This window comes from Crinia signifera, chromosome 19, assembly GCF_055691185.1.
Source record: "Crinia signifera chromosome 19, ASM5569118v1, whole genome shotgun sequence".
Classification (NCBI taxonomy): Eukaryota; Metazoa; Chordata; class Amphibia; order Anura; family Myobatrachidae; genus Crinia; species Crinia signifera.
In genome coordinates this window covers 106802603-106874691 of record NC_139226.1, presented here as the reverse complement: position 1 = coordinate 106874691, position 72089 = coordinate 106802603, and the positions used below count along the sequence as shown (strand labels likewise).

The 72089-nt window shown below is 45.5% G+C and overlaps 2 long non-coding RNA genes across 3 annotated transcripts in view; both read right to left on the bottom strand.

Annotated features, from left to right (window-relative positions):
• Positions 1-19591, bottom strand: part of LOC146042006 (uncharacterized) — a 21304-nt gene extending 1713 nt beyond the window's left edge. Inside the window, exons 1-3 of one of the 2 annotated variants that reach the window (XR_014463709.1) lie at positions 19472-19591; positions 17218-17345; positions 15343-15470 (exon numbers count right to left, since the gene is read on the bottom strand). This is a non-coding gene — a long non-coding RNA (uncharacterized LOC146042006). Of the gene's footprint in view, positions 1-15189; positions 15471-17217; positions 17346-19471 lie in introns of those variants that run through there. The other variant, XR_014463708.1, reaches the window with a different exon arrangement.
• Positions 19592-41749: 22158 nt separating this feature from the next.
• Positions 41750-70995, bottom strand: LOC146042846 (uncharacterized). The gene is made up of 5 exons (XR_014464037.1): positions 69280-70995; positions 62111-62238; positions 57543-57670; positions 50735-50862; positions 41750-42553 (listed from the first exon to the last, which is right to left on the bottom strand). It is a non-coding gene; the product is annotated as an uncharacterized LOC146042846 (long non-coding RNA).
• Between the last annotated feature and the right edge of the window lie 1094 nt (positions 70996-72089).

Below are 72089 nucleotides of genomic sequence, written 5' to 3'. Positions count from 1 at the left end.
TCCAATGTATTTGTTTTTCTTTTAATGTTTTTTTAACAATCGAGGCATTCAAGTCAGACACTCATATAACTGGGTTCAACTCTTCATTTAAGGACAAATTAAATAATAACAAGGAAGTAAATATTTCATTTAAGGTCATGTTAGTGTTAGTTAATGAACACATTACTTGGTAACAGATAGCATAAACTTCAATATTTGTTTTAGGATATTCTATACCTGTTTTGTATGTACTGGATAAAGCTTCCATTCCCCCCCCCCCCCCCCCCCCCCCCCTTCGCTTCTGCCCCATATATCCTATACTGTATATGCCTAGATATACTGCTCTGTAAAAACGTTCTGCACTGTAATATACTCTGCCGAGGTATAATGTCTTAAAATAATGTTCTGTCCTGTAATATGATTTGCCTCCTTACACTGCCCTATAACAATGTTCTATACGGGTGCCGGACGGGATTCCGACAGTCATTACTCCGATGTCGGAATCCCGACTGCTCCCTCGTGGGGGTCCACGACCCCCATAGAGGGAGAATAAAATAGATGGCGAGCACAGCTCGCCACCGTGCCCGCAAGGGGCTTCATTGCGCTCCCCACGCTGTGCAGTCGGGATTCTGACGTCTGACTAATGACTGTCGGAATCCCGACCCTCGGGTATTTATACCACACCCTTCTATACTGCATTATGCTGTACCTACAGTACTATATGTGAACTGCCCTGTAATAATGTTTGGTACTTGTGTAGTTTCACGGCGCCAGCAGCTACTTCCGAGTTGTACGCTCGCCACAAACTATCTAAAATAAAGTAACTTAACTCCATGCCAACACTATCTATGTTGGCATGGAGTTGTTCTTAGATAGCGTAGCGAGCCACCGAGCCCACAGTGTGGGTGAGCAAAGCGAGCCCCGCAACGGGACTCAGACGAACGGCGCCATGCTGGTGCCGTGAAACTACACAAGCACCTAATGTTTTGGTTTGTAATATGTTGTGCCAATATATACTGCCCTGTAATAACATTCTGCCTGTATACACTGCCCTGTAATAACATTCTGCCTGTATATACTGTCCTGTAGTAATGTTCTGTGCTGTATTATGTTGTGCCTGTATATCAGGGTTGCCGGATTTTGTAATCTCTCCAGGAGAAGCCCAGAGAGGAGACTCTCAGTACAAGTTCGAGGGTGGGGCTTAAGAGTGCCATCATAAAGCCCCGCCTCCATGAGGGAAATTGACCCGATTTGCTGGTTTCCTCAGTACTGCTATGTAATAACATTCTGTGCTATAATATGCTGTGCCTATTTATACACGGAAGCGGTACATCTGTCAGAACAGACTTAGGTCTACAGTCATTAGGTCGACCCCGGAAGGTCGACTGTCCCCAAGGTCGACAGGGTTAAAGGTCGACATGACTTAAGGTCGACATGGGCCAATGTCGACATGGTTTTAGGTCGAGTCATTAGGTCGGCATGAGTTTTTCACTGTTTTTTTTTTACCCGAATGTCGACACGGTCGACATGGACACAGTTGGAGTCGAACCGCAGCCCCTCGCATCGCTCACCATGCTTCGGGCACGGTGCCTCGCTGCGCTCGGCACACTATTTTATTCTCCCACCACGCCCTAGTGGATGGTAGGGCATGAAATACCGCCTGTCGGCACATGTCGGCTCAAAAAACAGTGAAAAAGCCATGTCATGCCATGTCGACCTTTAACCCTGTCGACCTTCCGGGGTCGACCTAATGACTGTCGACCTAAGTCTGGTCTGACAGATGACTCTTTCCATATACACAGTACTGCTATGTAATAACATTCTGTGCTGTAATATGCTGTGCCTGTATATACAGTACTATGTAATAGCATTATGTGCTGTAATATGCTGTGCCTGTATATACACAGTACTGCTATGTAATAACATTCTGTGCTGTAATATGCTGTGCCTGTATTTACAGTACTGCTATGTAATAACATTCTGTGCTGTAATATGCTGTGCCTGTATATACTGTACTATGTAATAGCATTATGTGCTGTAATATGCTGTGCCTGTATACACACAGTACTGCTACGTAATAACATTCTGTGCTGTAATATGCTGTGCCTGTATTTACAGTACTGCTATGTAATAACATTCTGTGCTGTAATATGCTGTGCTACATATACAGTACTATGTAATAGCATTATGTGCTGTAATATGCTGTGCCTGTATATACAGTACTGCTATGTAATAACATTCTGTGCTGTAATATGCTGTGCCTGTATTTACAGTACTGCTATGTAATAACATTCTGTGCTGTAATATGCTGTGCTACATATACAGTACTATGTAATAACATTCTGTGCAGTAATATGCTGTGCCTGTATATACAGTACTGCTATGTAATAACATTCTGTGCTGTAATATGCTGTGCCTGTATATACAGTACTGCTATGTAATAACATTCTGTGCTGTAATATGCTGTGCCTGTATATACAGTACTGCTATGTAATAACACTCTGTGCTGTAATATGCTGTGCTACATATACAGTACTATGTAATAACATTCTGTGCTGTAATATGCTGTGCCTGTATATCTAGTACTGCTATGTAATAACATTCTGTGCTGTAATATGTTGTGCCTGCATATACAGTACTATGTAATAACATTCTGTGCTGTAATATGCTGTGCCTGTATATACAGTACTGCTATGTAATAACATTCTGTGCTGTAATATGCTGTGCCTGTATATACAGCACTGTAATAATGTTCTGCGCTATACTATGCTGTGCCTGTATATACTGCACTATAATATGCTGCCATGTCAATAAACAAGTAAGAGAAATTGCTACAGGCTCCACATAGGGAATAATAAGGCTGCAGATACAGTAAGTAAGATGGAATAAATGGGCAATAAAAGGGAAATAATATGTTATATACAGTACAACTCCCCATACATTTCCGCATTCATTTCCGAACATTCCCCTTCACACCCCCTCCAAGGACACTTCTCCATAACCTCCTGTTATTCTCGCCCACTTGTTCCTTGCTGCACCCTGTGCGAAAATTCTCCCGATGCTTGCAAAACATTAATAAACACACAGCCATGTATGACGCCATGTATAAACACACAGCCATGTATAACGCCATGTACTGTATAAACACACAGCCATGTATAACGCCATGTATAAACACACAGCCATGTATAACGCCATGAATAGACACACAGCCATGTATAACGCCATGTATAAACACACAGCCATGTATAACGCCATGTATAAACATACAGCCATGTATAACGCCATGTATAAACACACAGCCATGTATAACGCCATGTATAAACACACAGCCATGTATAACGCCATGTACTGTATAAACACACAGCCATGTATAACGCCATGTATAAACACACAGCCATGTATAACGCCATGTATAAACACACAGCCATGTATAACGCCATGTATAAACACACAGCCATGTATAACGCCATGTATAAACACACAGCCATGTATAACGCCATGTATAAACACACAGCCATATTAGCCTGTTTACAAATATATTGTTTTTATTTTAGAAACAAAAGTTGTTATTATTATCTTTAACTATATTATACTACTGTATTTTGTATTCTACAGTACTGTACACTGTGGATATCATAATGTCATAACACAAAAATGTTGGCAGTCCCATCCAAGGGGTATCAATGCTTGGAGTGTTATAAAGTGGAGACGTTGCTTATAGCAACCAACCAACATCTAGATATCATTAATCTTGCATGTCTACGAAATGACAGAAGTAGATATATTTCTAAGCTTTTATAATTCACTTCCAAATGAGCTTACCGTTAGACAAATAACAGATGTAGCGGTTGGTAGGGGTACTCAGTCTCACATAAGGCTGAATGGGCAATTACTGGGTGGCGTGGGGGTATTCCCATATGCACAGAGTTATATGTTATTACTAGTAGAAAGCCATCCACTTCAGTCATATCTCCTGCAACAAGACTGGACAATAGTTATGATGGCCCACAGGTGTAATTGGGAAATCCCCAGTGGGCACCCACTACCAGAGGGCACCACCTCCTCCTCTCGGGTCATGGTTGTACTTGGGGCCTAGCACAGACCTGATCGCATGGATTTGCATAGCCCAACGACCAGTTTAGCCTTCGACCGGTTTAGCCTTCGCCCGCTCCATTGAAATTCCCCTTGCAAATGAATGTATACTCAACAAGCTCACATTGATGGAACACTGGCCACAACTCATCTCAGCCTCCGCGTAGCACGGGACTTACTCGGCGGCTGCAATGAATACAGATATACAGTATCCGGCCGGCCAATGGCACCCTCCCCTAACAGTCTTCGGCACGGCTATGATTCTCTGACACTCCCAACATTTTTCTTGCCACTCCCAGGTGACCTTGCCAGTGAACAGAAATACTTGCATGAGTTCATCTCAGCACGGCCTCGCGCATGCGTACTGTGAACCGTACACATGGGCAGTGTATCGATAATCAGCCGCTGTGCGAATTTGCAGCTGTTCAATCACATCAAATTCGGGTCCTTGGTTTGTTTCTATGGAAACCATCCTACCCTACTGCTCAGGAAAGTGGGTGATTCTGACACACCCTTGCCCCCTCCTTGAAAAGCCCATGGTTTTTGCATGTTCTCTCTAGTGCTTGACCTTCTTTGGATAGCCAACCACACACCCTCTGGTGGCAGGCTGTGCCCCCTAAGTTTGGGGGCCTACCACTGGTTTACCTGGCAGGGCCTTTCATGCCTAACACTAGATGGCTCTCACAAGCTCTGACTAATGATCCAGTCCACAGAATAACTGTGAGTGGATGACGGGTCAGCTGGGGTGATGTAACACAAGCTGGTTTTATCTGACTGGAAGACATCCAGGGGAATTGTTTCTTCAGTTTCTCAATGAGTAGCAGAAAAATGCAGCGTACTTGTGTTAGCGGTCACAGATGCAGAAGAACACACACAACTATAATTGGTGCAGTGTGCCCAGTGCACATGGGCCCAGAGGGGCCTAAACCTTGCACACTGCACCCATTTTGGTAATAGTTTTCCTCCAAAATACTGTGGCAGAAGTGCTGCTGAAATCACTGGAAAAATGGAGTGGCGGACATTTTCCCAGAAACCTGCACATTCGCAGTGGACTCTGAGGCCTCCAGTGCTCAGACACCACAGCACAGCGATGGTTTGTGCATGCACAGTAGGGTCTGAGCACTAGAATGCTCAGACCCTACTGCTCCAGGCAGAGAGGAGGGGGCCTGGCCGAGGAGGCTTCACATGGGCCTCCTCCTCTCTTAAGATGCCCCTGACCCCCAATATACACTTGTTTGCTTCAGCTGTTTTCCTGCTGGCACTAAATGCTGTATGCAGATCTTGAAAGGCTGCTAAAGCAACACATTTGGATGGTGTAATGTTGAGCATTACTGCCTCACAGCGCTGAGGTCATGGGTTCGATTCCAACCATGGCTCTAACAGTGCAGAGTTTGTATATTCTCCCCGTACTTGCGTGGGTTTCCTCCGAGCACTCCGGTTTCCTCCAACAATTCAAAAATATACTCGTAGGTTAATTGGCTCCCAACAAATTAACCCTAGAATGTCTGTGTGCATGTGTACATGTGGTAGATTGTAAGCTCCACTGGGGCAGGGACTGATGTGAATGTTCAAATATACTCTGTAAAGTGCTGTGGAATATGTGTGCGCTATATAAGAAACTGTTAATAAATAAATAGTACATGGGGAGCCATGGTCACAAGCAAGGGTGCCAGACCACTAACTGAGGGTCCAGCTATAAGTTGACCCCCAAAAAATCAACATAATTTTCGTGTGTTGACATTTTTCACATGATGACCTGGGTATGGATTGTATGGTCGACCTGAAGGTGGTCCACAGTCATTAGGTCGACACCACTAGGTCTATATGGGATGCAGTTAAAATCCCGGCAGTCGGGATCCCGGCGTTCAGAATCCCGACCACCGAAATCCCGACACTTTCTCCCTCCGTGGGTGTCCACGACACCCCTGGAGGGAGAATAAATTAGCGTGCCGAGCGTAGCGAGGCACCGGGCCCGCAAGGGGGGGCGATCCACGTCCCCCCCTTGTCGGGATTTCGGCGGTCGGGATTCCGGCGTCGGGATTTTGAACAACGGGATCCCGACCGCCGGGATTTCATACTGAATCCGTCTATATACTGCAAGGTCGATAGGGGTCTAGGCCGACATGGCACAAGGTCAACAGGTCGTTAGGTTGACACAAGCATTAGGTCGACATGGTCTAGGTCGACAGTCAAAAGATCGACATGGGGTTTTTCAATGGTTTTTGACCCGAATGTCGACACAGTTGACATGGACACAGTTATAAGTGCACCACGTCCCCTCGCATGACTCGCTGCGCTTGGCACACTATTTTATTCTCCCACAATGCCCTAGTGGATGGTAGGGCATGAAATGTCACCTATCGGCTCACAGAACAGTGAAAAACCCCATGTCGACCTGTTGACCTAGACCATGTCGACCTAATGCTTGTGTCGACCTTGTGCCATGTCGACCTTGAACCCTGTCTACCTTGCAGTATGTCGACCTAATGAATGTCGACCATCTTTAGGTCGACCAACCGACCGTATTCCGTTGACCTTGTGCATGTTGGCCTTTTGGGCTATGTAACCCTCCAGGAGATACTTTGGGCCACGGTTGCAGTACAGAAGGCCAGGACAGAGAACTCCTTTGTGCAGAAAGAGAACAGAAGGCTGCAAATGTCAGATCTATGGGATTTTCATTTCTTAGTACATCTGTGTAAAATATGTTTAATCTTTTAATAGAAGGGTTCTTATCAGCCTTTACTTTCATTCCTGTCGTCACTGCTTAAATAAAATATTTGTTTGCAGTCTCCTTCAAAATTTATAGCTGATTTCTGACATGCAGACTGTAATTTATTGACTATGAAAGACATTTACATGGAGAGCAGCCAAAAGGAAGAAGAACAGGATATACCGGTTCTATTTTATCGCTCTTGTGAAACGGTATAACTCAGACAATACATTCAAGGAGCGAGCTAGTAACATAATGACAATACAATTCTTTAAAGGATAACTAAATCTCAAACAAATATTGACATTAAGGGGGCGATGGGGTCTCCTTAGCGTTTCATGGGTTTGCTCTCAAAAACGGTGGGCGCTTCCAATAGAAATGCTGAACGGGCCCGTCACAACACAGGCGTCGCATGGCGTCTGAATCGGACCCTAAAACTAGAGAAACCTACTTTCCCGTAGTCATGTGATCCCAACAATCTCTTGATTGAGAAAAGCCATTGGAGCATCATGAGATCGCCACGCAGGTCATCAAATTTGTTTGATCCCAATTCCATCCATCCAACTAAACTTTCAGTTTATATTAGGTAGAATAAACCTTTAAAGTCATAAACAGTATGCCATAATGTAAAAAAACATACTCATGAAAGCTGGGTACACAGGCGGATGAAGGAAGAATGCTGCACCATCGTATCATTTGTGGTGTCATCAACAATTTCCCCTAAATTGCCTGGAACTCTGTGCCAATTGATATAGCGCATACACACTAAGCGATGTTACAAACAATATCATTCAGCAGGCTACATCCAGGAGCATGATGTTGATATAGGGGGTTATTCAAACCTGCACAGACAAAGCACATTTGTTAGAAAATGTACAAAACCATGTTGCACTGCAGGGGTATATGTCTAACGGGGGGTGGTTTGTAGTTGACGGGAGCCAAAGATTGCCACTGCTCTGCCGGTGATTGCTGAAGAGAGGCCATGCGCACAGCATCTCTTCCATACAAGGAAGGAGGGAGTTGGGGGAGCCAGGGGCTTCCCAGTAGCTAGGGGAGCGCTGGGCACACCCCTGGAAAATTATAAAACAGGTGTCGCGGTGCTAAGTCACGTCTCCTCTACCCAAGGTTGCACCCATCTGCCCCTTAGCCCCACCCCTTTTTCGGGATGGTAGGTATGGGCAATAGAGCACAGAACATGGGGCTGGGGAAGCACAATTATATGTGCTGGACACAGGATGATAGGGCTGAGACACTGGGAATTGTGAGAAACACACAGGATGGGAGTGAAACTAGGAGATACAAGGAATACTAAGATACACCAGGGGTTGAGGCTTTAGCTGGCCATACACTGTCCGATATGCCAAATTGGATGTATTTGACATCTGATCTGATGCTCGGTCCCATACACATCATATCGGAGTCAATATTGAAACCTGCTGCACGTCCAACTTGGCATCCTCCTGGTGGTGGGGATTGGGTATGCAAAAGTAACGCATATGATATACTGTATGTGATCTAGCCACCCAGGAAGGTCCCGAGCGGTTGAATGTGCTTCGGAAGCGACTTTTCCCCAGGAGAAGTTGTGTAGTGTATGGGGACCTTAGGAGACAGAGTTATGGTGTTGTACATACCAGGAAGGGATGGAGGTTCCAAAAACCAAGATTTCTGTTGCTGGCTATGATTACCATCAAGGTTTAAAGGATATCCACGCTTGAGCACAAGTGACTTAATTAGACCCCCAATTGAATTTAACCATCTGGACTCAAGCATGGATAGTCTTAAAATCTGGACTGTAACGAGGGTATTTGGGAAATTTTGTCCTATACATTTAAAATCTCTTGAGCATCTCTCTTGCCTCGAGCTTTACACGTCTTAGGACAGGGATCGGAGAGATAAAGACTACTGTGTACAATCACTACAGGAATTATTGACTGATTCAGTCAAATGGGGAAAAGTATGGTAAAACATCTCTAATACGCATTTCTGTCATTCTTCCACATACTTTTTCCCTCAGATCCTGCAGTATTGGCAAGAAACTGATTAGATGATTGCTCTTTGGTTAGTAGAGAATGACAAAATCATGACTGTTATTCTCAATATTTCCAAAATGTATCTGTTGCTGTTGAAGAATGTAACCTTTTGCAACCCCCCCCATTTGTCATCATGAGCATAAGGGTGTTTCTCATTAGTCGTGTGATCAATACGTGTTTTCACAATGAATAAACAATCGTTGAAAAGTGAAAACAGATTGGATGTGCATTAGACGCAGCCCGTCCTTCGATGTGCCAGACAGAACTAATTCATCCTCAGGATTATTTTCTCTGTACAGCCCAGTCACATGTTCTGCTTTTTATATGAGGGACTTTAGTTGCTCTAAAGGATTTAGATAAATATTTTAATAGCGAGTTGACCATTGAGCCTGTAAATCACTGTAGAAGAATTTTAAATAGGCCATAAATATCTCAAGAGCGCTGTTCACAAAGTCTGGATAACAATAGCAGCAGCTGTTTTATAACTTCCTCAGCAGATTAGCAACGCTGCTTATAGCAGGACAGAAATCTTAAAGACAACAAGTACCTAAAATGTATGCTCGCACATAAAAGAGCACTTTGCAACATTCACGTCTACTCTCATAAATGTAATGGAATTATAAAGCGTTCCACCTCAACTTTAAAGCCGTATTACCACCTGAAATAGGAAACCGGGCCGCAGAGTGGGCACATGAGTGAAATGAGGAGCCATGTTTGCAGCTTTTTATTGGGCCTCCTGCTGACATACCCTTCTGAAATGAGCTAGATTTCATTGACGTGGGTCGGATTAAGGGAGGGAAGATAGGGGCAGCGGTCCCAAGAACCCTACAAATTAAGGGCCCCTACATCCTCTGAGCATTTCTGAGGGACTTCTGCTGCTGCAGATCGGTAAGAAATCCCTGCTCCTGGCTCCCCTCTGCACTGACGGACAGCTGAGCCGTATGGCAGAACTGGGCAGCCGTGTGATGGCTCAGCTGTCCAATAATATGTAAAGCAGCAGCCTGCTGCTGAGTCACTGGTAGCCGCACAAGCTGCAAGGAAGGAATAGGTGGCACTCCAGCGGCGTGGAGCAAGAGGAAACTGGGCGTTGAGAATACCAGAAGAACAGAGAAGCCAACAACCCCAAGCCTCTGTACAGACCAGGGAGACAGCAGCGTACAAATGTTTTCATCTTTGTGTATGACTGTCCTATTCCCAGTTGGATGCAACTTGGTCAGCTATGTCTTTCTATGAAGCAGGGTGTTGGAACAGGTGCTTGGCGTGACAATGTATTTGCAAATAACCACCCTAACCTATGGCAGTTTCAGGGGAGTGTGTGTGTGTGTAGGCATGTATACACAGCTCGGTTGAGTCTAAGGGAGGTATTCAATCTTCGGGTCACGGCAGACGAGCTTGCTCGCCTGCCGTGACCCAGTCCCGTTCTCGGTCAGCTCGACCGAGAACATGCAGGCGGGATTCAATGTCCCTCCTGCAGCGGGACGAGAAGGGGGCGTGGCCGCGAGTTGCGGCCGGGAAGTGACGAGATGCAACCGGCAGCTCGTCACTTCCCGGCTGTTCTCGGCAGAACGAGCCCGACAGCTAGAGATGTCGGGCTCGTTCTGCCAGGAAACCCTGTTCAATGCTGTCGGGGAAGACAGCATTGAATAGGGCCCGTCGAGCATCTCCCCCACGGGAGATGCTCGACGGCGATTGAATATCCCCCTTAGTCATGCTGTTGGCCAAAGGAAGCCTGTTTATGACGGATCTTGCGCCTAGCACAAGGCTAATGGTGACTGTTGTGGCAGCTTTGATAAAGTGACACGTACACACCCACGCGTTCATTGAATGGATCCTCGCCTTAGCATAAATCAGGCTAACGTGACTGCGCGCACCTAAAGCCACCTTTGTCTGTGACTCAGAATCAGCACCTAAGTGAGATTCACAAACGATAGATGCCAGGTAAAATAAAATGAAATGAAAACAGACAAGAAGGAAATAATTTGTCAGACTGAGGTAATGGTAATAATGAAGACTTTAGCTGCAGCACTAAGGGAAAACAACTGTTTGTCTACCAACTATTATTATTATCATTATAATATTATTGATATTATTATTATTACTACCAGTTATTTATCCCTCACACACAGCGTTTACATTTGGTCAATCACATCAGTCCCTGCCCAGTGGAGCTTACAGTCTATATTCCCTACCACATGTACACACTCATAGACATGGGCTAATTTTTCTTTTTGGGGCCAGTAAACCTTCCTACATTGTATATTTTTGGAATATCCAGAGGAAACCCACACAAACATGAGGAGACTATACAAACTCAATACAGTTTAGCCTTCCTTAACAACAGGTAAGCTGCCTGACAGATTATAAACAATTGTATCGGCCCCCTAACATGCATTCTCTCCCTGGTGCATACTTGAATACTACCCCAGAACAGCCGGGAGGCTCCTGAAAATAGGGTTGTGATCCTGGTTGCCCGGATGACTGGGCAAGTCTCCTGTAGCTAGCTGCCACCAACCCACAGCCAGCCAAATACAGAGACCCATCCCAGAATTGTGCATTGTGTAGTGAAGCGAAGCACCTCACAGTGGCCGGAACATCTCATGCACCAGTTCTGGCTTTCACCCCTTCCAAGCCCTCGTCGAGGCCGAAACATCTCATGTGCCGGTTCTGGCTTTCACCCCCAACCAGCACGCTGCAGTCGGAACTTTTCTTGCACCTATTCCGTGCTTCACTCCCAAAAGCAAGGAAAAGTTGTCAACACATCTGTTAAGTTTTCAGATGAATGCAATATGTAAAACAATAAATTTGTAACACATGTATCAGTAAAAGTCCTGTCAACATGAGGATATTTTTATAGAAAATGGGGGATGGGCATCTAAAAGCGGACCCGCTGTCACGATAGTGATATGAAGTTTGTACGCATAAAGGTTTCTTTAGATCTGCGCAGGATTCACCACAGGTGCAGATTCAAAGATTTGGCATAGGATGCGTACCATACTCACAGGTTAATAAACTGATACAGATGCATCTGGGTATCTTTTAGGGAGGTCCACTGTGACTGAAAGACTCCTCTCACCATATATATATGTGGGATGGAAAGACAAAACTCCCTCTTTCAATGTTGATACAAGGATTTTATTTAAAAACCGAAAGACTGGGAACACAAGATGGAATAATACGGTACTTGGTGACTGGGAATTTGACCTTATATCCCAATCTGTAACCGCACATGGATAGTGATTCCCAGTAAAGAGTACAGAAAACTCCTCTCCAGCGCGTTTCGACAGGATAACCTGTCTTTTTCAAGGCTTGGAGAGGAGAGGTATTAAGACGATATTTATACCCCTGCACATTGCTTCAATTAAGTGTACTTCCGCCGGATATCAGTAAAGCCGGAAGTGAAAAGAAAAACGTATAACATACTTAAGGGTAAATTTGATAATTCATTCGTGGGGAAATACCTGAATGGCCAGGACATGGTCCTTTTATGGTACAATCTAGAGAATAATGAGCTCCCGTATGTCCCGTGGAACATGCGGGCATCGGTAGTTGAGACGCATGATGCCTTCCGGCATATGCGTAACTTCCAGCGGGAATGTTTATGTTCATACCTCCATATGTCTCGTGGAACGTACGGACTTCGGGTGTTGGAACGCATATTGACTCCCGGCATATGTGTAACTTCCGGTGATAGTTGTATGTGCCGTGTATGATACACGGACATCTAAGTGGAACGCATACGTCTTTTAACGCATGCGCAATGTATACAATGAAACATATGGACAATTAAAGAGAACATATGTTACACAATCGCCAAACTCTTAAAATTAAAAATTAATGTGCAGAGGAATAAAATAACCGTCTTTTACAATATATTATTAAAACACTGTAAAATACCAGATAAAACTTAAGTTATATAGGAATATAAGAAATATATATAAAAACAAGGGAAATACATATTTTAAAGGAACCACTTGAGCTCGAAATCTGAATTTAATCCATGAGGGGTTAAAGAAATAAGGTCAAAAATCCACCTCATTTCTTTCTTTGCTAAATTAATTTCCGGTACTTGTGTAGTTTAACGGCGCCACTAGATCGTATACGATTTAGTATGCGATTTGACATCAGATATCGCATACGATATAGTATTCAAAGCAAGTCACCAATATCGCATGCCATTTGCATGCAATTCCATAAAATACATTCCGTGTACGCTCGTCACGCTTCGGGCTCGGTGGCTCGCTGCGCTTGCCACGCTATATAAAATCAACTCCACGCCCTAGTGGATAGTGGGGTAATGAAATGGATAGTAAATCGTATACTATATCGTATGCGATATCTGATGTCAAATTGCATACTAAATCGTATACGATCTAGTGGCGCCGTGAAACTACACAAGTACCTAATTTCCTTATTTTTATGTCGCCAATTATCTTTGACTAAACCTTTTGAAGCACTCGTCGTGGCCGAAACATCTCATGCGCCGGTTTCGGCTTTCATTCCGAAACCACCACGCCACGGCCAGTACATTTCTTGCACCGGTTCCGGCTTTCACCCCCAAAAGCACCTCGTCGCGGCCAGAACATCTCATGCGTCAGTTCTGCCTTTAACCTCCAAGCACCTTGCCAGGGCAGGAACATTTCATCCACAGGTTCCAGCTTTTATCCTCCAGGCACATAGCCACCTACGGAACAAGTTATTCGCTGGTTCCGGTTTTCACTCCCCAATCAAGTGTGAAAGGGTACATCGGTGTTAAAGTGGTATATGGGGCCTATATATTATCACTTCATTTCTAACAAAGTAGGTGAAAAACGAAAATGTTCACATATTTTGAAGAAAAAAAGTACCTCACAGCGGCCAGAACATCTCATTCTCCGGTTTAGTCTTCCACCGCTCTCCAAGCACCTCACCATTGCCAGAACAGCTAATGCGCCGGATCCAGCTTTCACCCTTTCGAAGCCCTGGTTGCGGCCGAAACATGTCATGCGTCGGTTTCAGCTTTCATTCCCCAACCACCACGCCGCGTCCAGAACATTTCTTGAGCCGGTTCCGGCTTTTACCCCCCAAAAGCACCTTGTCGCGGCCAGAACATCTCATGCGTCGGTTCTGGCTTTAAGCTCCAAGCCCCTTGCCAAGTGGGAACTTTTCATCCACAGGTTCCAGCTTTTATACTCCAGGCACATAGCCACCTACGGAACAAGTTATTCGCTGGTTCCGGTTTTCACTCCCCAATCAAGTGTGAAAGGGTACAGCGGTGTGAAAGTGGTATATAGGGCCTATACATTATCATTTAATTTCTACCAAAATAGGTGAAAAATTAAAATTTTCACCTACTTTTGTAGAAAATAAGTACCTCACAGGGGCCAGAACATCTCATGGGAACATTTCATTCACTGGTTCCAGCTTTGACCATCCAATCACATAGCTAGATACGGAACAAGTTATTCGCCGGTTCCGATTTTCACAACCCAATCAAGTGTGAAAGGGTACAGCGGTGTGAAAATGGTATATGAGGCCTATATATTATCACTTCATATCTACCAAAGTAGGTAAAAATTTAAATGTTCACCTATTTTGTAGAAAATAAGTACCTCACAGCATCCGGAACATCTCATACGCCGGTTCCGGCTTTCTTTCCCAAACCACTACGTCGCAGCAGGGGCATTTCTTGCGCTGTTCCGACTTTATCCTCCAAAAGCACCTTGTCGCGGCCAGAACATCTCATGCGTCGGTTCTGGCTTTAACAACCCCAAGCAACTTGCCAGGGCGGGAACATTTCATTCACTGATGCCAGCTTTGACCCTCCAATCACATAGCCAGATATGGAACAACTTATTCATTGGTTCTGGTTTTCACACCCCAATCAAGTGTGAAAGGGTACAGTGGTATGAAAGTGGTATATGGGGCTATATATTATCAATTAATTTCTACCAAAGTAGTTGAAAATTAAAATTTTCATCTATTTTGTAGAAAATAAGTACCTCACAGCAGCCGGAAAATCTCATGCGCTGGTTTAGGCTTTCACCCCCTCCAATCCCCTCGCCGCTGCCAGAACATCTCATGCGTCGGTTCTGGCTTTAACCTCCCCAAGCACCATGCCAAGGCGGAAGTATTTCATTCACAGGTTCCAGCTTTTACCGTCCAGGTACATAGCCGTGTACGGAACAAGTTATTCTCCGGTTCTGGTTTTCACACCCCAATCAATTGTGAAAGGGTACAGCGGTGTGAAAGTGGTATATGGGGCCTAAATCTTGTCACTTAATTTGTACCAAAGTAGGTGAAAATGATTACTTTCATCTACTTTTGTAGAAAATAAGTATTATTGACATTCAATAAAAAGGCAATGCAGACGATATCACTGATATCTCCTGAACAGATATTAGTCCTGTTTTGGCTAGCTGTTTGCATAAAATAATATAAGGACCTAAATTCATCAAACTTTAAACATAATGTACGGAAAGGGTCTATAACAAACATACATATTTGATAAATATGCATGTATGCCAGGAAGATATTATCGCGCCTCCTTACCTGTTGTGGGTAGCTGCTCCTGCCATTCGACCTTTAGAATATGCTGTACTAAAAATGACGTCACAGTAGTCCAGAAACGTAGCTGGGTAAGTAGATGACATCACATTTCATTTGTGGAGAAGGCCTACCTGAAAAATAGAAGAAGGAGGCGCGATAATATGTTCATGACATACATGCATATTTATTATTACTTTGTCTTACATCGTAACACACATAAATGCCGAACTGTACAGACAACACAAGTCATCCTTTTCAGGCCCTGCCGCAGTGATTGCAAATACACGCTACAGCACATATTTTACGCTGAACTGTGGACCCGGGACACAGTTTTACAAACTGCACTGGTCTCGGATTTTATCCCCTCCCAAGCACCTCGCCTCAACCGGAATATATATTGCGTCGGTTCTGACTTGCACCCTGAAAGCACATTGCTGCAGCCTGAACATCTCATGTGTCGTTTCCGTCTTTAACCCCCCCAAGCACCTCACCAAGGCGGGAACATTGCATTCACAGGTTCCAGCTTTTACCCTCCAGACACATCGCCATGTACGGAACAAGTTATTCGCCGGGTCCGGTTTTCACACCCTAATCAAGTATGAAAGGGTACATCGGTGTTAAAATGGTATATGGGGCCTATATATTATCACTTCATTTCTAACAAAGAAGGTGAAAAACGAAAATTTTCACATATTTTGTAGAAAAAAAAGTACCTCACAATAGCCGGATCATCTCATTCTCCGGTTTAGGCATTCACCCCTCTCCAAGCACCTCACCGCTGCCAGAACAGCTCATGCGCCAGATCCATCTTTCACCCCTTTCAAGCCCTCGTCGCGGCCGAAACATCTCATGCATCGGTTTCAGCTTTCACTCCCCAACCACCACGCCTCGGCCAGAACATTTCTTTCGCCGGTTCCGGCTTTCACCCCCCAAAAGCACCTCGTCGCGGCCAGAACATCTCATGCGTCGGTTCTGGCTTTAACCTCCAAGCACCTTGCCAAGTGGGAACATTTCATCCACAGGTTCCAGCTTTTATCCTCCCGGCACATAGCCACCTACGGAACAAGTTATTCGTTGGTTCAGGTTTTCACTCCCCAATCAAGTGTGAAAGGGTACAGCGGTGTGAAAGTGGTATATAGAGCTTATATATTATCATTTAATTTCTACCAAAATAGGTGAAAAATTAAAATTTTCACCTATTTTGTAGAAAATAAGTACCTCACAGCAGCCGGAAAATGTCATGCGCTGGTTTAGGCTTTTACCCCCTCCAAACCCTTCACCGCTGCCAAAACATCTCATGTGCCGGTTCCGGCTTTCACCCTCAACCACCACGCCGCGGTCTGAACTTGATTTGGGCCGGTTCCAGCTTTCACCCCCGAAAGCACCTCGTCGCGGCCAGAACATCTCATGCGTCGGTTCTGGCTTTAACCTCTTCAAGCACCATGCCAAGGCGGAAGTATTTCATTCACTGGTTCCAACTTTTACCATCCAGGTACATAGCCGTGTACTGAACAAGTTATTCTCCGATTCTGGTTTTCACACCCCAATCAATTGTGAAAAGGTACAGCGGTGTGAAAGTGGTATATGGGGCCTAAATATTGTCACTTAATTTGTACCAAAGTAGGTAAAAATGATTACTTTCATCTACTTTTGTAGAAAATAAGTATTATTGACATTCAATAAAAAGGCAATGCAGACGATATCACTGATATCTCCTGCACAGATATTAGTCCTGTTTTGGCTAGCTGTTTGCATAATATAATATAAGGTCCTAAATTCATCAAACTTTAAACTTAATGTACGGAAAGGGTGTATAACAAACATACATATTTGATAAATATGCATGTATGCCAGGAAGATATTATCGCGCCTCCTTACCTGTTGTGGGTAGCTGCTCCTGCCATTCGACCTTTAGAATATGCTGTACTAAAAATGACGTCACAGTAGTCCAGAGACGTAGCTGGGTAAGTAGATGACATCACATTTCATTTGTGGAGAAGGCCTACCTGAAAAATAGAAGAAGGAGACGCGATAATATGTTCATGACATACATGCATATTTATTATTACTGTGTCTTACATCGTAACACACATAAATGCCGAACTGTACAGACAACATAAGTCATCCTTTTCAGGCCCTGCCAATGTGATTGCAAATACACGCTACAGCACATATTTTACGCTGAACTGTGGACCCGGGACACAGTTTTACAAACTGCACTGGTCTCTGATTTTATCCCCTCCCAAGCACCTCGCCGCAACCGGAATATATATTGCGTCGGTTCTGACATTCACCCTGAAAGCACATTGCCGCAGCCAGAACATCTCATGTCTCGATTCCGTCTTTAACCCCCCAAGCACCTCACCAAGGTGGGAACATTGCATTCACAGGTTCCAGCTTTTACCCTCCGGACACATAGCCATGTACAAAACAAGTAATTCGCCGGTTCCGGTTTTCACACACCAATCAAGTATGAAAGGGTACATCGGTGTTAAAGTGGTATATGGGGCCTATATATTATCACTTCATTTCTAACAAAGTAGGTGAAAAACAAAAATTTTCACATATTTGGAAGAAAAAAAGTACCTCACAGCGGCCAGAACATCTCATTCTCCGGTTTAGGCTTTCACCCCTCTCCAAGCACCTCACCGCTGCCAGAACAGCTCATGCGCCAGATTCATCTTTCACCCCTTCGAAGCCCTCGTCGCGGCCGAAACATCTCATGCGTCGGTTTCGGATTTCATTCCCCAACAACCACGTCGCGGCCAAAACATTTCTTTCGCCGGTTCCGGCTTTCACCCCCCAAAAGCAATTCGTCGCGGCCAGAACATCTCATGCGTCGGTTCTTGCTTTAACCTCCAAGCACCTTGCCAAGTGGGAACATTTCATCCACAGGTTCCAGCTTTTATCCTCCAGGCACATAGCCTCCTACGGAACAAGTTATTCGCTGGTTCCGGTTTTCACTCCCCAATCAAGTGTGAAAGGGTACATCGGTGTGAAAATGGTATATGAGGCCTATATATTATCACTTCATTTCTACCAAAGTAGGTAAAAATTTAAATTTTCACCTATTTTGTAGAAAATAAGAGCCTCACAGCGTCCGGAACATCTCATACGCCGGTTCCGGCTTTCTTTCCCAAATCACCACGTCGCAGCCGGGACATTTCTTGCCCCGGTTCCGGCTTTAACCTCCAAAAGCACCTCGTCGCGGCCAGAACATATCATGCGTTGGTTCTGGCTTTAACCCCCCAAGCACCTTGCCAAGGTGGGAACATTTCATTCACTGGTTCCAGCTTTGACCCTCCAATCACATAGCCACATATGGAACAAGTTATTCACAGGTTCTGGTTTTCACACCCCAATCAAGTGTGAAAGGGTACAGTGGTATGAAAGTGGTATATGGGGCTATATATTATCAATTAATTTCTACCAAACTAGTTGAAAATTTAAATTTTCACCTTTTTTGTAGAAAATAAGTACCTCACAGCAGTCGGAAAATCTCATGCGCTGGTTTAGGCTTTCACCCCCTCCAATCCCCTCGCCGCTGCCAGAAAATCTCATGTGCCGGTTCCGGCTTTCACCCCCAAAAAGTCTGAACTTGTTTTGGGCCGGTTCCAGCTTTCACCCCCGAAAGCACCTCGTCGCGGCCAGAACATCTCATGCGTCGGTTCTGTCTTTAACCTCTCCAAGCACCATGCCAAGGCGGAAGTATTTCATTCACAGGTTCCAGCTTTTACCATCCAGGTACATAGACGTGTACGGAACAAGTTATTCTCCGATTCTGGTTTTCACACCCCAATCAATTGTGAAAGGGTACATCGGTGTGAAAGTAGTATATGGGGCCTAAATATTGTCACTTAATTTGTACCAAAGTAGGTGAAAATGATTACTTTCATCTACTTTTGTAGAAAATAAGTATTATTGACATTCAATAAAAAGGCAATGCAGACGATATCACTGATATCTCCTGCACAGATATTAGTCCTGTTTTGGCTAGCTGTTTGCATAAAATAATATATAGAAACCTAAATTCATCAAACTTTAAACATAATGTACGGAAAGGGTCTATAACAAACATACATATTTGATAAATATGCATGTATGCCAGGAAAATATTATCGCGCCTCCTTACCTGTTGTGGGTAGCTGCTCCTGCCATTCGACCTTTAGAATATGCTGTACTAAAAATGACGTCACAGTAGTCCAGACACGTAGCTGGGTAAGTAGATGACATCACATTTCATTTGTGGAGAAGGCCTGCCTGAAAAATAGAAGAAGGAGGCGCGATAATATGTTCATGACATACATGCATATTTATTATTACTGTGTCTTACATCGTAACACACATAAATGCCAAACTGTACAGACAACACAAGTCATCCTTTTCAGGCCCTGCCGCAGTGATTGCAAATACACGCTACAGCACATATTTTACGCTGAACTGTGGACCCGGGACACAGTTTTACAAACTGCACTGGTCTCTGATTTTATCCCCTCCCAAGCACCTCGCGGCAACCGGAATATATATTGCGTCGGTTCTGACTTTCACCCTGGAAGCACATTGCCCCAGCCTGAACATCTCATGTCTCGATTCCGTTTTTAACCGGCCAAGCACCTCACCAAGGCCGGAACATTGCATTCACAGGTTCCAGCTTTTACCCTCCGGACAAATAGCCATGTACGGAACAAGTAATTCGCCGGTTCCGTGTTTCACACCCCAATCAAGTATGAAAGGGTACATTGGTGTGAAAATGGTGTATGAGGACTATATATTATCACTTCATTTCTACCAAAGTAGGTAAAAATTAAAATTTTCACCTATTTTGTAGAAAATAAGTACCTCACAGCGTCCGGAACATCTCATTCTCCGGTTTAGTCTTTCATCCCTCTCCAAGCACCTCACCGCTGCCAGAACAGCTCATGCGCCGGATCCAGCTTTCACCCTTTCGAAGCCCTCGTCGCGGCCGAAACATGTCATGCGTCAGTTTCGGCTTTCATTCCCCAACCACCACGCCGCGGCCAGAACATTTCTTGCGCCGGTTCCAGCTTTCACCCATCAAAAGCACCTCGTCGCGGCCAGAACATCTCATGCGTCGGTTCTGGCTTTAACCTCCAAGCACCTTGCCAGGGCAGGAACATTTCATCCACAGATTCCAGCTTTTACCCTCCAGGCACATAGCCACCTACAGAACAAGTTATTCGCTGGTTCCGGTTTTCACTCCCCAATCAAGTGTGAAAGGGTACAGCGGTGTAAAAGTGGTATATAGGGCCTATACATTATCATTTAATTTCTACCAATATAGGTGAAAAATTAAAATTTTCACCTACTTTTGTAGAAAATAAGTACCTCACAGGGGCCAGAACATCTCATGCGTCGGTTCCGGCTTTAACCCCCCCAAGCAGCTTGCCAAGGTGGGAACATTTCATTCACTGGTTCCAGCTTTGACCCTCCAATCACATAGCTAGATACGGAACAAGTTATTCGCCGGTTCCGATTTTCACAACCCAATTAAGTGTGAAAGGGTACAGCGGTGTGAAAATGGTATATGAGGCCTATATATTATCACTTCATTTCTACCAAAGTAGGTAAAAATTTAAATTTTCACCTATTTTGTAGAAAATAAGTACCTCACAGCGTCCGGAACATCTCATTCTCCGGTTTAGTCTTTCATCCCTCTCCAAGCACCTCACCGCTGCCAGAACAGCTCATGCACCGGATCCAGCTTTCACCCTTTCAAAGCCCTCGTCGCGGCCGAAACATGTCATGTGTCGGTTTCGGCTTTCATTCCCCAACCACCACGCCGCGGCCAGAACATTTCTTGCGCCGGTTCCAGCTTTCACCCATCAAAAGCACCTCGTCGCGGCCAGAACATCTCATGCGTCGGTTCTGGCTTTAACCTCCAAGCACCTTGCCAGGGCAGGAACATTTCATCCACAGGTTCCAGCTTTTATCCTCCAGGCACATAGCCACCTACGGAACAAGTTATTCGCTGGTTCCCGTTTTCACTCCCCAATCAAGTGTGAAAGGGTACAGCGGTGTGAAAGTGGTATATAGGGCCTATACATTATCATATAATTTCTAACAAAATAGGTGAAAAATTACAATTTTCACCTACTTTTGTAGAAAATAAGTACCTCACAGGGGCCAGAACATCTCATGCGTCGGTTCCGGCTTTAACCCCCCAAGCACCTTGCCAAGGTGGGAACATTTCATTCATTGGTTCCAGCTTTGACCCTCCAATCACATTGCTGGTTACAAGTTATTCGCAAGTTATTCGCCGGTTCCGATTTTCACAACCCAATCAAGTGTGAAAGGGTACAGCGGTGTGAAAATGGTATATGAGGCCTATATATTATCACTTCATTTCTACCAAAGTAGGTAAAAATTTAAATTTTCACCTATTTTGTAGAAAATAAGTACCTCACAGCGTCCGGAACATCTCATTCTCCGGTTTAGTCTTTCATCCCTCTCCAAGCACCTCACCGCTGCCAGAATAGCTCATGCGCCGGATCCAGCTTTCACCCTTTCGAAGCCCTCGTCGCGGCCGAAACATGTCATGCGTCGGTTTCGGCTTTCATTCCCCAACCACCACGCCGCGGCCAGAACATATCATGCGTCGGTTCTGGCTTTAACCCTCCCAAGCAACTTGCCAAGGTGGGAACATTTCATTCACTGATTCCAGCTTTGACCATCCAATCACATAGCCAGATATGGAACAAGTTATTCACCGGTTCTGGTTTTCACACCCCAATCAAGTGTGAAAGGGTACAGTGGTATGAAAGTGGTATATGGGGCTATATATTATCAATTCATTTCTACCAAAGTAGTCGAAAATTAAAATTTTCACCTATTTTGTAGAAAATAAGTACCTCACAGCAGCCGGAAAATCTCATGCACTGGTTTAGGCTTTCAACCCCTCCAATCCCCTCGCCGCTGCCAGAACATCTCATGCGCCGGTTCCGGCTTTCACCCCCAACCACCACGCCACGGTCTGAACTTGTTTTGGGCCGGTTCCAGCTTTCACCCCCCAAAGCACCTCGTCGCGGGCAGAACATCTCATGCGTCGGTTCTGGCTTTAACCTCTCCAAGCACCATGCCAAGGCGAAAGTATTTCATTCACAGGTTCCAGCTTTTACCATCCAGGTACATAGCCGTGTTCGGAACAAGTTATTCTCCGATTCTGGTTTTCACACCCCAATCAATTGTGAAAGGGTAAAGAGGTGTGAAAGTGGTATATAGGGCCCAAATATTGTCACTTAAATGTACCAAAGTAGGTGAAAATGATTACTTTCATCTACTTTTGTAGAAAATAAGTATTATTGACATTCAATAAAAAGGCAATGCAGACGATATCACTGATATCTCCTGCACAGATATTAGTCCTGTTTTGGCAAGCTGTTTGCATAAAATAATATAAGGACCTAAATTCATCAAACTTTAAACATAATGTACGGAAAGGGTCTATAACAAACATACATATTTGATAAATATGCATGTATGCCAGGAAGATATTATCGCGCCTCCTTACCTGTTGTGGGTAGCTACTCCTGCCATTCGACCTTTAGAATATGCTGTACTAAAAATGACGTCACAGTAGTCCAGACACGTAGCTGGGTAAGTAGATGACATCACATTTCATTTGTGGAGAAGGCCTACCTGAAAAATAGAAGAAGTAGGCGCGATAATATGTTCATGACATACATGCAGATTTATTATTACTGTGTCTTACATCGTAACACACATAAATGCCGAACTGTACAGACAACACAAGTCATCCTTTTCAGGCCCTGCCGCAGTGATTGCAAATACATGCTACAGCACATATTTTACGCTGAACTGTGGACCCGGGACACAGTTTTACAAACTGCTCTGGTCTCTGATTTTATCCCCTCCCAAGCACCTCGCCGCAACCGGAATATAAATGGCGTCGGTTCTGACTTGCACCCTGAAAGCACATTGCCGCAGCCTGAACATCTCATGTCTTGATTCCGTCTTTAACCCCCCAAGCACCTCACCAAGGCGGGAACATTGCATTCACAGGTTCCAGCTTTTACCCTCCGGACACATAGCCATGTACGGAACAAGTAATTCGCCGGTTCCGGTTTTCACACACCAATCAAGTATGAAAGGGTACATCTGTGTTAAAGTGGTATATGGGGCCTATATATTATCACTTCATTTCTAACAAAGTAGGTGAAAAACGAAAATTTTCACATATTTTGAAGAAAAAAAGTACCTCACAGCTGCCGGAACACCTCATTCTCCGATTTAGGCTTTCACCCCTCTCCAAGCAACTCACCGCTGCCAGAACAGCTCATGCGCCAGATCCATCTTTCACCCCTTCGAAGCCCTCGTCGCGGCCGAAACATCTCATGCGTCGGTTTCGGATTTCATTCCCCAACCACCACGCCGCGGCCAGAACATTTCTTGCGCCGGTTCCGGCTTTCACCCCCCAAAAGCACCTCGTCGCGGCCAGCACATCTCATGCGTCGGTTCTGGCTTTAACCTCCAAGCACCTTGCCAGAGTAGGAACATTTCATCCACAGGTTCCAGCTTTTATCCACCAGGCACATAGCCACCTACGGAACAAGTTATTCGCTGGTTCCGGTTTTCACTCCCCAATCAAGTGTGAAAGGGTACAGCGGTGTGAAAGTGGTATATAGGGCCTATACATTATCATTTAATTTCTACCAAAATAGGTGAAAAATTTAAATTTTCACCTACTTTTGTAGAAAATAAGTACCTCACAGGGGCCAAAACATCTCATGCGTCGGTTCCGGCTTTAACCCCCCCCCAAGCACCTTGCCAAGGTGGGAACATTTCATTCACTGGTTTAAGCTTTGACCCTTCAATCACATAGCTAGATACGGAACAAGTTATTTGCCGATTCTGATTTTCACAACCCAATCAAGTGTGAAAGGGTACAGCGGTGTGAAAATGGTATATGAGACCTATATATTATCACTTCATTTCTACCAAAGTAGGTAAAAATTTAAATTTTCACCTATTTTGTAGAAAATAAGTACCTCACAGCGTCCGGAACATCTCATTCTCCGGTTTAGTCTTTCATCCCTCTCCAAGCACCTCACCGCTGCCAGAATAGCTCATGCGCCGGATCCAGCTTTCACCCTTTCGAAGCCCTCGTCGCGGCCGAAACATGTCATGCGTCGGTTTCGGCTTTCATTCCCCAACCACCACGCCGCGGCCAGAACATTTCTTGTGCCGGTTCCGGCTTTCACCCCCCAAAAGCACCTCGTCGCGGCCAGAACATCTCATGCGCTGGTTCTGGCTTTAACCTCCAAGCACCTTGCCAGGGCAGGAACATTTCATCCACAGGTTCCAGCTTTTATCCTCCAGGCACATAGCCACCTACGGAACAAGTTATTCGCTGGTTCCGGTTTTCACTCCCCAATCAAGTGTGAAAGTGGAATATAGGGCTTATACATTATCATTTAATTTCTACCAAAATAGGTGAAAAATTACAATTTTCACCTACTTTTGTAGAAAATAATTACTGTACCTCACAGGGGCCAGAACATCTCATGCGTCGGTTCCGGCTTTAACCCCCCAAGCACCTTGCCAAGGTTCCGGCTTTCTTTCCCAAACCACCACGTCGCTGCCGGGACATTTCTTGCGCCGGTTCCGGCTTTAACCTCCAAAAGCACCTTGTCGCGGCCAGAACATATCATGCGTCGGTTCTGGCTTTAACCCTCCCAAGAAACTTGCCAAGGTGGGAATATTTCATTAACTGATTCCAGCTTTGACCCTCCAATCACATAGCCAGATATGGAATAAGTTATTCACCGGTTCTGGTTTTTACAAGGGTACAGTGGTATGAAAGTGGTATATGGGGCTATATATTATCAATTCATTTCTACCAAAGTAGTTGAAAATTAAAATTTTCACCTATTTTGTAGAAAATAAGTACCTCACAGCAGCCGGAAAATCTCATGCGCTGGTTTAGGCTTTTACCCCCTCCAATCCCCTCGCCGCTGCTAGAACATCTCATGCGCCGGTTCCGGCTTTCACCCCCAACCACCACGCCACGGTCTGAACTTGTTTTGGGCTGGTTCCAGCTTTTACCCCCCAAAGCACCTCGTCACGGCCAGAACATCTCATGCGTCGGTTCTGGCTTTAACCTCTCCAAGCACCATGCCAAGGCGGAAGTATTTCATTCACAGGTTCCAGCTTTTACCATCCAGGTACATAGCCGTGTACGGAACAAGTTATTCTCCGATTCTGGTTTTCACACCCCAATCAATTGTGAAAGGGTACAGTGGTGTGAAAGTGGTATATAGGGCTTAAATATTGTCACTTAATTTGTACCAAAGTACGTGAAAATGATTACTTTCATCTACTTTTGTAGAAAATAAGTATTATTGACATTCAATAAAAAGGCAATGCAGAAGATATCACTAATATCTCCTGCACAGATATTAGTCCTGTTTTGGCTAGCTGTTTGCATAAAATAATATAAGGACCTAAATTCATCAAACTTCAAACATAATGTACGGAAAGGTTCTATAACAAACATACATATTTTTAAATTCAATATTTTTTATTGATTTTGCAAGAAAAACCAAAAATAAAACAAGAAAACAAAACAATATCACAGACAGTGGCATCTTGGTACAGCAGTATTTGTATAGTGGAGATACATAGGAGGTTATTCTGATCGGTGCGGCCAAACGTGCGTACGTTCCATATTAGCGTACGCTCTCCGTACGCGGCCGTTGAGGTTAAGTCCACCAACAAATCAGCCGCATACGTACGGCCAGAAACAACGTCGAAGGGGAGTGGCGTACAATTGAGCGTACGCCAACGTACACCGACGGATCAGCCCTTAGACTCCGACAACTGGCGTACAACAGAGCGTACGCCACCGTTTACGGACGTCTCTCGTCCGTCTTCCCGCCGACTTCTTGCGGAAATCTGAGCGTACGCCAGCTTGCACGGACGGGTCGCTATTGTTTTCAATGGAAAACTCAGCTTATGTCACCGCTTGTGAGAGTGAGCGTACGTCCGTGTACGCTGGCATACCCTTCACATGTATGGACCTGCAAATCTTGCCTTTCAACTATAATTCAGACAATTAATGAATTATTCTAATTGTTATTCAATTATTGTTTTCTATTAACTCAATTGTCTACCTTAATAAAGACCCTAATAAAACAACATTTTAACCCTCATTACATGTATATTTGTTATGTTCTAATGTGGCATTTTAATCACTATCTATGTGTCCCCACATTGCTTTTACTTGTAAATAAATTTATGTTGGTGTTTGTGTGTATGTACTAAATTATGTCCCTAATTAGTTTGATCTGATTTTTTTTACCATGTATACCTACCCTGATGTTATGTGTGATGTTTTAATCGAACAACATTAAACATTCATGCATTTTCACTATGTGTTATTTAACTCAAAAACACACACATTCACACATCAATCGTTACCCCTCACCTCAAATTACAAATATAACTGACATTACACATCTGTATGTACCTGCCCTTACAAACCCTCAAACATATTTATGAGTAACAACACAGGCAACTTCTAACTGTACATGAACTTTTATTTTTTTTTAACAAAAATTTTAAAATTGAAAAAAACATTAAATGAGGGCCTCCAGTTGGCCAAAAAGAATATATAAATATAGGAGGGTCAGGAAGATTTCCCGCATTATCCGTGCCACCTCCTCCTGGTGCTGTTCAGTGTCTGTAGTGAAGGGGAAAAACACATTATAGTTAATATATCATATACATAAATGTTTATTGCATTGTAACATAATATAAATTTGTGAGTTAAGTGTGAAGGCCACATACATTTTTCCACTAAATTGAAGATGGGTATGCTGTAAACATGGTCCAAAATACTATTCTGTTGACACACACATACTGTACATATTACATAAAAATTACTCCTTATTGGATGGATGTATGCTGTATCCCAATTGGTAGTTTGGTTTTGGGGGACTCACCTCTAACCTCACAATTAGGCTGTGCTATTTAAGGGTTATGACATTGTTGCGGCTTAAGCACTCCTTACTATTTTAAATTTAGGACATTGCTGTACAAATTATAGGCCTAAAGCTATGTTTGTAAAACATGCATCCGCATGGCCTCACACACTATGAACAAAACAATCTATAAATTAATGTTGCACATCATGCTGGGAAGTGGAGTTACCCAACACCTGGACCCACATAACTACAACACCACTAATGTCGGATATCTCATTGGATGTACTGTTATGTCAATTATTCAAGGGGTGAGCCATGGCCACACTCCAAAAAACCACCAAGGGGACCCTTGTTCCTGGAGAAGGACAGGCCACACCTCATGGTCGCCCTGCAGTGATATGTTGCAACTAATGTTGATGTTGGATACACATATGTGGTTGTTGTGATTGTTTATGTGTAGAAATGTGTAGGTAAACATTAGACACATTATTTACGGCTAGTTGAGCCATCCTGCTCGCCGCTGGTTGGGTGTCCGGTGGTTGGGGGGGTCAGGAGCAAGGGGGATGGGATAGGACTTGGGATACAGGTAGTGGGTTGGAGTGGGGATTGGAGAGGTTTGGGGGTGGGTGGTGGAGAGGTGTAGGGGGGTTGGAAATGGGGTGGGGAGGGGGTGGGGGTAGGGGAGGGGGTGGGGGTAGGGGTGTGGGTGGGGGTGTGGGTGGGGGTAGGGGTGGGGGTGTGGGTAGGGGAGGGGGTGGGGGTAGGGGAGTGGCTGGTGGAAGGGGATGTAGAAATTTGGTGGTCACCAGCAGGACCCATAGTCTCCTCCTCTTCCTCCTCCTCTTCCTCCTCCTGGGCTGCCTGCTCCCGGGCTGCCTGCTCCCGGGCTGCCTCCTCCCGGGCTTCCATACGTGCCCTTGCCCGTGCTGAAATGTTCATGTTGATGGCATAGAAATCGAAGGTTGGGTTTCATAAAAATGGGGGAAAGAAAAATTCACATTAGTCATGCTCATAACCTTACAAATTATCATTGCTGTTATATTTCAGACATTTATCATGCTAACTAATTGATATGCTACACCCAAAAACAGAGCGACTACTTATACCCCCCCTATACACCCCATATACACCCCCTATACACCCATATACACCCCCTATACACCCCCTATACACCCCCTATACACCCCATATACACCCCCTATACACCCCATATACACCCCCTATACACCCATATACACCCCCTATACACCCATATACACCCCATATACACCCCCTATACACCCCCTATACACCCCCTATACACCCCATATACACCCCCTATACACCCATATACACCCACATACTCATAAACATATTTATAAAAAGTACAGAAATCATTAAAAAAAAAAGGCAGACATACTAGTTAATAAAAACTTACATCGGGCAATATGGCGGCGAATGGAACTCAGCGTCACTGGCTGGCGCCGGCGCAGGTCAGACCAGCACCGCTCGACTTGTGCCAGGCTTCTCTGTACGCCGGTCCGGGCGTATATTAGCCGGCGGGCAGCATTATATGCCCGCCGCTTGTCCATGTTGGACACATATGGGCCCCTGGGCCCCAGGCGCCGGTCCATGACCTCAACCAAGGCCACCAGCTCCTGGGTAGAAAACGCGCTAGCCCTGGTTGAAGTCATATTGGCAATGGCGCAGTTATTAATTGCAGGTACATATATCACTTTTGGTGCTTGCTGATTGGTCTAAAAAATTGTTTGTTTAGTATTAACTTTATTAATCCTTCTTACATTAACAAACTGGATGCGAATAAAAACTTACGCGGACCGTTCTGATATACACACACCATAAATGTTGCGGGAAGAAAAAGATAACTCTTTTTTTGGGGGCACTGCTTGTATTACTTATGAAAAAAGATAATTTTAATATACATGTGTTGATATGACAAGTGGGGGAATACTGAAAGAACTTAACAGCAATTGTGTTTTTGGAACCCTTGACAGTAAATCTACTGGGGGGGACAATGAGTAGGGTATGGATGAGAGAGGGAACTAAATGTACATAGTGTCTACTGCTGAGGAGATGTGGTCACCTGGCTGCAGGTAGTGTTTTTTTCTCCGAGTATTGGCCTACTGTTGCCCAATGGCCCCCGGTATATATGCCTCGTGAGCGTGTAGCCGTGTATTACCACTATATGCACAAAAATAATGAAAATGATGAAAATTAAATAAAAGTGGAAAAAAGAGAAAATTGAAAATAAAAATGAAAATGAAGATGAAAATGAAAATTTGTATCAGCTGTTGATGGATCAATTTTTCCATGTGCTGTGTTTCATGGAACCACAGGGGCAATTGACCATTTATGCTGAGTTTTTTTGGTTTTTTAATATGCTTCGTGATTCATGTGCTATTTGCACCAAAAATAATATATATACATATATTTGTGAATATACTTAAAATAGATATAACAATGGCGATGATGTTAGTATTAGGTGGTTTGGGCCACTGAGAGAGAACCCCACTGGTATTTAATTATTTCCTTATAATTGCATATGCTGCATACATTGATGCAGAGCTATATAATTTTGAAAGAATAGTGAGGAAAGTGCGCTCCCTTAGAGTCCCACCTGTTCCTTGCTTGTCCGTGTGCCCACTGGCAGTGAACGGATTAAGCGGTGTACAGGTTAAGGGGCCACTAATTAATGGGGCGACTGAAGGAAGATACCGGGATCTGCTTTTGGGGTCTGGCCCTTGGATCAGCCCTGTTGGAAAACCAGTGCAGGGGGTCACTCACTGGCAGACCGCAATGAGAGTCCCTTAAATAGGTTAAAGTGACAGATTAAAGAAATTATTAGCACGATACTATCCACTCAATTCAATATACATACATAGCGTGTTGCCAAACATGCAACTATTATATGTAGGCTAAGTTACTGCAGTTATCCATTATGTTACCACAACTGGTGATTGAATTTGTCATACATGCAAAAAAGAGCCTGTAGATGAATACACAAAAAATTGTATGCGTGCCTATCACTCGTCCTATCAGAAGGTGTGCCCTTTCACAGGTTCACACCTGTTGGGTTGTATTCTGCCTAGTCAGATGTTTGGAAAGCAGTCTCCTGTTATAATACCATTTCCTAACTTAGTAAATACACTGTAAATTGCAATTATTTTGAATTGACTTGTCACAAGCACATTTGTATCCCTAGAGTCTTAAAGGAATAACAGTATCATATATAGCCTGAATATATTATGCATACAGTTCCATACTTATCACGATACATGCATAATGCTATATCTACCTGTGGTTGGATACAAGTTGGGGGGTGGTGGGTAGTGCTCCTTTTAAATGGACTGATACAGCTGCTATTACAATTTTAACAAGACATGCAGCCCCAACCTCCCAAGTACTTATCCATCCTGTGTGCGGTCATTCAGTGCTGTGTGACAGAGGTGTCTCTCCAGTGGCCGTCAGTCCACCTTGCTGGACGCGCGTTTCGCCTATGTGTGGGCTTGTTCACCAGTGTGCATATTAACTGGCAGATGCTATTTAAATAGCCGGCTTTTTTGCCGGTAATTCCCTACAGCTGATGTGTCATACGGTATTACGGCTTTCTAATTGGTGCAGCTCAATATTCTCCCACCCCCGTGCGTCTGTATAGCGTCATATTGGAATTCGACCAATCATGGTGCAGGAGCGTCTGGGTCACGTCACGTTCGTGACTCCGTGTATACGGGTATGCCTTTAACTGATAAGAAAGTTCATCTAATCCTCTTGTTGGCCTGACCGAGTCACGTGTCATGATTTTGACCACATGTGTGCTTTCATTGCTTCTAATAGGTGCGTTCTTTTATTGCTGCTATGGAGTCATTTGTATCTATTGGTTGCCCGGGTTACCTAAGGCTTTGGCATGACAGGCGTCATTGCGCTTGTCTGAACTGCATTACCCATGCTGCTCCTCTTGTGTTATTGTGAGCGCCTAATAGTGACCTATCCTGGACTACATTGCCCATAATGCTGCATAACCAACAGCATGCTTTCAATGTATAGAGAGACGTACTGTATATACAGTGTGCTGAAAATAATACACGCAACCGTCTACTAATAAATACGCTGCTAAAAAAGGCACAATGCAACATGTTGGTGTATGACAATTTCATACTCATTACATATGTAAGGAAAGCATTATAACGTGATGTTTTGAAATGTGACTCAGAAAGCATACACGAACTCCAACAGATACCAGCTGACAACACTCATCATTGGAATGACAGGTGCACACATTTCACCATGTAGCACACAATGCTCCACAACCTGTGTATGTGCATATACAGGTGAATGATCAGGTGCGTTGAGACCTGCGTAATTTAAGCGGGAATTATCGCCGGGAAATATCGGCGTAAATTAGCTACTACATTGCGGGGAAAAATATACGCCCCCTTGTTCATGGCGGGAGATTACCATATAAATATTCAGTCAGATGCAGGCCAGAATTGCTGCAAACATGTCTAGCTCAGATGATTCCGCAGCTGAGGACGCTCTACAGAGAGCTACAGCAGAATCCCTGCTTGAAGCTTTGCAGAAGAGGTAACAGGAGCGGAGAAGGAGGGCCCAAGAGAGAAGTAGCCTGCAAGACCAAGCGGGCCCCTCACTAACAGGCCCTGTTCAAACTCCACCAGCTCCACAAGGGCCAAGCAACCAGCCAGAACAAGAGGTTGCATCTCTCCAAACAGGTGTGATCCAGCAGGTGCATGGTGAGAGAACTGGGGCCACCAGAAAACGAGCTGCAACATCTAGGGTGAGGACTGAGCAGGATACCACCACCAAAAAGAGAAACCCTGCATTTGTAGAATTTTAGTGCCCAGGGCACGCGAATGGATCGAATTGGCAACCAGGAAGCCGGGTGCCAGTGCAAGGAGAAACCTTTGGGACAAGATTACAGAGAAAGTGAACCAGGTGTCACCAGTGGTCAGAGATTGGCTAGCAGTGAAGAAAAGGCAAGTGTGTTTGTCCCCCTGATAATGTCATATGTGTGTACATATGTTACATGTATGTTTTGAGAATAATAGAAAGGTGTGTTTGTAGATAGTGCTACACTTCAATGTCACATGTGAACACAACCATGTCTAATAACCCACATTTATATATGAAACATGCACCATTGGTGTGATGTGAGGTTATGGGCACAGTTCTGCTCATGTGAAGTATGTGAAGTATGTGATGGGACAAGAGAAAGTGTGTTTTTGAAAGAGTTGTTGTAACATGTTCCATATGATGCTACTGAAACAAGAATGACCAAACTGTGCACATGTAGCTGGTGAGAAACTACACATCCCAGTATGCCATCCCATAGTTAAATTACTCCATAATAACCACACTGTCAAGCTATGGTGGAATGTGTAGTTTCACAACAGGTGGAGGTGCATAATTTGGCCATGGATGATGTCATTTCTGCATAGTGATCTATGTATGTGCATTTAGTGGCCTAATGAATGAGATGTGACACTGAAATGCCTCCTAATGGAGACATTAATGTGTGTGTGGGACACATATGGCTAAAAAACATAAGATCACCCACACTAGGAAATGTAACGTAGTCATGATGTTCACTAGCACAGTGGTGCACATATCTCATGGTGATATTTGTATTTTTAAACTTGTAGGTGGACAGACTTCAAAACGACACTGAAGAGGAAGATGACTGACCGGTACAACCACAGCATGTCCACCGTGAGGGGGCCTATGCCAGACACCTTGGAATATACCCCCCTGGAGCAGGAGGCCTTGGATGTAATTGATGTGGCCGAGGTCAGGGGGATATCCAATATGGATAGTGAGCTCCCGGTGGAGGTCTTTGATGCTGCTTTTGCTGGTAAGTCACAGTAATGCATTGTATTTTAAAAGATATTTTTTAGTGCGTATGTGATGGTGACATTGTTTTCAATTATTATCCTAGAAGAAGCAGAAACCCAGGATGAACCGGCAGCATCTTCCTCTGCAGAGCCACAGGTGGAGCAAGTGGTCCAGCCTCCACCAAGACGACACCCCCAGCCACAGGACACATGGGATGCCAGCTTTATGGTGATGCTGGAGAGGATCGAGAAGCAAGGGGTGGATGCTGCGGTCCGTCAGCAGCAGGTTGGGGAATTTCTGGCGGATTGGAAGGCCACAAACAGGCAGCAGTGTGAGGCCTTCAACCGCATGAATGACACTCTGGCGGACCACCGCCAGGTCCCTAAGGGACAATCCCCCATCTGCTGGCCCACCCCAAGCTGCTCCCCAACCTTCCACCTCTGCTGACCCTCCTGTGTCCACTAGGGGAAGACGCCGCAAGCCATATGAGCCAAAGGCCCCTGTCCCCAAGGCCCCACCTAAAAAGGGGAAAAAATGGCCCAAATAATGAGACCTGGTTCACTTCCTCTGTGGTTGGACCCCAAATGTTTAAATTGCACTGGACATCCACTTCCTGAGTTGGCCATCGATACATTTTCGTGCCATGGGCATTAAAGTTCTTATTTTGACCTCTACAAATGCAGGATAAATTTTTGGTGGTGTGTATCTTGCTTAGTATTCACCCTGGTTGTTGCAGTACGTATTCTGGTGTCCCCATTTCTTTCACCATTGCATTTGCAGGGTAACACATGTTTGGAGATATGCAACCTCTTGTTCTGGCTGTTTTTTTATTTTTGTGTATATTTTATTTGTTTATTTGATTTATGACATTAAAGTGTCAAATAAGCTGTGATGCTGAACAGCAAATAAATTTATTTTACCAATTAAAACACAATTGTTGTATGTGTAATTTCTTGTGTGAAAAAAATACTACATTTATGTGTACTTACTGACCAGGGTATTTTTGAGCATTTCTTGTAGTGTGGTAGAAGTTTCCCATGTGTAACCCTCTCCATGGCCATTCACATGTTCCTATCCAACTTTTCCCTGCTAATTAGTTTGTGTCAGCACATGTGCAGAGCAACTTAATAGGTGAGAAAGCAGTTTGTGTGCAGGTGAGGTAGCTCCTACATTAGTAGGTAAAAGCAGGTCCAGAACAATGCTTTCCTCATGGAGTGGGTGAGGTAGACAAACAAGGGTCAAAAGGGACATTTGTGTAGGAATGCATATGTGTCCTCCCTAAAAAAAGATGTGTGAATCGGCCAAACATGATAAAATTGCTTGTGGACAAACATGTTTAACTTTGTACATATATATGATTTTACAGTGTCATAAGCAGATGTAGGAATCCTTTGTTAGAGAGATGTGAGTGCAATAATGTGATTGGTGGCATCTTACATCCAGAGTGTAGTAAAATCCAATTCATAGCAGATCAGATAGTGGTACAGGTCTGTATTTTGGGTACTATACAAAGATTGTGTGCAAAATAGTGGGCATGGGCTTAAAACATTGCTGAAACATCCTTTGTAGGTGTTAGATGTGGTTTATGTTATTGTATCATAAATACAAAACCTATGTTTGTATTAGAGTGAACACGTTGACACATGTCGACTTGTGTAGATTGAGTGTGCTACTGTGTAAAGTCTATGAAAGCACGTAGTGAATGTGTATAACTGTTTAACAAATACCTACCTTAGCATATATAAGCAGGTCTTAAAAAGATTCTTACCTTAAATTAAACAAACCTTTAAATGTCGAGAAGTATAGAAAGATAAGCTTCCAATGTGTTTGAGTGCTGTGTGTAGGCTTGCAGGTAGTGAAATCATGGTTTGGACTTAATAGACTGCAGCATTGCTTATTACATTCAGGTGTATGTGTTTGAGTAGTAATCAGCGTAAATTAGCAAACCCAGGTGCACGCTGGCATGCGGTATCTGTAGGGGTGGTCTGAGGTGGCGGTTGGCGGCCGCCTGTTTTGTGTCCGAAATGAATGGTGCTTTAGCCGATCGTGCGGTAGTAGCACCGTTCATTTTTGGTGCACACCCCCGTGTACGCCCATATTTACGCCCATTTTCCCTCATTATTTCGGCCGCTCCCCTCATCACGCCCCTATGCCGCCCCCAATGCCCGTATTCTCGCGTACAGGTTTTTTCGCACGGAGAGACCCGTCATTAAGCGATGTGGAGTGTTCGCGCCTGCGCATTGGAGATGGTACGCATGCGCAGGTCATTAAAAACCCCGGAACGTACGTGTACGGGCCGGCCGCACCAACCAGAATGTGGCCCATAGTCTCTAGTGTGTTACATAAGTACCTAAACATGTGTCACGTGTACTCACAAATAATAGTATCAGGATGTATATACCCATCACCGTTCCAAGATATCAACATATAAATGGTTCTCCACAAACCCGGAGGCGCCATCCGGGCTGTCGGGAGCAGATGAGTATGGAGAGGCACAATCGCAGAGACATATTGTATATGGTGTATAATACACTACCAACTTGTAGGATAGAATGACTGAATAGGAAAACACCACTGTCTAAAAGAAAATAAATATGAACCCGAAACAACCCATATTAATGCTAACAAAGAAAAATCCCAAAAGGACCCAAATCAACCCCCCAAATAACCCCCCACCCTGTATGTCCCTCCCCCAACCTGGGAATACCTGGAGCCCTGAATCTAACATCCCCCCACTACCTAAAACCCACTAACCTATCATAACAATCCCCCCACCCCCCATCCCAGCATATACAATATTCAAGAAGGATATTCAAAACAGGATGTGCTGGGGGCTCTTCGTATAGGACCTTAAAGAATGTAGAGACATACCATCTCTTTCCTCTAAATACTGTATAACACTGCAGCACACACAAACCAGTAATCAGGATATGACAAATAGAACAATAAAGGACGACCCTTATATATAGGTAAAATATACAACATAGCCGATTATAGGAAAATCATGTCAGGAGATCTTAATCAGGCCATTTCTCGGTTCCTTGCGAATATATTAAAGTCAGGGGAAGGACCAGAGCATAAGAACGTGACATTGCAAGTAGGGATTTGTAGCAACCAGAATCTTAGCATGTCTGGCAGCCGCAATACTGGTAAACAATTAAAACCAATGCTGCTAAAAGTAGATGTAGAGATGGCATGATAGGTGACCGCCGTTGAACACAGGGTCTCAGGGGTAAACATGCTCACACTTAAGTCCGGAGTATATTCGGAGAGGGCCAGCAAGGGGCCTGACGTAGGAGAGTCATCAAGAACCATTGTACTATTATGCTCAGGAGTAATCAAAGAAGTTGGGGTACCTCCCAGCACCCCATCCAACAGGGACAAGAGTCTGGCAGAGGAGTCAGATATTGCGTCCAATATATGCTGGAAAGGAGAATCCATGGTGACGAATGTAGTATGCACTGAGTTATATGTAGCAGCACTGAACATAATAAATTTGGTGGAGGCTAGCACTCCGCCGGGATTGGGGTAATTTCTAGAAAGTTCAGTCTCACCAAAGAGCTCACCACAGTTGGAGTGGATCAATGGCTGCCCAGATGAGATGATAACCAAGGGTAAAACAGCCAGACCAAATACGTCGGGTCTTTGCAACCTGTTGTTTCGTCAGATGTACTAACCGGCAATGTGAGGGCGCTGTCCAATATTAATTCCCACCGTAGGTAAGTTGTATCCCAAATTAGAGGATTTGTTGGAGGTCCGAGGCATCAGGGCTAGGAGGATGTGTGCAGGCAGCCACAGTCCAGGGAGCAAGCGGGCAGGACGGCACAGACACCCCCTGCGCGGACCGCGGCAGCGCGCCCTTAACGGGAACACTTCCCGCTCTCACCGCTCACTGTAACAGGGAGCAGCCAGCGCCCGTAACCAGCCCGCTGCAGCGTCCAGAAATAACGCGGAGATTGAGCAGAGAGAAACACAGGATGCCAAATAGAAAATCCAAGATGGCGCCTAGCCTCGGCCGCAGCAGGTATAGCAGGCCAGGGGTCTCTGCTCGTCCAAGTTATGGCGGTCAGGTGGGCATTCAGCGGTCCATCGGGATCGGGAGGTCTCCAGAGATCGAGGCAAGCAGGGCAGGGAAGCCAGAAACTCTGCAGGCAGGATAGAAGTACAGGATTTGTACGGAGCTCAGCTTCCCCGCGTGCACCCGCTAGCTCAGTCAGGCCACTCCCCCAACAAACATACATATTTGATAAATATGCATGTATGCCAGGAAGATATTATCGCGCCTCCTTACCTGTTGTGGGTAGCTGCTCCTGCCATTCGACCTTTAGAATATGCTGTACTAAAAATGACGTCACAGTAGTCCAGAAACGTAGCTGGGTAAGTAGATGACATCACATTTCATTTGTGGAAAAGGCCTACCTGAAAAATAGAAGGAGGCGCGATAATATGTTCATGACATACATGCATATTTATTATTACTGTGTCTTACATCGTAACACACATAAATGCCAAACTGTACAGACAACACAAGTCATCCTTTTCAGGCCCTGCCGCAGTGATTGCAAATACGCGCTACAGCACATATTTTACGCTGAACTGTGGACCCGGGACACAGTTTTACAAACTGCACTGGTTTCTGATTTTATCCCCTCCCAAGCACCTCGCCGCAACCGGAATATATATTGCGTCAGTTCTGACTTGCACCCTGAAAGCACATTGCCGCAGCCTGAACATCTCATGTCTCGATTCCGTCTTTAACCCCCCAAGCACCTCACCAAGGCGGGAACATTGCATTCACAGGTTCCAGCTTTTACCGATGTACCCTATGAAAGGGTACATCGGTGTTAAAGTGGTATATGGGGCCTATATATTATCACTTCATTTCTACCAAAGTAGGTAAAAATTTAAATTTTCACCTATTTTGTAGAAAATAAGTACCTCACAGCGTCCGGAACATCTCATTCTCCGGTTTAGTCTTTCATCCCTCTCCAAGCACCTCACCGCTGCCAGAACAGTTCATGCGCCGGATCCAGCTTTCACCCTTTCGAAGCCCTCGTCGCGGCCGAAACATGTCATGCGTCGGTTTCGGCTTTCATTCCCCAACCACCACGCCGCGGCCAGAACATTTCTTGCGCCGGTTCCGGCTTTCACCCCCCAAAAGCACCTCGTCGCGGCCAGAACATCTCATGCGTCGGTTTTGGCTTTAACCTCCAAGCACCTTGCCAGAGCAGGAACATTTCATCCACAGGTTCCAGCTTTTATCCGCCAGGCACATAGCCACCTACGGAACAAGTTATTCGCTGGTTCTGGTTTTCACTCCCTAATCAAGTGTGAAAGGGTACAGCGGTGTGAAAGTGGTATGTAGGGCCTATACATTATCATTTAATTTCTACCAAAATAGGTGAAAAATTACAATTTTCACCTACTTTTGTAGAAAATAAGTACCTCACAGGGGCCAGAACATCTCATGCGTCGGTTCCGGCTTTAACCCCCCCCAAGCACCTTGCCAAGGTGGGAACATTTCATTCACTGGTTCCAGCTTTGACCCTTCAATCACATACAGTAGCTAGATACGGAACAAGTTATTTGCCGATTCCGATTTTCACAACCCAATTAAGTGTGAAAGGGTACAGCGGTGTGAAAATGGTATATGAGGCCTATATATTATCGCTTCATTTCTACCAAAGTAGGTAAAAATTTAAATTTTCACCTATTTTGTAGAAAATAAGTACCTCACAGCGTCCGGAACATCTCATTCTCCGGTTTAGTCTTTCATCCCTCTCCAAGCACCTCACCGCTGCCAGAACAGCTCATGCGCCGGATCCAGCTTTCACCCTTTCGAAGCCCTCGTCGCGGCCGAAACATGTCATGCGTCAGTTTCGGCTTTCATTCCCCAACCACCACGCCGCGGCCAGAACATATCTTGCGCCGGTTCCGGCTTTCACCCCCCAAAAGCACCTTGTCGCGGCCAGAACATCTCATGCGTCGTTTCTGGCTTTAACCTCCAAGCACCTTGCCAGAGCAGGAACATTTCATCCACAGGTTCCAGCTTTTATCCACCAGGCACATAGCCACCTACGGAACAAATTATTTGCTAGTTCCGGGTTTCACTCCCCAATCAAGTGTGAAAGGGTACAGCGGTGTGAAAGTGGTATATAGGGCCTATACATTATCATTTAATTTCTACCAAAATAGGTAAAAAAATTACAATTTTCACCTACTTTTGTAGAAAATAAGTACCTCACAGGGGCCAGAACATCTCATGCGTCGGTTCCGGCTTTAACCTCCCCCCCAAGCACCTTGCCAAGGTGGAAACATTTCATTCACTGGTTCCAGCTTTGACCCTTCAATCACATAGCTAGATACGGAACAAGTTATTCGCCGATTCCGATTTTCACAACCCAATCAAGTGTGAAAGGGTACAGTGGTGTTGAAAATGGTATATGAGGCCTATATATTATCACTTCATTTCTACCAAAGTAGGTAAAAATTTAAATTTTCACCTATTTTGTAGAAAATAAGTACCTCACAGCGTCCGGAACATCTCATTCTCCGGTTTAGTCTTTCATCCCTCTCCAAGCACCTCACTGCTGCCAGAACAGCTCTTGCGCCGGATCCATCTTTCACCCTTTCGAAGCCCTCGTCGCGGCCGAAACATGTCATGTGTCGGTTTCGGCTTTCATTCCCCAACCACCACGCCGCGGCCAGAACATTTCTTGCGCCAGTTCCGGCTTTCACCCCCCAAAAGCACCTCGTCGCGGCCAGCACATCTGATGCGTCGGTTCTGGCTTTAACCTCCAAGCACCTTGCCAGAGCAGGAACATTTCATCCACAGGTTCCAGCTTTTATCCACCAGGCACATAGCCACCTACGGAACAAGTTATTCGCTGGTTCCGGTTTTCACTCCCCAATCAAGTGTGAAAGGGTACAGCGGTGTGAAAGTGGTATATAGGGCCTATACATTATCATTTAATTTCTACCAAAATAGGTGAAAAATTAAAATTTTCACCTACTTTTGTAGAAAATAAGTACCTCACAGGGGCCAGAACATCTCATGCGTCGGTTCCGGCTTTAACCCCCTCCCCCCCCCCCAAGCACCTTGCCAAGGTGGGAACATTTCATTCACTGGTTCCAGCTTTGACCCTTCAATCACATAGCTAGATACGGAACAAGTTATTTGCCGATTCCGATTTTCACAACCCAATCAAGTGTGAAAGGGTACAGCGGTGTGAAAATGGTATATGAGGCCTATATATTATCACTTCATTTCTACCAAAGTAGGTAAAAATTTAAATTTTCACCTATTTTGTAGAAAATAAGTACCTCAAAGCGTCCGGAACATCTCATTCTCCGGTTTAGTCTTTCATCCCTCTCCAAGCACCTCACCGCTGCCAGAATAGCTCATGCGCCGGATCCAGCTTTCACCCTTTCGAAGCCCTCGTCGCGGCCGAAACATGTCATGCGTCGGTTTCGGCTTTCATTCCCCAACCACCACGCCGCGGCCAGGACATTTCTTGCGCCGGTTCCGGCTTTCACCCCCCAAAAGCACCTCGTCGCGGCCAGAACATCTCATGCGTCGGTTCTGGCTTTAACCTCCAAACACCTTGCCAAGTGGGAACATTTCATCCACAGGTTCCAGCTTTTATCCTTCAGGCACATAGCCACCTACGGAACAAGTTATTCGCTGGTTCCGGTTTTCACTCCCCAATCAAGTGTGAAAGGGTGCAGCGGTGTTAAAGTGGTATAAAGGGCCTATACATTATCATTTAATTTCTACCAAAATAGGTGAAAAATTACAATATTCACCTACTTTTGTAGAAAATAAGTACCTCACAGGGGCCAGAACGTATCATGCGTCGGTTCCGGCTTTAACCCCCCAAGCACCTTGCCAAGGTGGGAACATTTAATTCACTGGTTCCAGCTTTGACCCTCCAATCACATAGCTAGATACGGAACAAGTTATTCGCCGCTTCCGATTTTCACAACCCAATCAAGTGTGAAAGGGTACAGTGGTGTGAAAATGGTATATGAGGCCTATATATTATCACTTCATTTCTACCAAAGTAGGTAAAAATTTAAATTTTCACCTATTTTGTAGAAAATAAGTACCTCACAGCGTCCGGAACATCTCATTCTCCGGTTTAGTCTTTCATCCCTCTCCAAGCACCTCACCGCTGCCAGAACAGCTCATGCGCCGGATCCAGCTTTCACCCTTTCAAAGCCCTCGTCGCGTCCGAAACATGTCATGCGTCGGTTTCGGCTTTCATTCCCCAACCACCACGCCGCGGCCAGAACATTTCTTGCGCCGGTTCCGGCTTTCACCCCCAAAAGCACCTCATCGCGGCCAGAACATCTCATGCGTTGGTTCTGGCTTTAACCTCCAAGCACCTTGCCAGGGCAGGAACATTTCATCCACAGGTTCCAGCTTTTATCCTCCAGGCACATAGCCACCTACGGAACAAGTTATGTGCTGGTTCCGGTTTTCACTCCCCAATCAAGTGTCAAAGTGTGCAGCGGTGTTGAAAGTGGTATATGGGGCCTATATATTATCACTTAATTTCTACCAAAGTAGGTAAAAATTAAAATTTTCACCTATTTTGTAGAAAATAAGTACCTCACAGCAGCCGGAAAATCTAATGCGCTGGTTTAGGCTTTCACCCCCCTCCAATCCCCTCACCGCTGCCAGAACATCTCATGCGCCGGTTCCAGCTTTCACCCCCAACCACCACGCCATGATCTGAACTTGTTTTGGGCCGGTTTCAGCTTTCACCCCTGAAAGCACCTCGACGCGGCCAGAACATCTCATGCGTCGGTTCTGGCTTTAACCTCTCCAAGCACCATGCCAAGGTCGGAAGTATTTCATTCACAGGTTCCAGCTTTTACCATCCAGGTACATAGCCGTGTACGGAACAAGTTATTCTCCGATTCTGGTTTTCACACCCTAATCAATTGTGAAAGGGTACAGCGGTGTGAAGGTGGTATATAGGGCCTAAATATTGTCACTTAATTTGTACCAAAGTAGTTGAAAATGATTACTTTCATCTACTTTTGTAGAAAATATGTATTATTGACATTCAATAAAAAGGCAATGCAGACGATATCACTGATATCTCCTGCACAGATATTAGTCCTGTTTTGGCTAGCTGTTTGCATAAAATAATATAAGGACCTAAATTCATCAAACTTTAAACATAATGTATGGAAAGGGTCTATAACAAACATACATATTTGATAAATATGCATGTATGCCAGGAAGATATTATCGCGCCTCCTTACCTGTTGTGGGTAGCTGCTCCTGCCATTCGACCTTTAGAATATGCTGTACTAAAAATGACGTCACAGTAGTCCAGACACGTAGCTGGGTAAGTAGATGACATCACATTTCATTTGTGGAGAAGGCCTACCTGAAAAATAGAAGAAGGAGGCGCGATAATATGTTCATGACATACATGCATATTTATTATTACTGTGTCTTACATCGTAACACACATAAATGCCGAACTGTACAGACAACACAAGTCATCCTTTTCAGGCCCTGCCGCAGTGATTGCAAATACACGCTACAGCACATATTTTACGCTGAACTGTGGACCCGGGACACAGTTTTACAAACTGCACTGGTCTCTGATTTTATCCCCTCCCAAGCACCTCGCCGCAACCGGAATATATATTGCGTCGGTTCTGACTTGCACCCTGAAAGCACATTGCCGCAGCCATGTCTCGATTCCGTCTTTAACCCCCCAAGCCCCTGACCAAGATGGGAACATTGCATTCACAGGTTCCAGCTTTTACCCTCCGGACACATAGCCATGTACGGAACAAGTAATTCGCCGGTTCCGGTTTTCACACCCCAATCAAGTATGAAAGGGTACATCGGTGTTAAAGTGGTATATGGGGCCTATATATTATCACTTCATTTCTAACAAAGTAGGTGAAAAACTAAAATTTTCACATATTTTGAAGAAAAAAAGTACCTCACAGCGGCCGGAACACCTCATTCTCCGGTTTAGGCTTTCACTCCTCTCCAAGCAACTCACCGCTGCCAGAACAGCTCATGCGCCAGATCCATCTTTCACCCCTTCGAAGCCCTCGTCGCGGCCAAAACATCTCATGCATCGGTTTCGGATTTCATTCCCTAACCACCACGCCGCGGCCTGAACATTTCTTTCGCCGGTTCCGGCTTTCACCCCCCAAAAGCACCTCGTCGCGCCCAGAACATCTCATGCATCGGTTCTGGCTTTAACCTCCAAGCAACTTCCCAAGTGGGAACATTTCATTCACAGGTTCCACCTTTTATCCTTCAGGTACATAGCCACCTACGGAACAAGTTATTCGCTGGTTCCGGTTTTCACTCCCCAATCAAGTGTGAAAGGGTACAGAGGTGTGAAAGTGGAATATAGGGCCTATACATTATAATTTAATTTCTACCAAAATAGGTGAAAAATTACAATTTTCACCTACTTTTGTAGAAACTAAGTACCTCACAGGGGCAAGAACATCTCATGTGTCGGAACCGGCTTTAACCCCCCCCAAGCACCTTGCCAAGGTGGGAACATTTCATTCACTGGTTCCAGCTTTGACCCTTCAATCACATAGCTAGATACGGAACAAGTTTTTTGCCGATTCCGATTTTCACAACCCAATCAAGTGTGAAAGGGTACAGCGGTGTGAAAATGGTATATGAGGCCTATATATTATCACTTCATTTCTACCAAAGTAGGTACAAATTTAAATTTTCACCTATTTTGTAGAAAATAAGTACCTCACAGCGTCCGGAACATCTCATTCTCCGGTTTAGTCTTTCATCCCTCTCCAAGCAACTCACCGCTGCCAGAACAGCTCATGCGCCGGATACAGCTTTCACCCTTTCGAAGCCCTCGTCGCGGCCGAAACATTTCATGCGTCAGTTCGGCTTTCATTCCCCAACCACCACGCCGCAGCCAGAACATTTCTTGCGCCGGTTCCGGCTTTCACCCCCCAAAAGCAACTCGTCGCGGCCAGAACATCTCATGCGTCGGTTTTGGCTTTAACCTCCAAGCACCTTGCCAGAGCAGGAACATTTCATCCACAGGTTCCAGCTTTTATCCGCCAGGCACATAGCCACCTACGGAACAAGTTATTCGCTGGTTCCGGTTTTCACTCCCCAATCAAGTGTGAAAGGTTACAGCGGTGTGAAAGTGGTATGTAGGGCCTATACATTATCATTTAATTTCTACCAAAATAGGTGAAAAATTACAATTTTCACCTACTTTTGTAGAAAATAAGTACCTCACAGGGGCCAGAACATCTCATGCGTCGGTTCCGGCTTTAACCCCCCCCCCCCCCAAGCACCTTGCCAAGGTGGGAACATTTCATTCACTGGTTCCAGCTTTGACCCTCCAATCACATTGCAGGTTACAAGTTATTCTCAAATTATTCGCCGGTTCCGATTTTCACAACCCAATCAAGTGTGAAAGGGTACAGCGGTGTGAAAATGGTGTGAGGCCTATATATTATCACTTCATTTCTACCAAAGTAGGTAAAAATTTAAATTTTCACCTATTTTGTAGAAAATAAGTACCTCACAGCGTCCGGAACATCTCATTCTCCGGTTTAGTCTTTCATCCCTCTCCAAGCACCTCACCGCTGCCAGAATAGCTCATGCGCCGGATCCAGCTTTCACCCTTTCGAAGCCCTCGTTGCGGCCGAAACATGTCATGCGTCGGTTTCGGCTTTCATTCCCCAACCACCACGCCGCGGCCAGAACATTTCTTGCGCCGGTTCCGGCTTTCACCCCCCAAAAGCACCTCGTCGCGGCCAGAACATCTCATGCGTCGGTTTTGGCTTTAACCTCCAAGCACCTTGCCAGAGCAGGAACATTTCATCCACAGGTTCCAGCTTTTATCCGCCAGGCACATAGCCACCTACGGAACAAGTTATTCGCTGGTTCTGGTTTTCACTCCCTAATCAAGTGTGAAAGGGTACAGCGGTGTGAAAGTGGTATGTAGGGCCTATACATTATCATTTAATTTCTACCAAAATAGGTGAAAAATTACAATTTTCACCTACTTTTGTAGAAAATAAGTACCTCACAGGGGCCAGAACATCTCATGCGTCGGTTCCGACTTTAACCCCCCCCAAGCACCTTGCCAAGGTGGGAACATTTCATTCACTGGTTCCAGCTTTGACCCTTCAATCACATACAGTAGCTAGATACGGAACAAGTTATTTGCCGATTCCGATTTTCACAACCCAATTAAGTGTGAAAGGGTACAGCGGTGTGAAAATGGTATATGAGGCCTATATATTATCGCTTCATTTCTACCAAAGTAGGTAAAAATTTAAATTTTCACCTATTTTGTAGAAAATAAGTACCTCACAGCGTCCGGAACATCTCATTCTCCGGTTTAGTCTTTCATCCCTCTCCAAGCACCTCACCGCTGCCAGAACAGCTCATGCGCCGGATCCAGCTTTCACCCTTTCGAAGCCCTCGTCGCGGCCGAAACATGTCATGCGTCAGTTTCGGCTTTCATTCCCCAACCACCACGCCGCGGCCAGAACATATCTTGCGCCGGTTCCGGCTTTCACCCCCCAAAAGCACCTTGTCGCGGCCAGAACATCTCATGCGTCGGTTCTGGCTTTAACCTCCAAGCACCTTGCCAGAGCAGGAACATTTCATCCACAGGTTCCAGCTTTTATCCACCAGGCACATAGCCACCTACGGAACAAATTATTCGCTAGTTCCGGGTTTCACTCCCCAATCAAGTGTGAAAGGGTACAGCGGTGTGAAAGTGGTATATAGGGCCTATACATTATCATTTAATTTCTACCAAAATAGGTAAAAAAATTACAATTTTCACCTACTTTTGTAGAAAATAAGTACCTCACAGGGGCCAGAACATCTCATGCGTCGGTTCCGGCTTTAACCTCCCCCCCAAGCACCTTGCCAAGGTGGGAACATTTCATTCACTGGTTCCAGCTTTGACCCTTCAATCACATAGCTAGATACGGAACAAGTTATTCGCCGATTCCGATTTTCACAACCCAATCAAGTGTGAAAGGGTACAGTGGTGTTGAAAATGGTATATGAGGCCTATATATTATCACTTCATTTCTACCAAAGTAGGTAAAAATTTAAATTTTCACCTATTTTGTAGAAAATAAGTACCTCACAGCGTCCGGAACATCTCATTCTCCGGTTTAGTCTTTCATCCCTCTCCAAGCACCTCACTGCTGCCAGAACAGCTCTTGCGCCGGATCCAGCTTTCACCCTTTCGAAGCCCTCGTCGCGGCCGAAACATGTCATGTGTCGGTTTCGGCTTTCATTCCCCAACCACCACGCCGCGGCCAGAACATTTCTTGCGCCGGTTCCGGCTTTCACCCCCCAAAAGCACCTCGTCGCGGCCAGCACATCTGATGCGTCGGTTCTGGCTTTAACCTCCAAGCACCTTGCCAGAGCAGGAACATTTCATCCACAGGTTCCAGCTTTTATCCACCAGGCACATAGCCACCTACGGAACAAGTTATTCGCTGGTTCCGGTTTTCACTCCCCAATCAAGTGTGAAAGGGTACAGCGGTGTGAAAGTGGTATATAGGGCCTATACATTATCATTTAATTTCTACCAAAATAGGTGAAAAAATTAAAATTTTCACCTACTTTTGTAGAAAATAAGTACCTCACAGGGGCCAGAACATCTCATGCGTCGGTTCCGGCTTTAACCCCCCCCCCCCCCCCCCAAGCACCTTGCCAAGGTGGGAACATTTCTTTCACTGGTTCCAGCTTTGACCCTTCAATCACATAGCTAGATACGGAACAAGTTATTTGCCGATTCCGATTTTCACAACCCAATCAAGTGTGAAAGGGTACAGCGGTGTGAAAATGGTATATGAGGCCTATATATTATCACTTCATTTCTACCAAAGTAGGTAAAAATTTAAATTTTCACCTATTTTGTAGAAAATAAGTACCTCAAAGCGTCCGGAACATCTCATTCTCCGGTTTAGTCTTTCATCCCTCTCCAAGCACCTCACCGCTGCCAGAATAGCTCATGCGCCGGATCCAGCTTTCACCCTTTCGAAGCCCTCGTCGCGGCCGAAACATGTCATGCGTCGGTTTCGGCTTTCATTCCCCAACCACCACGCCGCGGCCAGAACATTTCTTGCGCCGGTTCCGGCTTTCACCCCCCAAAAGCACCTCGTCGCGGCCAGAACATCTCATGCGTCGGTTCTGGCTTTAACCTCCAAACACCTTGCCAAGTGGGAACATTTCATCCACAGGTTCCAGCTTTTATCCTTCAGGCACATAGCCACCTACGGAACAAGTTATTCGCTGGTTCCGGTTTTCACTCCCCAATCAAGTGTGAAAGGGTGCAGCGGTGTTAAAGTGGTATAAAGGGCCTATACATTATCATTTAATTTCTACCAAAATAGGTGAAAAATTACAATATTCACCTACTTTTGTAGAAAATAAGTACCTCACAGGGGCCAGAACATATCATGCGTCGGTTCCGGCTTTAACCCCCCAAGCACCTTGCCAAGGTGGGAACATTTAATTCACTGGTTCCAGCTTTGACCCTCCAATCACATAGCTAGATACGGAACAAGTTATTCGCCGCTTCCGATTTTCACAACCCAATCAAGTGTGAAAGGGTACAGTGGTGTGAAAATGGTATATGAGGCCTATATATTATCACTTCATTTCTACCAAAGTAGGTAAAAATTTAAATTTTCACCTATTTTGTAGAAAATAAGTACCTCACAGCGTCCGGAACATCTCATTCTCCGGTTTAGTCTTTCATCCCTCTCCAAGCACCTCACCGCTGCCAGAACAGCTCATGCGCCGGATCCAGCTTTCACCCTTTCAAAGCCCTCGTCGCGTCCGAAACATGTCATGCGTCGGTTTCGGCTTTCATTCCCCAACCACCACGCCGCGGCCAGAACATTTCTTGCGCCGGTTCCGGCTTTCACCCCCCAAAAGTACCTCATCGCGGCCAGAACATCTCATGCGTTGGTTCTGGCTTTAACCCCCAAGCACCTTGCCAGGGCAGGAACATTTCATCCACAGGTTCCAGCTTTTATCCTGCAGGCACATAGCCACCTACGGAACAAGTTATTTGCTGGTTCCGGTTTTCACTCCCCAATCAAGTGTCAAAGGGTGCAGCGGTGTTGAAAGTGGTATATGGGGCCTATATATTATCACTTAATTTCTACCAAAGTAGGTAAAAATTAAAATTTTCACCTATTTTGTAGAAAATAAGTACCTCACAGCAGCCGGAAAATCTAATGCGCTGGTTTAGGCTTTCACCCCCCTCCAATCCCCTCACCGCTGCCAGAACATCTCATGCGCCGGTTCCAGCTTTCACCCCCAACCACCACGCCATGATCTGAACTTGTTTTGGGCCGGTTCCAGCTTTCACCCCTGAAAGCACCTCGACGCGGCCAGAACATCTCATGCGTCGGTTCCGGCTTTAACCCCCCAAGCACCTTGCCAAGGTGGGAACATTTAATTCACTGGTTCCAGCTTTGACCCTCCAATCACATAGCTAGATACGGAACAAGTTATTCGCCGCTTCCGATTTTCACAACCCAATCAAGTGTGAAAGGGTACAGTGGTGTGAAAATGGTATATGAGGCCTATATATTATCACTTCATTTCTACCAAAGTAGGTAAAAATTTAAATTTTCACCTATTTTGTAGAAAATAAGTACCTCACAGCGTCCGGAACATCTCATTCTCCGGTTTAGTCTTTCATCCCTCTCCAAGCACCTCACCGCTGCCAGAACAGCTCATGCGCCGGATCCAGCTTTCACCCTTTCAAAGCCCTCGTCGCGTCCGAAACATGTCATGCGTCGGTTTCGGCTTTCATTCCCCAACCACCACGCCGCGGCCAGAACATTTCTTGCGCCGGTTCCGGCTTTCACCCCCCAAAAGCACCTCATCGCGGCCAGAACATCTCATGCGTTGGTTCTGGCTTTAACCTCCAAGCACCTTGCCAGGGCAGGAACATTTCATCCACAGGTTCCAGCTTTTATCCTCCAGGCACATAGCCACCTACGGAACAAGTTATTTGCTGGTTCCAGTTTTCACTCCCCAATCAAGTGTCAAAGGGTGCAGCGGTGTTGAAAGTGGTATATGGGGCCTATATATTATCACTTCATTTCTACCAAAGTAGGTAAAAATTAAAATTTTCACCTATTTTGTAGAAAATAAGTACCTCACAGCAGCCGGAAAATCTAATGCGCTGGTTTAGGCTTTCACCCCCCTCCAATCCCCTCACCGCTGCCAGAACATCTCATGCGCCGGTTCCAGCTTTCACCCCCAACCACCACGCCATGATCTGAACTTGTTTTGGGCCGGTTCCAGCTTTCACCCCTGAAAGCACCTCGACGCGGCCAGAACATCTCATGCGTCGGTTCTGGCTTTAACCTCTCCAAGCACCATGCCAAGGTCGGAAGTATTTCATTCACAGGTTCCAGCTTTTACCATCCAGGTACATAGCCGTGTACGGAACAAGTTATTCTCCGATTCTGGTTTTCACACCCCAATCAATTGTGAAAGGGTACAGTGGTATGAAAGTGGAATATAGGGCCTATACATTATAATTTAATTTCTACCAAAATAGGTGAAAAATTACAATTTTCACCTACTTTTGTAGAAACTAAGTACCTCACAGGGGCAAGAACATCTCATGTGTCGGAACCGGCTTTAACCCCCCCAAGCACCTTGCCAAGGTGGGAACATTTCATTTACTGATTCCAGTTTTGACCCTCCAATCACATAACCACATATGGAACAAGTTATTCACCGGTTCTGGTTTTCACACCCCAATCAAGAGTGAAAGGGTACAGTGGTATGAAAGTGGTATATGGGGCTATATATTATCAATTCATTTCTACCAAAGTAGTTGAAAATTTAAATTTTCACCTATTTTGTAGAAAATAAGTACCTCACAGCAGCCAGAAAATCTCATGCGCTAGTTTAGGCTTTCACCCCCTCCAATCCCCTCGCCGCTGCCAGAACATCTCATGCGCCGGTTCCGGCTTTCACCCCCAACCACCACGCCACGATCTGAACTTGTTTTGGGCCGGTTCCAGCTTTCACCCCCGAAAGCACCTCGACGCGGCCAGAACATCTCATGCGTCGGTTCTGGCTTTAACCTCTCCAATCACCATGCCAAGGCGGAAGTATTTCATTCACAGGTTCCAGCTTTTACCATCCAGGTACATAGCCGTGTACGGAACAAGTTATTCTCCGATTCTGGTTTTCACACCCCAATCAATTGTGAAAGGGTACAGCGGTGTAATAGTGGTATATAGGGCCTAAATATTGTCACTTAATTTGTACCAAAGTAGGTGAAAATGATTACTTTCATCTACTTTTGTAGAAAATAAGTATTATTGACATTCAATAAAAAGGCAATGCAGACGATATCACTGATATCTCCTGCACAGATATTAGTCCTGTTTTGGCTAGCTGTTTGCATAAAATAATATAAGGACCTAAATTCATCAAACTTTAAACATAATGTACGGAAAGGGTCTATAACAAACATACATATTTGATAAATATGCATGTATGCCAGGAAGATATTATCGCGCCTCCTTACCTGTTGTGGGTAGCTGCTCCTGCCATTCGACCTTTAGAATATGCTGTACTAAAAATGACGTCACAGTAGTCCAGAAACGTAGCTGGGTAAGTAGATGACCTCACATTTCATTTGTGGAGAAGGCCTACCTGAAAAATAGAAGAAGGCGCGATAATATGTTCATGACATACATGCATATTTATTAATACTGTGTCTTACATCGTAACACACATAAATGCCGAACTGTACAGACAACACAAGTCATCCTTTTCAGGCCCTGCCGCAGTGATTGCAAATACACGCTACAGCACATATTTTACGCTGAACTGTGGACCCGGGACACAGTTTTACAAACTGCACAGGTCTCTGATTTTATCCCCTCCCAAGCACCTCGCCGCAAACGGAATTTGTATTTTGTCGGTTCTGACTTGCACCCTGAAAGCACATTGCCGCAGCCTGAACATCTCATGTCTCGATTCCGTCTTTAACCCCCCAAGCCCCTGACCAAGATGGGAACATTGCATTCACAGGTTCCAGCTTTTACCCTCCGGACACATAGCCATGTACGGAACAAGTAATTCGCCGGTTCCGGTTTTCACACCCCAATCAAGTATGAAAGGGTACATCGGTGTTAAAGTGGTATATGGGGCCTATATATTATCACTTCATTTCTAACAAAGTAGGTGAAAAACGAAAATTTTCACATATTTTGAAGAAAAAAAGTACCTCACAGCGGCCGGAACACCTCATTCTCCGGTTTAGGCTTTCACCCCTCTCCAAGCAACTCACCGCTGCCAGAACAGCTCATGCGCCAGATCCATCTTTCACCCCTTCGAAGCCCTCGTCGCGGCCGAAACATCTCATGCATCGGTTTCGGATTTCATTCCCCAACCACCACGCCGCGGCCAGAACATTTCTTTCGCCGGTTCCGGCTTTCACCCCCCAAAAGCACCTAGTCGCGGCCAGAACATCTCATGCGTCGGTTCTGGCTTTACCCTCCAAGCAACTTCCCAAGTGGGAACATTTCATCCACAGGTTCCACCTTTTATCCTCCAGGCACATAGCCACCTACGGAACAAGTTATTCGCTGGTTCCGGTTTTCACTCCCCAATCAAGTGTGAAAGGGTACAGAGGTGTGAAAGTGGAATATACAGTAGGGCCTATACATTATCATTTAATTTCTACCAAAATAGGTGAAAAATTACAATTTTCACCTACTTTTGTAGAAACTAAGTACCTCACAGGGGCAAGAACATCTCATGTGTCGGAACCGGCTTTAACCCCCCCAAGCACCTTGCCAAGGTGGGAACATTTCATTCACTGGTTCCAGCTTTGACCCTTCAATCACATAGCTAGATAAGGAACAAGTTATTTGCCGATTCCGATTTTCACAACCCAATCAAGTGTGAAAGGGTACAGCGGTGTGGAAATGGTATATGAAGCCTATATATTATCACTTCATTTCTACCAAAGTAGGTAAAAATTAAAATTTTCACCTATTTTGTAGAAAATAAGTACCTCACAGCGTCCGGAACATCTCATTCTCCGGTTTAGTCTTTCATCCTTCTCCAAGCAACTCACCGCTGCTAGAACAGCTCATGCGCCGGATCCAGCTTTCACCCTTTCGAAGCCCTCGTCGCGGCCGAAACATGTCATGTGTCGGTTTCGGCTTTCATTCCCCAACCACCACGCCGCGGCCAGAACATTTCTTGCGCCGGTTCCGGCTTTCACCCCCCAAAAGCAACTCGTCGCGGCCAGAACATCTCATGCGTCGGTTCTGGCTTTAACCCCTTCCCGACATATGACGTACATTTACGTCATATGTCGGTTGGGGGTGAATCAAGCCAGCTCACGGAGTGAGCTGGCTTGATAGAGAGCAGGTAATGGCTGTATATTACAGCCATGTCCCTGCTCTCACGGCCACGAGCGGCGAGTTCGCCGATCGCGGCCGTTTAACCCTTTAAGCACCGCGGGCAAAGCGCCCGCAGTGCTTAAATAGCTGATCGGAGGGGGGGCGCCCCCCTCCGGCGCCGATCGGGGCCCCCCGCAGCGCGATCGGAGGGTGCCGATCGGTTGCCATGGTAGCCAGGGGTCTAATGTAGACCCCTGTGCTGTCCGTGTATTCATACCTATTACATCCTGCCTCAGGCAGGATGTAATAGGAAGTGCAAAAAATCACTACGTTCAGCCATAGAGCTCTATGGCTGAACCTAGTACAGGCGATCGCGCCCCCTAGTGGTCAAGTACACTAGGGGGCCTTGTAGTAAAAGTAAAAAAAAAAAAAAAATAAAGTTTAAAAATAAAAAAAAAATAATAAAATATTAAAAGTTCAAATCACCCCCCTTTCCCCATTTCCCAAATAAAAATAAATAAATAATAAAAAAAATAAACATATTTGGTATCGCCGCGTTCCTAAAAGTCCGATCTATTAAAATATAACATTAGTTATCCCGCACGGTTAAAGGCGTAAACGGAAAATAATCCCCAACGCCAAAACTACGCTTTTTGGTCGCATCGCCTACCCAAAAAAAAATAGCTAAAAGAGATCAGAAAGTCGCCCATATCCCATAATGGTATTAATTAAAAAGTACACTTCAGCCCGCAAAAAATGAGCCCTCACCCAGGTCCGTAGGTGGAAAAATAAAAAAGTTATAAGCCGCAGAACATGGCGACGCGACGCAAATTCGAAAAACCGTAAAAGTTGCGATTTTTTTTTTTAGTGGTAAAACATAACGAAAACTATATAAGTTTGGTATCACCAGAATCGTAACGACCCATAGAATAAAGATAACCCATCATTTTAAACGAACTATGAACTCCAAAAAAACCGTAACCAGCGCAAAATTGTGGAATGGCGTTTTTTTTTTTTTTTACCCCACATTGAATTATTTCCTGATTCCCCAGAATATTATACGGTATAGTAAATGGTACCATTAGAAAGTACAACTTGTCCCGCAAAAAAAAAGCCCTCATGTGTCTATATAGCCGGAAAATTAAAAAAGTTACGCTTATTTGAACACAAGGAGGAAAAAAAAAAAAAAATGACCTTAAAAGGCAATGTCGGGAAGGGGTTAACCTCCAAGCACCTTGCCAGGGCAGGAACATTTCATCCACAGGTTCCAGCTTTTATCCTCCAGGCACATAGCCACCTACGGAACAAGTTATTCGCTGGTTCCGGTTTTCACTCCCCAATCAAGTGTCAAAGGGTGCAGCGGTGCTGAAAGTGGTATATGGGGCCTATATATTATCACTTCATTTCTACCAAAGTAGGTAAAAATTAAAATTTTCACCTATTTTGTAGAAAATAAGTACCTCAAAGCGTCTGGAACATCTCATTCTCCGGTTTAGTCTTTCATCCCTCTCCAAGCACCTCACCGCTGCCAGAACAGATCATGCGCTGGATCCAGCTTTCACCCTTTCGAAGCCCTCGTCGCGGCCGAAACATGTCATGCGTCGGTTTCGGCTTTCATTCCCCAACCACCACGCCGCGGCCAGAACATTTCTTGCGGCGTTCCGGCTTTCACCCCCCAAAAGCACCTCGTCGCGGCCAGAACATCTCATGCGTTGGTTCAGGCTTTAACCTCCAAGCACCTTGCCAAGGTGGGAACATTTCATTCACTGGTTCCAGCTTTGACCCTCCAGGCACATAGCCACCTACGGAACAAGTTATTCGCTAATTCCGGTTTTCACTCCCCAATCAAGTGTCAAAGTGTGCAGCGGTGTTGAAAGTGGTATATGGGGCCTATATATTATCACTTAATTTCTACCAAAGTCGGTAAAAATGAAAATTTTCACCTATTTTGTAGAAAATAAGTACCTCACAGCGTCCGGAACATCTCATTCTCCGGTTTAGTCTTTCATCCCTCTCCAAGCACCTCACCGCTGCCAGAACAGCTCATGCGCCGGATCCAGCTTTCACCCTCTCGAAACCCTCGTCGCGGCCGAAACATGTCATGCGTCGGTTTCGGCTTTCATTCCCCAACCACCACGCCGCGGCTAGAACATTTCTTGCGCTGGTTCCGGCTTTCACCCCCCCAAAAGCACCTCGTCGCGGCCAGAACATCTTATGCGTTGGTTCTGGCTTTAACCTCCAAGCACCTTGCCAAGTGGGAACATTTCATCCACAGGTTCCAGCTTTTATCCTCCAGGCACATAGCCACCTACGGAACAAGTTATTCGCTGGTTCCGGTTTTCACTCCCCAATCAAGTGTGAAAGGGTACAGAGGTGTGAAAGTGGAAAAAAGGGTCTATACATCATCATTTAATTTCTACCAAAATAGGTGAAAAATTAAAATTTTCACCTACTTTTGTAGAAAATAAGTACTGTACCTCACAGGGGCCAGAACATCTCATGCGTCGGTTCCCGCTTTAACCCCCCAAGCACCTTGCCAAGGTGGGAACATTTCATTCACTGGTTCCAGCTTTGACCCTCCATTTACATAGCTAGATACGGAACAAGCTATTCGCCGCTTCCGATTTTCACAACCCAATCAAGTGTGAAAGGGTACAGTGGTGTGAAAATGGTATATGAGGCCTATATATTATCACTTCATTTCTACCAAAGTAGGTAAAAATTAAAATTTTCACCTATTTTGTAGAAAATAAGTACCTCACAGCGTCCGGAACATCTCATTCTCCGGTTTAGTCTTTCATCCCTCTCCAAGCAATTCACCGCTGCCAGAACAGCTCATGTGCCGGATCCAGCTTTCACCCTTTCGAAGCCCTCGTCGCGGCCGAAACATGTCATGCGTCGGTTTCGGCTTTCATTCCCCAACCACCACGCCGCGGCCAGAACATTTCTTGCGCCGGTTCCGGCTTTCACCCCCCAAAAGCAACTCGTCGCGGCCAGAACATCTCATGCGTCGGTTCTGGCTTTAACCTCCAAGCACCTTGCCAAGGTGGGAACATTTCATTCACTGGTTCCAGCTTTGACCCTCCAGGCACATAGCCACCTACGGAACAAGTTATTCGCTGGTTCCGGTTTTCACTCCCCAATCAAGTGTCAAAGGGTGCAGCGGTGTTGAAAGTGGTATATGGGGCCTATATATTATCACTTCATTTCTACCAAAGTCGGTAAAAATGAAAATTTTCACCTATTTTGTAGAAAATAAGTACCTAACAGCGTCCGGAACATCTCATTCTTCGGTTTAGTCTTTCATCCCTCTCCAAGCACCTCACCGCTGCCAGAACAGCTCAGGCGCCGGATCCAGCTTTCACCCTTTCGAAGCCCTCGTCGCGGCCGAAACATGTCATGCGTCGGTTTCGGCTTTCATTCCCCAACCACCACGCCGCATCCAGAACATTTCTTGCGCTGGTTCCGGCTTTCACCCCCCAAAAGCACCTCCTCGCAGCCAGAACATCTCATGCGTCGGTTCTGGCTTTAACCTCCAAGCACCTTGCCAAGTGGGAACATTTCATCCACAGGTTCCACCTTTTATCCTCCAGGCACATAGCCACCTACGGAACAAGTTATTCGCTGGTTCCGGTTTTCACTCCCCAATCAAGTGTGAAAGGGTGCAGCGGTGTGGTGTGAAAGTGGTATATAGGGCCTATACATTATAATTTAATTTCTACCAAAATAGGTGAAAAATTACAATTTTCACCTACTTTTGTAGAAAATAAGTACCTCACAGGGGCCAGAACATCTCATGCGTCGGTTCCGGCTTTAACCCCCCCAAGCACCTTGCCAAGGTGGGAACATTTCATTCACTGGTTCCAGCTTTGACCCTCCAATCATATAGCTAGATACGGAACAAGTTATTCGCCGGTTCCGATTTTCACAACCCAATCAAGTGTGAAAGGGTACAGCGGTGTGAAAATGGTATATGAGGCCTATATATTATCACTTCATTTCTACCAAAGTAGGTAAAAATTAAAATTTTCACCTATTTTGTAGAAAATAAGTACCTCACAGCGTCCGGAACATCTCATACGCCGGTTCCGGCTTTCTTTCCCAAACCACCACGTCGCAGTCGGGACATTTCTTGCGCAGGTTCCGGTTTTAACCTCCAAAAGCACCTCGTCGCGGTCAGAACATATCATGCGTCGGTTCTGGCTTTAACCCTCCCAAGCAACTTGCCAAGGTGGGAACATTTCATTTACTGATTCCAGCTTTGACCCTCCAATCACATAACCAGATATGGAACAAGTTATTCACCGGTTCTGGTTTTCACACCCCAATCAACTGTGAAAGGGAACAGTGGTATGAAAGTGGTATATGGGGCTATATATTATCAATTCATTTCTACCAAAGTAGTTGAAAATTAAAATTTTCACCTATTTTGTAGAAAATAAGTACCTCACATCAGCCGGAAAATCTCATGCGCTGGTTTAGGCTTTCACCCCCTCTAATCCCCTCGCCGCTGCCAGAACATCTCATGCGCCGGTTCCGGCTTTCACCCCCAACCACCACGCCACGATCTGAACTTGTTTTGGGCCGGTTCCAGCTTTCACCCCCGAAAGCACCTCGACGCGGCCAGAACATCTCATGCGTCGGTTCTGGCTTTAACCTCTCCAAGCACCATGCCAAGGCGGAAGTATTTCATTCACAGGTTCCAGCTTTTACCATCCAGGTACATAGCCGTGTACGGAACAAGTTATCCTCCGATTCTGGTTTTCACACCCCAATCAATTGTGAAAGGGTACAGCAGTGTGAAAGTGGTATATAGGGCCTAAATATTGTCACTTAATTTGTAACAAAGTAGGTGAAAATGATTACTTCATTAAATTCATCAAACTTTAAACATAATGTACGGAAAGGGTCTATAACAAACATACATATTTGATAAATATGCATGTATGCCAGGAAGATATTATCGCGCCTCCTTACCTGTTGTGGGTAGCTGCTCCTGCCATTTGACCTTTAGAATATGCTGTACTAAAAATGACGTCACAGTAGTCCAGACACGTAGCTGGGTAAGTAGATGACATCACATTTCATTTGTGGAGAAGGCCTACCTGAAAAATAGAAGAAGGAGGCGCGATAATATGTTCATGACATACATGCATATTTATTATTACTGTGTCTTACATCGTAACACACATAAATGCCGAACTGTACAGACAACACAAGTCATCCTTTTCAGGCCCTGCCGCAGTGATTGCAAATACACGCTACAGCACATATTTTACGCTGAACTGTGGACCCGGGACACAGTTTTACAAACTGCACTGGTCTCTGATTTTATCCCCTCCCAAGCACCTCGCCGCAACCGGAATATATATTGCGTCGGTTCTGACTTGCACCCTGAAAGCACATTGCCGCAGCCTGAACATCTCATGTCTCGATTCCGTCTTTAACCCCCCAAGCCCCTCACCAAGATGGGAACATTGCATTCACAGGTTCCAGCTTTTACCCTCCGGACACATAGCCATGTACGGAACAAGTAATTCGCCGGTTCCGGTTTTCACACCCCAATCAAGTATGAAAGGGTACATCGGTGTTAAAGTGGTATATGGGGCCTATATATTATCACTTCATTTCTAACAAAGTAGGTGAAAATTGAAAATTTTCACATATTTTGAAAAAAAAAGTACCTCACAGCGGCCGGAACACCTCATTCTCCGGTTTAGGCTTTCACCCCTCTCCAAGCAACTGACCGCTGACAGAACAGCTCATGCACCAGATCCATCTTTCACCACTTCGAAGCCCTCGTCTCGGCTGAAACATCTCATGCGTCCGTTTCGGATTTCATTCCCCAACCACCACGCCGCGGCCAGAACATTTCTTGCGCCGGTTCCGGCTTTCACCCCCCAAAAGCACCTTGTCGTGGCCAGAACATCTCATGTGTCGGTTCTGGCTTTAACCTCCAAGCAACTTCCCAAGTGGGAACATTTCATCCATAGGTTCCACCGTTTATCCTCCAGGCACATAGCCACCTACGGAACAAGTTATTCGCTGGTTCTGGTTTTCACTCCCCAATCAAGTGTGAAAGGGTACAGAGGTGTGAAAGTGGAATATAGGGCCTATACATTATCATTTAATTTCTACCAAAATAGGTGAAAAATTACAATTTTCACCTACTTTTGTAGAAACTAAGTACCTCACAGGGGCCAGAACATCTCATGTGTCGGAACCGGCTTTAATCCCCCCAAGCACCTTGCCAAGGTGGGAACATTTCATTCACTGGTTCCAGCTTTGACCCTTCAATCACATAGCTAGATACGGAACAAGTTATTTGCCGATTCCGATTTTCACAACCCAATCAAGTGTAAAAGGGTACAGCGGTGTGAAAATTTTATATGAGGCCTATAAATTATCACTTCATTTCTACCAAAGTAGGTAAAAATTAAAATTTTCACCTATTTTGTAGAAAATAAGTACCTCACAGCGTCCGGAACATCTCTTTCTCCGGTTTAGTCTTTCATCCCTCTCCAAGCAACTCACCGCTGTCAGAACAGCTCATGCGCCGGATCCAGCTTTCACCCTTTCGAAGCCCTCGTCGCGGCCGAAACATGTCATGTGTCGGTTTCGGCTTTCATTCCCCAACCACCACGCCGCGGCCAGAACATTTCTTGCGCCGGTTCAGGCTTTCACCCCCCAAAAGCAACTCGTCGCGGCCAGAACATCTCATGCGTCGGTTCTGGCTTTAACCTCCAAGCACCTTGCCAGGGCAGGAACATTTCATCCACAGGTTCCAGCTTTTATCCTCCAGGCACATAGCCACCTACGGAACAAGTTATTCGCTGGTTCCGGTTTTCACTCCCCAATCAAGTGTCAAAGGGTGCAGCGGTGTTGAAAGTGGTATATGGGGCCTATATATTATCACTTCATTTCTACCAAAGTAGGTAAAAATTAAAATTTTCACCTATTTTGTAGAAAATAAGTACCTCAAAGCGTCTGGAACATCTCATTCTCCGGTTTAGTCTTTTATCCCTCTCCAAGCACCTCACCGCTGCCAGAACAGATCATGCGCTGGATCCAGCTTTCACCCTTTCGAAGCCCTCGTCGCGGCCGAAACATGTCATGCGTCGGTTTCGGCTTTCATTCCCCAACCACCACGCCGCGGCCAGAACATTTCTTGCTCCGGTTCCGGCTTTCACCCCCCAAAAGCACCTCGTCGCGGCCAGAACATCTCATGCGTTGGTTCTGGCTTTAACCCCCAAGCACCTTGCCAAGGTGGGAACATTTCATTCACTGGTTCCAGCTTTGACCCTCCAGGCACATAGCCACCTACGGAACAAGTTATTCGCTGGTTCCGGTTATCACTCCCCAATCAAGTGTGAAAGGGTACAGTGGTGTGAAAATGGTATATGAGGCCTATATATTATCACTTCATTTCTACCAAAGTAGGTAAAAATTAAAATTTTCACCTATTTTGTAGAAAATAAGTACCTCACAGCGTCCGGAACATCTCATTCTCCGGTTTAGTCTTTTATCCCTCTCCAATCACCTCACCGCTGCCAGAACAGCTCATGCGCCGGATCCAGCTTTCACCCTTTCGAAGCCCTCGTCGCGGCCGAAACATGTCATGCGTCGGTTTCGGCTTTCATTCCCCAACCACCACGCCGCGGCCAGAACATTTTTTTGCGCCGGTTCCGGCTTTCACCCCCCAAAAGCACCTCGTCGCGGCCAGAACATCTCATGCGTCGGTTCTGGCTTTAACCTCCAAGCACCTTGCCAGAGCAGGAACATTTCATCCACAGGTTCCAGCTTTTATCCACCAGGCACATAGCCACCTACGGAACAAGTTATTCGCTGGTTCCGGTTTTCACTCCCCAATCAAGTGTGAAAGGGTACAGCGGTGTGAAAGTGGTATATAGGGCCTATACATTATCATTTAATTTCTACCAAAATAGGTGAAAAATTACAATTTTCACCTACTTTTGTAGAAAATAAGTACCTCACAGGGGCCAGAACATCTCATGCGTCGGTTCCGGCTTTAACCCCCCCAAGCACCTTGCCAAGGTGGGAACATTTCATTCACTGGTTCCAGCTTTGACCCTTCAATCACATAGCTAGATACGGAACAAGTTATTTGCCGATTCCGATTTTCACAACCCAATCAAGTGTGAAAGGGTACAGCGGTGTGAAAATGGTATATGAGGCCTATATATTATCACTTCATTTCTACCAAAGTAGGTAAAAATTTAAATTTTCACCTATTTTGTAGAAAATAAGTACCTCACAGCGTCCGGAACATCTCATACGCCGGTTTAGGCTTTCACCCCCTCCAATCCTTTCGCCGCTGTTTTCACTCCTCAATCAAGTGTGAAAGTGGAATATAGGGCTTATACATCATCATTTAATTTCTACCAAAATAGGTGAAAAATTACAATTTTCACCTACTTTTGAAGAAAATAATTACTGTACCTCACAGGGGCCAGAACATCTCATGCGTCGGTTCCGGCTTTAACCCCCCAAGCACCTTGCCAAGGTTCCGGCTTTCTTTCCAAAACCACCACGTCGCAGCCGGGACATTTCTTGCGCCGGTTCCGGCTTTAACCTCCAAAAGCACCTCGTCGCGGCCAGAACATATCATGCGTCGGTTCTGGCTTTAACCCTCCCAAGAAACTTGCCAAGGTGGGAACATTTCATTCACTGATTCCAGCTTTGACCCTCCAATCACATAGCCAGATATGGAACAAGTTATTCACCGGTTCTGGTTTTCACACCCCAATCAAGTGTGAAAGGGTACAGTGGTATGAAAGTGGTATATGGGGCTATATATTATCAATTCATTTCTACCAAAGTAGTTGAAAATTAAAATTTTCACCTATTTTGTAGAAAATAAGTACCTCACAGCAGCCGGAAAATCTCATGCGCTGGTTTAGGCTTTCACCCCCTCCAATCCCCTCGCCGCTGCCAGAACATCTCATGCGCCGGTTCCGGCTTTCACCCCCAAACACCACGCCACGGTCTGAACTTGTTTTGGGCTGGTTCCAGCTTTCACCCCCCAAAGCACCTCGTCGCGGCCAGAACATCTCATGCGTCGGTTCTGGCTTTAACCTCTCCAAGCACCATGCCAAGGCGGAAGTATTTCATTCACAGGTTCCAGCTTTTACCATCCAGGTACATAGCCGTGTACGGAACAAGTTATTCTCCGATTCTGGTTTTCACACCCCAATCAATTGTGAAAGGGTACAGCGGTGTGAAAGTGGTATATAGGGCCTAAATATTGTCACTTAATTTGTACCAAAGTAGGTGAAAATGATTACTTTCATCTACTTTTGTAGAAAATAAGTATTATTGACATTCAATAAAAAGGCAATGCAGACGATATCACTGATATCTCCTGCACAGATATTAGTCCTGTTTTGGCTAGCTGTTTGCATAAAATAATATAAGGACCTAAATTCATCAAACTTTAAACATAATGTACGGAAAGGGTCTATAACAAACATACATATTTGATAAATATGCATGTATGCCAGGAAGATATTATCGCGCCTCCTTACCTGTTGTGGGTAGCTGCTCCTGCCATTCGACCTTTAGAATATGCTGTACTAAAAATGACGTCACAGTAGTCCAGACACGTAGCTGGGTAAGTAGATGACATCACATTTCATTTGTGGAGAAGGCCTACCTGAAAAATAGAAGAAGGAGGAGCGATAATATGTTCATGACATACATGCATATTTATTAATACTGTGTCTTACATCGTAACACACATAAATGCCGAACTGTACAGACAACACAAGTCATCCTTTTCAGGCCCTGCCGCAGTGATTGCAAATACACGCTACAGCACATATTTTACGCTGAACTGTGGACCCGGGACACAGTTTTACAAACTGCACAGGTCTCTGATTTTATCCCCTCCCAAGCACCTCGCCGCAAACGGAATTTGTATTGCGTCGGTTCTGACTTGCACCCTGAAAGCCCATTGCCGCAGCCTGAACATCTCATGTCTCGATTCCGTCTTTAACCCCCCAAGCCCCTGACCAAGATGGGAACATTGCATTCACAGGTTCCAGCTTTTACCCTCCGGACACATAGCCATGTACGGAACAAGTAATTCGCCGGTTCCGGTTTTCACACCCCAATCAAGTATGAAAGGGTACATCGGTGTTAAAGTGGTATATGGGGCCTATATATTATCACTTCATTTCTAACAAAGTAGGTGAAAAACGAAAATTTTCACATATTTTGAAGAAAAAAAGTACCTCACAGCGGCCGGAACACCTCATTCTCCGGTTTAGGCTTTCACCCCTCTCCAAGCAACTCACCGCTGCCAGAACAGCTCATGCGCCAGATCCATCTTTCACCCCTTCGAAGCCCTCGTCGCGGCCGAAACATCTCATGCATCGGTTTCGGATTTCATTCCCCAACCACCACGCCGCGGCCAGAACATTTCTTTCGCCGGTTCCGGCTTTCACCCCCCAAAAGCACCTCGATGCGGCCAGAACATCTCATGCGTCGGTTCTGGCTTTACCCTCCAAGCAACTTCCCAAGTGGGAACATTTCATCCACAGGTTCCACCTTTTATCCTCCAGGCACATAGCCACCTACGGAACAAGTTATTCGCTGGTTCCGGTTTTCACTTCCCAATCAAGTGTGAAAGGGTACAGAGGTGTGAAAGTGGAATATACAGTAGGGCCTATACATTATCATTTAATTTCTACCAAAATAGGTGAAAAATTACAATTTTCACCTACTTTTGTAGAAACTAAGTACCTCACAGGGGCAAGAACATCTCATGTGTCGGAACCGGCTTTAACCCCCCCAAGCACCTTGCCAAGGTGGGAACATTTCATTCACTGGTTCCAGCTTTGACCCTTCAATCACATAGCTAGATAAGGAACAAGTTATTTGCCGATTCCGATTTTCACAACCCAATCAAGTGTGAAAGGGTACAGCGGTGTGGAAATGGTATATGAAGCCTATATATTATCACTTCATTTCTACCAAAGTAGGTAAAAATTAAAATTTTCACCTATTTTGTAGAAAATAAGTACCTCACAGCGTCCGGAACATCTCATTCTCCGGTTTAGTCTTTCATCCTTCTCCAAGCAACTCACCGCTGCCAGAACAGCTCATGCGCCGGATCCAGCTTTCACCCTTTCGAAGCCCTCGTCGCGGCCGAAACATGTCATGCGTCGGTTTCGGCTTTCATTCCCCAACCACCACGCCGCGGCCAGAACATTTCTTGCGCCGTTTCCGGCTTTCACCCCCCAAAAGCAACTCGTCGCGGCCAGAACATCTCATGCGTCGGTTCTGGCTTTAACCTCCAAGCACCTTGCCAGGGCAGGAACATTTCATCCACAGGTTCCAGCTTTTATCCTCCAGGCACATAGCCACCTACGGAACAAGTTATTCGCCGGTTCCGGTTTTCACTCCCCAATCAAGTGTCAAAGGGTGCAGCGGTGTTGAAAGTGGTATATGGGGCCTATATATTATCACTTCATTTCTACCAAAGTAGGTAAAAATTAAAATTTTCACCTATTTTGTAGAAAATAAGTACCTCAAAGCGTCTGGAACATCTCATTCTCCGGTTTAGTCTTTCATCCCTCTCCAAGCACCTCACCGCTGCCAGAACAGATCATGCGCTGGATCCAGCTTTCACCCTTTCGAAGCCCTCGTCGCGGCCGAAACATGTCATGCGTCGGTTTCGGCTTTCATTCCCCAACCACCACGCCGCGGCCAGAACATTTCTTGCGGCGTTCCGGCTTTCACCCCCCAAAAGCACCTCGTCGCGGCAAGAACATCTCATGCGTTGGTTCAGGCTTTAACCTCCAAGCACCTTGCCAAGGTGGGAACATTTCATTCACTGGTTCCAGCTTTGACCCTCCAGGCACATAGCCACCTACGGAACAAGTTATTCGCTAATTCCGGTTTTCACTCCCCAATCAAGTGTCAAAGTGTGCAGCGGTGTTGAAAGTGGTATATGGGGCCTATATATTATCACTTCATTTCTACCAAAGTCGGTAAAAATGAAAATTTTCACGTATTTTGTAGAAAATAAGTACCTCACATCGTCCGGAACATCTCATTCTCCGGTTTAGTCTTTCATCCCTCTCCAAGCACCTCACCGCTGCCAGAACAGCTCATGCGCCGGATCCAGCTTTCACCCTCTCGAAACCCTCGTCGCGGCCGAAACATGTCATGCGTCGGTTTCGGCTTTCATTCCCCAACCACCACGCCGCGGCTAGAACATTTCTTGCGCTGGTTCCGGCTTTCACCCCCCAAAAGCACCTCGTCGCGGCCAGAACATCTTATGCGTTGGTTCTGGCTTTAACCTCCAAGCACCTTGCCAAGTGGGAACATTTCATCCACAGGTTCCAGCTTTTATCCTCCAGGCACATAGCCACCTACGGAACAAGTTATTCGCCGGTTCCGGTTTTCACTCCACAATCAAGTGTCAAAGGGTGCAGCGGTGTTGAAAGTGGTATATGAGGCCTATATATTATCACTTCATTTCTACCAAAGTAGGTAAAAATTAAAATTTTCACCTATTTTGTAGAAAATAAGTACCTCACAGCGTCCGGAACATCTCATTCTCCGGTTTAGTCTTTCATCCCTCTCCAAGCACCTCACCGCTGCCAGAACAGCTCATGCGCCGGATCCAGCTTTCACCCTTTCGAAGCCCTCGTCGCGGCCGAAACATGTCATGCGTCGGTTTCGGCTTTCATTCCCCAACCACCACGCCGCGGCCTGAACATTTCTTGCGCCGGTTCCGGCTTTCACCCCCCAAAAGCAACTCGTCGCGGCCAGAACATCTCATGCGTCGGTTCTGGATTTAACCTCCAAGCACCTTGCCAGGGCAGGAACATTTCATCCACAGGTTCCAGCTTTTATCCTCCAGGCACATAGCCACCTACGGAACAAGTTATTCGCTGGTTCCGGTTTTCACTCCCCAATCAAGTGTCAAAGGGTGCAGCGGTGTTGAAAGTGGTATATGGGGCCTATATATTATCACTTCATTTCTACCAAAGTAGGTAAAAATTAAAATTTTCACCTATTTTGTAGAAAATAAGTACCTCAAAGCGTCTGGAACATCTCATTCTCCGGTTTAGTCTTTCATCCCTCTCCAAGGACCTCACCGCTGCCAGAACAGATCATGCGCTGGATCCAGCTTTCACCCTTTCGAAGCCCTCGTCGCGGCCGAAACATGTCATGCGTCGGTTTCGGCTTTCATTCCCCAACCACCACGCCGCGGCCAGAACATTTCTTGCGCCGGTTCCGGCTTTCACCCCCCAAAAGCACCTCGTCGCGGCCAGAACATCTCATGCGTTGGTTCAGGCTTTAACCTCCAAGCACCTTGCCAAGGTGGGAACATTTCATTCACTGGTTCCAGCTTTGACCCTCCAGGCACATAGCCACCTACGGAACAAGTTATTCGCTGGTTCCGGTTTTCACTCCCCAATCAAGTGTAAAAGGGTACAGAGGTGTAAAAGTGGAATATAGGGTCTATACATTTTCATTTAATTTCTACCAAAATAGGTGAAAAATTAAAATTTTCACCTACTTTTGTAGAAAATAAGTACTGTACTTCACAGGGGCCAGAACATCTCATGCGTCGGTTCCCGCTTTAACCCCCCAAGCACCTTGCCAAGGTGGGAACATTTCATTCACTGGTTCCAGCTTTGACCCTCCATTTACATAGCTAGATACGGAACAAGCTATTCGCCGCTTCCGATTTTCACAACCCAATCAAGTGTGAAAGGGTACAGTGGTGTGAAAATGGTATATGAGGCCTATATATTATCACTTCATTTCTACCAAAGTAGGTAAAAATTTAAATTTTCACCTATTTTGTAGAAAATAAGTACCTCACAGCGTCCGGAACATCTCATTCTCCGGTTTAGTCTTTCATCCCTCTCCAAGCAATTCACCGCTGCCAGAACAGCTCATGCGCTGGATCCAGCTTTCACCCTTTCGAAGCCCTCGTCGCGGCCGAAACATGTCATGCGTCGGTTTCGGCTTTCATTCCCCAACCACCACGCCGCGGCCAGAACATTTCTTGCGCCGGTTCCGGCTTTCACCCCCCAAAAGCAACTCGTCGCGGCCAGAACATCTCATGCGTCGGTTCTGGCTTTAACCTCCAAGCACCTTGCCAGGGCAGGAACATTTCATTCACTGGTTCCAGCTTTGACCCTCCAGGCACATAGCCACCTACGGAACAAGTTATTCGCCGGTTCCGGTTTTCACTCCCCAATCAAGTGTCAAAGGGTGCAGCGGTGTTGAAAGTGGTATATGGGGCCTATATAATATCACTTCATTTCTACCAAAGTCTGTAAAAATGAAAATTTTCACCTATTTTGTAGAAAATAAGTACCTCAAAGCGTCTGGAACATCTCATTCTCCGGTTTAGTCTTTCATCCCTCTCCAAGCACCTCACCGCTGCCAGAACAGATCATGCTCTGGATCCAGCTTTAACCCTTTTGAAGCCCTCGTCGCGGCCGAAACATGTCATGCGTCGGTTCTGGCTTTCATTCCCCAACCACCACGCCGCGGCCAGAACATTTCTTGCGCCGGTTACGGCTTTCACCTCCCAAAAGCACCTCGTCGCGGCCAGAACATCTCATGCGTTGGTTCTGGCTTTAACCTCCAAGCACCTTGCCAAGGTGGGAACATTTCATTCACTGGTTCCAGCTTTGACCCTCCAGGCACATAGCCACCTACGGAACAAGTTATTCGCTGGTTCCGGTTTTCACTCCCCAATCAAGTGTCAAAGGGTGCAGCGGTGTTGAAAGTGGTATATGGGGCCTATATATTATCACTTCATTTCTACCAAAGTCGGTAAAAATGAAAATTTTCACCTATTTTGTAGAAAATAAGTACCTAACAGCGTCCGGAACATCTCATTCTTCGGTTTAGTCTTTCATCCCTCTCCAAGCACCTCACCGCTGCCAGAACAGCTCAGGCGCCGGATCCAGCTTTCACCCTTTCGAAGCCCTCGTCGCGGCCGAAACATGTCATGCGTCGGTTTCGGCTTTCATTCCCCAACCACCACGCCGCATCCAGAACATTTCTTGCGCTGGTTCCGGCTTTCACCCCCCAAAAGCACCTCCTCGCAGCCAGAACATCTCATGCGTCGGTTCTGGCTTTAACCTCCAAGCACCTTGCCAAGTGGGAACATTTCATCCACAGGTTCCACCTTTTATCCTCCAGGCACATAGCCACCTACGGAACAAGTTATTCGCTGGTTCCGGTTTTCACTCCCCAATCAAGTGTGAAAGGGTGCAGCGGTGTGGTGTGAAAGTGGTATATAGGGACTATACATTATAATTTAATTTCTACCAAAATAGGTGAAAAATTACAATTTTCACCTACTTTTGTAGAAAATAAGTACCTCACAGGGGCCAGAACATCTCATGCGTCGGTTCCGGCTTTAACCCCCCCAAGCACCTTGCCAAGGTGGGAACATTTCATTCACTGGTTCCAGCTTTGACCCTCCAATCATATAGCTAGATACGGAACAAGTTATTCGCCGGTTCTGATTTTCACAACCCAATCAAGTGTGAAAGGGTACAGCGGTGTGAAAATGGTATATGAGGCCTATATATTATCACTTCATTTCTACCAAAGTAGGTAAAAATTAAAATTTTCACCTATTTTGTAGAAAATAAGTACCTCACAGCGTCCGGAACATCTCATACGCCGGTTCCGGCTTTCTTTCCCAAACCACCACGTCGCAGTCGGGACATTTCTTGCGCAGGTTCCGGCTTTAACCTCCAAAAGCACCTCGTCGCGGTCAGAACATATCATGCGTCGGTTCTGGCTTTAACCCTCCCAAGCAACTTGCCAAGGTGGGAACATTTCATTTACTGATTCCAGCTTTGACCCTCCAATCACATAACCAGATATGGAACAAGTTATTCACCGGTTCTGGTTTTCACACCCCAATCAACTGTGAAAGGGTACAGTGGTATGAAAGTGGTATATGGGGCTATATATTATCAATTCATTTCTACCAAAGTAGTTGAAAATTAAAATTTTCACCTATTTTGTAGAAAATAAGTACCTCACATCAGCCGGAAAATCTCATGCGCTGGTTTAGGCTTTCACCCCCTCTAATCCCCTCGCCGCTGCCAGAACATCTCATGCGCCGGTTCCGGCTTTCACCCCCAACCACCACGCCACGATCTGAACTTGTTTTGGGCCGGTTCCAGCTTTCACCCCCGAAAGCACCTCGTCGCGGCCAGAACATCTCATGCGTCGGTTCTGGCTTTAACCTCTCCAAGCACCATGCCAAGGCGGAAGTATTTCATTCACAGGTTCCAGCTTTTACCATCCAGGTACATAGCCGTGTACGGAACAAGTTATTCTCCGATTCTGGTTTTCACACCCCAATCAATTGTGAAAGGGTACAGCGGTGTGAAAGTGGTATATAGGGCCTAAATATTGTCACTTAATTTGTACCAAAGTAGGTGAAAATGATTACTTTCATCTACTTTTGTAGAAAATAAGTATTATTGACATTCAATAAAAAGGCAATGCAGACGATATCACTGATATCTCCTGCACAGATATTAGTCCTGTTTTGGCTAGCTGTTTGCATAAAATAATATAAGGACCTAAATTCATCAAACTTTAAACATAATGTACGGAAAGGGTCTATAACAAACATACATATTTGATAAATATGCATGTATGCCAGGAAGATATTATCGCGCCTCCTTACCTGTTGTGGGTAGCTGCTCCTGCCATTCGACCTTTAGAATATGCTGTACTAAAAATGACGTCACAGTAGTCCAGAAACGTAGCTGGGTAAGTAGATGACCTCACATTTCATTTGTGGAGAAGGCCTACCTGAAAAATAGAAGAAGGAGGCGCGATAATATGTTCATGACATACATGCATATTTATTATTACTGTGTCTTACATCGTAACACACATAAATGCCGAACTGTACAGACAACACAAGTCATCCTTTTCAGGCCCTGCCGCAGTGATTGCAAATACGCGCTACAGTACATATTTTACGCTGAACTGTGGACCCGGGACACAGTTTTACAAACTGCACTGGTCTCTGATTTTATCCCCTCCCAAGCACCTCGCCGCAACCGGAATATATATTGCGTCGGTTCTGACTTGCACCCTGAAAGCACATTGCCGCAGCCTGAACATCTCATGTCTCGATTCCGTCTTTGACCCCCCAAGCACCTCACCAAGGCGGGAACATTGCATTCACAGGTTCCAGCTTTTACCCTCCGGACACATAGCCATGTACGGAACAAGTAATTCGCCGGTTCCGGTTTTCACACCTCAATCAAGTATGAAAGGGTACATCGGTGTTAAAGTGGTATATGGGGCCTATATATTATCACTTCATTTCTAACAAAGTAGGTGAAAACGAAAATTTTCACATATTTTGAAGAAAAAAAGTACCTCACACCGGCCGGAACACCTCATTCTCCGGTTTAGGCTTTCACCCCTCTCCAAGCAACTCACCGTTGCCAGAACAGCTCATGCGCCAGATCCATCTTTCACACCTTCGAAGCCCTCGACGCGGCCGAAACATCTCATGCGTCGGTTTCGGATTTCATTCCCCAACCACCACGCCGCGGCCAGAACATTTCTTTCGCCGGTTCCGGCTTTCACCCCCCAAAAGCACCTTGTCGCGGCCAGAACATCTCATGCGTCGGTTCTGGCTTTAACCTCCAAGCACCTTCCTAAGTGGGAACATTTCATCCACAGGTTCCACCTTTTACCATCCAGGCACATAGCCACCTACGGAACAAGTTATTCGCTGGTTCCGGTTTTCACTCCTCAATCAAGTGTGAAAGGGTACAGAGGTGTGAAAGTGGAATATAGGGCCTATACATTATCATTTAATTTCTACCAAAATAGGTGAAAAATTACAATTTTCACCTACTTTTGTAGAAAATAAGTACCTCACAGGGGCCAGAACATCTCATGCGTCGGTTCTGGCTTTAACCTCCAAGCACCTTGCCAAGGTGGGAACATTTCATTCACTGGTTTCAGCTTTGACCCTCCAATCACATTGCAGGTTACAAGTTATTCTCAAATTATTCGCCGGTTCCGATTTTCACAACCCAATCAAGTGTGAAAGGGTACAGCGGTGTGAAAATGGTGTGAGGCCTATATATTATCACTTCATTTCTACCAAAGTAGGTAAAAATTTAAATTTTCACCTATTTTGTAGAAAATAAGTACCTCACAGCGTCCGATACATCTCATTCTCCGGTTTAGTCTTTCATCCCTCTCCAAGCACCTCACCGCTGCCAGAACAGCTCATGCGCCGGATCCAGCTTTCACCCTTTCGAAGCCCTCGTCGTGGCCGAAACATGTCATGCGTCGGTTTCGGCTTTCATTCCCCAACCACCACGCCGCGGCCAGAACATTTTTTTGCGCCGGTTCTGGCTTTCACCCCCCAAAAGCACCTCGTCGCGGCCAGAACATCTCATGCGTCGGTTCTGGCTTTAACCTCCAAGCACCTTGCCAGGGCAGGAACATTTCATCCACAGGTTCCAGCTTTTATCCTCCAGGCACATAGCCACCTACGGAACAAGTTATTCGCTGGTTCCGGTTTTCACTCCCCAATCAAGTGTCAAAGGGTGCAGCGGTGTTGAAAGTGGTATATGGGGCCTATATATTATCACTTCATTTCTACCAAAGTAGGTAAAAATTAAAATTTTCACCTATTTTGTAGAAAATAAGTACCTCAAAGCGTCTGGAACATCTCATTCTCCGGTTTAGTCTTTCATCCCTCTCCAAGCACCTCACCGCTGCCAGAACAGATCATGCGCTGGATCCAGCTTTCACCCTTTCGAAGCCCTCGTCGCGGCCAAAACATGTCATGCGTCGGTTTCGGCTTTCATTCCCCAACCACCACGCCGCGGCCAGAACATTTCTTGCTCCGGTTCCGGCTTTCACCCCCCAAAAGCACCTCGTCGCGGCCAGAACATCTCATGCGTTTGTTCTGGCTTTAACCCCCAAGCACCTTGCCAAGGTGGGAACATTTCATTCACTGGTTCCAGCTTTGACCCTCCAGGCACATAGCCACCTACGGAACAAGTTATTCGCTGGTTCCGGTTATCACTCCCCAATCAAGTGTCAAAGGGTGCAGCGGTGTTGAAAGTGGTATATGGGGCCTATATATTATCAATTCATTTCTACCAAAGTCGGTAAAAATGAAAATTTTCACCTATTTTGTAGAAAATAAGTACCTCACAGCGTCCGGAGCATCTCATTCTCCGGTTTAGTCTTTCATCCCTCTCCAAGCACCTCACCGCTGCCAGAACAGCTCATGCGCCGGATCCAGCTTTCACCCTTTCGGAGCCCTCGTCGCGGCCGAAACATGTCATGCGTCGGTTTCGGCTTTCATTCCCCAACCACCACGCCGCGGCCAGAACATTTCTTGCGCCGGTTCTGGCTTTCACCCCCCCAAAAGAACCTCGTCGCGGCCAGAACATCTCATGCGTCGGTTCTGGCTTTAACCTCCAAGCACCTTGCCAGAGCAGGAACATT